Source organism: Borostomias antarcticus (genome assembly GCF_949987555.1).
Source record: "Borostomias antarcticus genome assembly, chromosome: 9".
Lineage (NCBI taxonomy): Eukaryota > Metazoa > Chordata > Actinopteri > Stomiiformes > Stomiidae > Borostomias > Borostomias antarcticus.
The window spans coordinates 18,585,779-18,657,867 of NC_140242.1; the positions used below are offsets into that span (position 1 = coordinate 18,585,779).

Here is a 72,089-nt window from a genome sequence, read left to right on the forward strand (position 1 = left end):
ACATCTATGTGTCAGTATTGCGTCATACTTATAGCGCCACCTATTGGTGAAACAGGAAGTCCTCATAACTCCTCCATACATTATCCGATTTGTCCGATATATCTCACGCTTCATGACGGTTCTGTCCTGAACACATCTATGTGTCAGTATTGCGTCATACTTATAGCGCCACCTATTGGTGAAACAGGAAGTCCCCATAACTCCTCCATACATTATCCGATTTGTCCGATATATCTCACGCTTCATGACGGTTCTGTCCTGAACACATCTATGTGTCAGTATTGCGTCATACTTATAGCGCCACCTATTGGTGAAACAGGAAGTCCCCATAACTCCTCCATACATTATCCGATTTGTCCGATATATCTCACGCTTCATGACGGTTCTGTCCTGAACACATCTATGTGTCAGTATTGCGTCATACTTATAGCGCCACCTATTGGTGAAACAGGAAGTCCTCATAACTCCTCCATACATTATCCAATTTGTCCGATATATCTCACGCTTCATGACGGTTCTGTCCTGAACACATCTATGTGTCAGTATTGCGTCATACTTATAGCGCCACCTATTGGTGAAACAGGAAGTCCCCATAACTCCTCCATACATTATCCGATTTGTCCGATATATCTCACGCTTCATGACGGTTCTGTCCTGAACACATCTATGTGTCAGTATTGCGTCATACTTATAGCGCCACCTATTGGTGAAACAGGAAGTCCTCATAACTCCTCCATACATTATCCGATTTGTCCGATTTATCTCACGCTTCATGACGGTTCTGTCCTGAACACATCTATATGTCAGTATTGCATCATACTTATAGCGCCACCTATTGGTGAAACAGGAAGTCCTCATAACTCCTGCATACATCATCCGATTTGCACCAAATTACTGACGCTTCATGAAGGTCACCTTCTGAACACATCTATGCGTCGGTATTGAGTTACACTTACAGTGCCACCTACTGGTGAAACAGGAAGTACTCATAACTCCTACATACATTATCCGATTTACTCCAAATTGCTCATGCTTGATGAAGGTCGCATCTTGAACACATCTGTAGGTCAGTATTGCGTCATACCTACAGCGCCACCTACTGCTTACAGGAAGTCCTCATAACTCCTACACACTTTGTCCGATTTACACAACATTTCTCACGCTTCATCAAGGTACTGTCCTGAACACATCTATGCGTCGGTATTGAGTCACGCTTAGAGCGCCACCTACTGGTGACAGGAAGTTTCTGTCAGTACTGGACACCGAAATAGCACACCCTTTAACGGCGCCACACCCCGACCCGCATGGGGTGCGAGGGCCCGCTCACTGCTGCTCGCAGCACTAGTTAGGGCCCGAGCACTGGCGGTGCGAGGCCCTATTGAAACTCGAAGGATTATTATTCTCCTTCTCCTTTACTCCAAACAAATGCCTTTTAGGCGGCCTGAACATCGATGAAAACGGATGAAACTTTGCAGATACGTCAGTCACGGTGAAAAATTTGATAATTCATGGGTGACGGAAATGGGCGTGGCAAAACGGCTCAAGAGCGCCCCCTGGAAAGTTTAAAATGGCGAGCCCCACCTTTCAGTTTGATGTAGGCTAACGAAATTCGGTGGGCATATGTATTTCATCGAGCCACACTTAAATGTCTCTTGGAACTATACCCAACATGCAACAGGAAGTCCGCCATTTTGCTCTTAATGTGCCATTTTGTCCTTGTTTTGACCATTTCCATGCCTCGTACTTCGACGAACTCCTCCTACAGATTTCATCCGATCAACTTCATATCGGGTCAGCTTCATCTTAAGACCTTTGTGATCAAAAGTTATCAAAAAAATTGAGTTTTCACCAAACACCCTTGCCGTGGCGCCCCGCCAAAGTTTGACATTTCGCCATAAAACACGAAGTCCTCATAACTCCTCCATACATTATCCAATTTGTCCGATATATCTCACGCTTCATGACGGTTCTGTCCTGAACACATCTATGTGTCAGTATTGCGTCATACTTATAGCGCCACCTATTGGTGAAACAGGAAGTCCTCATAACTCCTCCATACATTATCCGATTTGTCCGATATGTCTCACGCTTCATGACAGTTCTGTCATGAACACATCTATGTGTCAGTATTGCGTCATACTTATAGCGCCACCTATTGGTGAAAAAGGAAGTCCTCATAACTCCTCCATACATTATCCAATTTGTCCGATATAGCTCACGCTTCATGACGGTTCTGTCCTGAACACATCTATGTGTCAGTATTGCGTCATACGTATAGCGCCACCTATTGGTGAAACAGGAAGTCCTCATAACTCCTCCATACATTATCCAATTTGTCCGATATATCTCACGCTTCATGACGATTCTGTCCTGAACACATCTATGTGTCAGTATTGCGTCATACTTATAGCGCCACCTATTGGTGAAACAGTACGTCCTCATAACTCCTCCAAACATTATCCGATTTGTCCGATATGTCTCACGCTTCATGTCAGTTCTGTCCTGAACACATCTATATGTCAGCATATGTCATACCTATAGCGCCACCTATTGGTGAAACAGTACGTCCTCATAACTCCTCCATACATTATCCGATTTGTCCGATATGTCTCACGCTTCATGACAGTTCTGTCCTGAACACATCTATGTGTCAGTATTGCGTCATACTTATAGCGCCACCTATTGGTGAAACAGGAAGTCCTCATAACTCCTCCATACATTATCCGATTTGTCCGATATATCTCACGCTTCATGACGGTTCTGTCCTGAACACATCTATGTGTCAGTATTGCGTCATACTTATAGCGCCACCTATTGGTAAAACAGGAAGTCCTCATAACTCCTCCATACATTATCCGATTTGTCCGATTTATCTCACGCTTCATGACGGTTCTGTCCTGAACACATCTATGTGTCAGTATTGCGTCATACTTATAGCGCCACCTATTGGTGAAACAGGAAGAACTCATAACTCCTCCATACATTATCCAATTTGTCCGATATATCTCACGCTTGATGACGGTTCTGTCCTGAACACATCTATGTGTCAGTATTGCGTCATACTTATAGCGCCACCTATTGGTGAAACAGGAAGTCCTCATAACTCCTCCATACATTATCCAATTTGTCTGATATATCTCACGCTTCATGACGGTTCTGTCCTGAACACATCTATGTGTCAGTATTGCGTCATACTTATAGCGCCACCTATTGGTGAAACAGGAAGTCCTCATAACTCCTCCATACATTATCCAATTCGTCCGATATATCTCACGCTTCATGAAGGTTCTGTCCTGAACACATCTATGTGTCAGTATTGCGTCATACTTATAGCGCCACCTATTGGTGAAACAGGAAGTCCTCATAACTCCTCCATACATTATCCAATTTGTCCGATATATCTCACGCTTCATGACGGTTCTGTCCTGAACACATCTATGTGTCAGTATTGCGTCATACTTATAGCGCCACCTATTGGTGAAACAGTACATCCTCATAACTCCTCCAAACATTATCTGATTTGTCCGATATGTCTCACGCTTCATGTCAGTTCTGTCCTGAACACATCTATATGTCAGCATATGTCATACTTATAGCGCCACCTATTGGTGAAACGGTACGTCCTCATAACTCCTCCATACATTATCCGATTTGTCCGATATGTCTCACGCTTCATGACAGTTCTGTCCTGAACACATCTATGTGTCAGTATTGCGTCATACTTATAGCGCCACCTATTGGTGAAACAGGAAGTCCTTATAACTCCTCCATACATTATCCAATTTGTCCGATATATCTCACGCTTCATGACGGTTCTGTCCTGAACACATCTATGTGTCAGTATTGCGTCATACTTATAGCGCCACCTATTGGTGAAACAGTACGTCCTCATAACTCCTCCAAACATTATCCGATTTGTCCGATATGTCTCACGCTTCATGTCAGTTCTGTCCTGAACACATCTATATGTCAGCATATGTCATACCTATAGCGCCACCTATTGGTGAAACAGTACGTCCTCATAACTCCTCCATACATTATCCGATTTGTCCGATATGTCTCACGCTTCATGACAGTTCTGTCCTGAACACATCTATGTGTCAGTATTGCGTCATACTTATAGCGCCACCTATTGGTGAAACAGGAAGTCCTCATAACTCCTCCATACATTATCCGATTTGTCCGATATATCTCACGCTTCATGACGGTTCTGTCCTGAACACAACTATGTGTCAGTATTGCGTCATACTTATAGCGCCACCTGTTGGTAAAACAGGAAGTCCTCATAACTCCTCCATACATTATCCGATTTGTCCGATATATCTCACGCTTCATGACGGTTCTGTCCTGAACACATCTATGTGTCAGTATTGCGTCATACTTATAGCGCCACCTATTGGTGAAACAGGAAGTCCTCATAACTCCTCCATACATTATCCGATTTGTCCGATTTATCTCACGCTTCATGACGGTTCTGTCCTGAACACATCTATGTGTCAGTATTGCGTCATACTTATAGCGCCACCTATTGGTGAAACAGGAAGTCCTCATAACTCCTCCATACATTATCCAATTTGTCCGATATATCTCACGCTTCATGACGGTTCTGTCCTGAACACATCTATGTGTCAGTATTGCGTCATACTTATAGCGCCACCTATTGGTGAAACAGGAAGTCCTCATAACTCCTCCATACATTATCCAATTTGTCCGATATATCTCACGCTTCATGACGGTTCTGTCCTGAACACATCTATGTGTCAGTATTGCGTCATACTTATAGCGCCACCTATTGGTGAAACAGGAAGTCCTCATAACTCCTCCATACATTATCCAATTCGTCCGATATATCTCACGCTTCATGAAGGTTCTGTCCTGAACACATCTATGTGTCAGTATTGCGTCATACTTATAGCGCCACCTATTGGTAAAACAGGAAGTCCTCATAACTCCTCCATAGATTATCCGATTTGTCCGATATATCTCACGCTTCATGAGGTTTCTGTCCTGAACACATCTATGTGTCAGTATTGCGTCATACTTATAGCGCCACCTATTGGTGAAACAGGAAGTCCTCATAACTCCTCCATACATTATCCGATTTGTCCGATATATCTCACGCTTCATGACGGTTCTGTCCTGAACACATCTATGTGTCAGTATTGCGTCATACGTAAAGCGCCACCTATTGGTGAAACAGGAAGTCCTCATAACTCCTGCATACATCATCCGATTTGCACCAAATTGCTGACGCTTCATGAAGGTGGCCTTCTGAACCCATCTATGTGTCGGTATTGAGTCACACTTACAGCGCCACCTACTGGTGAAACAGGAAGTCCTCATAACTCCTACATATGTTATCCGATTTACTCAACATTTCTCACGCTTCATCAAGGTACCGTCCTGAACACATCTATGCTTCGGTATTGAGTCACGCTTAGAGCGCCACCTACTGGTGACAGAAAGTTTCTCTCAGTACTGCACACCGAAATAGCACACCCTTTAACGGCGCCACACCCCGACACGCATGGGGTGCGAGGGCCCGCTCACTGCTGCTCGCAGCCCTAGTTAGGGCCCGAGCACTGGCGGTGCGAGGCCCTATTGAAACTCGAAGGATTATTATTATTCTCCTTATTCTCCTTCTTCTCCTTCTTCTTCCGAAACAAATGCCTTTTTGGCGGCCTAAACATCAATGAAAACGGATGAAACTTTGCAGATACATCAGTCCCGGTGAAAATCGGATATATCATTGGTGACGGAAATGGGCGTGGCAAAACGGCTCAAGAGCGCCCCCTGGAAAGTTTAAAATGGCGAGCCCCACCTTTCAGTTTGATGTAGGCGAACGAAATTCGGAGGGCATATGTATTTCATCGAGACACACTAAAATGTCTCTTGAAACTATACCCAACATGCAACAGGAAGTCCGCCATTTTGCTCTTAATGTGCCATTTTGTCCTTGTTTTGACCATTTCCATGCCTCGTACTTCGACGAACTCCTCCTACAGATTTCATCCGATCAACTTCATATCGGGTCAGCTTCATCTTAAGACCTTTGTGATCAAAAGTTATCAAAAAAATTGAGTTTTCACCAAACACCCTTGCCGTGGCGCCCCGCCAAAGTTTGACATTTCGCCATAAAACACGAAGTCCTCATAACTCCTCCATACATTATCCAATTTGTCCGATATATCTCACGCTTCATGACGGTTCTGTCCTGAACACATCTATGTGTCAGTATTGCATCATACTTATAGCGCCACCTATTGGTGAAACAGGAAGTCCTCATAACTCCTCCATACATTATCCGATTTGTCCGATATATCTCACGCTTCATGACGGTTCTGTCCTGAACACATCTATGTGTCAGTATTGCGTCATACTTATAGCGCCACCTATTGGTGAAACAGGAAGTCCTCATAACTCCTCCATACATTATCCGATTTGTCTGATATATCTCACGCTTCATGACGGTTCTGTCCTGAACACATCTATGTGTCAGTATTGCGTCATACTTATAGCGCCACCTATTGGTGAAACAGGAAGTCCTCATAACTCCTCCATACATTATCCGATTTGTCCGATTTATCTCACGCTTCATGACGGTTCTGTCCTGAACACATCTATGTGTCAGTATTGCGTCATACTTATAGCGCCACCTATTGGTGAAACAGGAAGTCCTCATAACTCCTGCATACATTATCCGATTTGCACCAAATTGCTGACGCTTCATGAAGGTCACCTTCTGAACACATCTATGCGTCGGTATTGAGTTACACTTACAGCGCCACCTACTGGTGAAACAGGAAGTACTCATAACTCCTACATACATTATCCGATTTACTCCAAATTGCTCACGCTTGATGAAGGTCGCATCTTGAACACATCTGTAGGTCAGTATTGCGTCATACCTACAGCGCCACCTACTGCTTACAGGAAGTCCTCATAACTCCTACATACTTTGTCCGATTTACACAACATTTCTCACGCTTCATCAAGGTACCGTCCTGAACACATCCATGCGTCGGTATTGAGTCACGCTTAGAGCGCCACCTACTGGTGACAGGAAGTTTCTGTCAGTACTGGACACCGAAATAGCACACCCTTTAACGGCGCCACACCCCGACACGCGTGGGGTGCGAGGGCCCGCTCACTGCTGCTCGCAGCCCTAGTTAGGGCCCGAGCACTGGCGGTGCGAGGCCCTATTGTATTTCGAAGGATTATTATTATTATTCTTGTTCTTCTCCCCAAACAAATGCCTTTTTGGCGGCCTAAACATCGATGAAAACGGATGAAACTTTGCAGATACGTCAGTCCCGGTGAAAAATTTGATAATTCATGGGTGCCGGAAATAGGCGTGGCAAAACGGCTCAAGAGCGCCCCCTGGAAAATTTAAAATGGCGAGCCCCACCTTTCAGTTTGATGTAGGCGAACGAAATTCGGAGGGCATATGTATTTCATCGAGCCACACTTAAATGTCTCTTGGAGCTATACCCAACATGCAACAGGAAGTCCGCCATTTTGCTCTTAATGTGCCATTTTGTCCTTGTTTTGACCATTTCCATGCCTCGTACTTCGACGAACTCCTCCTACAGATTTCATCCGATCAACTTCATATCGGGTCAGCTTCATCTTAAGACCTTTGTGATCAAAAGTTATCAAAAAAATTGAGTTTTCACCAAACACCCTTGCCGTGGCGCCCCGCCAAAGTTTGACATTTCGCCATAAAACACGATGTCCTCATAACTCCTCCATACATTATCGGATTTGTCCGATATATCTCACGCTTCATGACGGTTCTGTCCTGAACACATCTATGTGTCAGTATTGCGTCATACTTATAGCGCCACCTATTGGTGAAACAGTACGTCCTCATAACTCCTCCATACATTATCCGATTTGTCCGATATGTCTCACGCTTCATGACAGTTCTGTCCTGAACACATCTATATGTCAGTATTGCGTCATACTTATAGCGTCACCTATTGGTGAAACAGTACGTCCTCATAACTCCTCCATACATTATCCAATTTGTCCGATATATCTAACGCTTCATGACAGTTCTGTCCTGAACACATCTATGTGTCAGTATTGCGTCATACTTATAGCGCCACCTATTGGTGAAACAGTACGTCCTCATAACTCCTCCATACATTATCCGATTTGTCCGATATGTCTCACGCTTCATGACAGTTCTGTCCTGAACACATCTATGTGTCAGTATTGCGTCATACTTATAGCGCCACCTATTGGTGAAACAGGAAGTCCTCATAACTCCTGCATACATCATCCGATTTGCACCAAATTGCTGACGCTTCATGAAGGTCACCTTCTGAACACATCTATGCGTCGGTATTGAGTAACACTTACAGCGCCACCTACTGGTGAAACAGGAAGTACTCATAACTCCTACATACATTATCCGATTTACTCCAAATTGCTCATGCTTGATGAAGGTCGCATCTTGAACACATCTGTAGGTCAGTATTGCGTCATACTTACAGCGCCACCTACTGCTTACAGGAAGTCCTCATAACTCCTACATACTTTGTCCGATTTACACAACATTTCTCACACTTCATCAAGGTACTGTCCTGAACACATCTATGCGTCGGTATTGAGTCACGCTTAGAGCGCCACCTACTGGTGACAGGAAGTTTCTGTCAGTACTGGACACCGAAATAGCACACCCTTTAACGGCGCCACACCCCGACCCGCGTGGGGTGCGAGGGCCCGCTCACTGCTGCTCGCAGCACTAGTTAGGGCCCGAGCACTGGCGGTGCGAGGCCCTATTGAATTTCGAAGGATTATTAGGGCCCGAGCACTGGCGGTGCGAGGCCCTATTGAAACTCGAAGGATTATTATTATTATTCTTCTCCTTCTTCTCCTTCACTCCAAACAAATGCCTTTTAGGCGGCCTGAACATCGATGAAAACGGATGAAACTTTGCAGATACGTCAGTCCCGGTGAAAAATTTGATAATTCATGGGTGACGGAAATGGGCGTGGCAAAACGGCTCAAGAGCGCCCCCTGGAAAGTTTAAAATGGCGAGCCCCACCTTTCAGTTTGATGTAGGCTAACGAAATTCGGTGGGCATATGTATTTCATCGAGCCACACTTAAATGTCTCTTGGAGCTATACCCAACATGCAACAGGAAGTCCGCCATTTTGCTCTTAATGTGCCATTTTGTCCTTGTTTTGACCATTTCCATGCCTCGTACTTCGACGAACTCCTCCTACAGATTTCATCCGATCAACTTCATATCGGGTCAGCTTCATCTTAAGACCTTTGTGATCAAAAGTTATCAAAAAAATTGAGTTTTCACCAAACACCCTTGCCGTGGCGCCCTGCCAAAGTTTGACATTTCGCCATAAAACACGAAGTCCTCATAACTCCTCCATACATTATCCAATTTGTCCGATATATCTCACGCTTCATGACGGTTCTGTCCTGAACACATCTATGTGTCAGTATTGCGTCATACTTATAGCGCCACCTATTGGTGAAACAGGAAGTCCCCATAACTCCTCCATACATTATCGGATTTGTCCGATATATCTCACGCTTCATGACGGTTCTGTCCTGAACACATCTATGTGTCAGTATTGCGTCATACTTATAGCGCCACCTATTGGTGAAACAGGAAGTCCTCATAACTCCTGCATACATCATCCGATTTGCACCAAATTGCTGACGCTTCATGAAGGTCACCTTCTGAACACATCTATGCGTCGGTATTGAGTTACACTTACAGCGCCACCTACTGGTGAAACAGGAAGTACTCATAACTCCTACATACATTATCCGATTTACTCCAAATTGCTCATGCTTGATGAAGGTCGCATCTTGAACACATCTGTAGGTTTGTATTGCGTCATACCTACAGCACCACCTACTGCTTACAGGAAGTCCTCATAACTCCTACATACTTTGTCCGATTTACACAACATTTCTCACGCTTTATCAAGGTACTGTCCTGAACACATCTATGCGTCGGTATTGAGTCACGCTTAGAGCGCCACCTACTGGTGACAGGAAGTTTCTGTCAGTACTGGACACCGAAATAGCACACCCTTTAACGGCGCCACACCCCGACCCGCGTGGGGTGCGAGGGCCCGCTCACTGCTGCTCGCAGCCCTAGTTATTATTATTATTATTATTCTTCTCCTTCTTTACTCCAAACAAATGCCTTTTAGGGGGCCTGAACATCGATGAAAACGGATGAAACTTTGCAGATACGTCAGTCCCGGTGAAAAATTTGATAAATTATGGGTGACGGAAATGGGCGTGGCAAAACGGCTCAAGAGCGCCCCCTGGAAAGTTTCAAATGGCGAGCCCCACCTTTCAGTTTGATGTAGGCGAACGAAATTCGGAGGGCATATGTATTTCATCGAGCCACACTAAAATGTCTCTTAGAGCTGTACCCAACATGCAACAGGAAGGCCGCCATTTTGCTTTTAATGTGCCATTTTGTCCTTGTTTTGACCATTTCCATGCCTCGTATTTCAACGAACTCCTCCTACAGATTTCATCCGATCAACTTCATACTCGGTCAGCTTCATCTTAAGCCCTTTGTGATCAAAAGTTATCAAGAAAATTGAGTTTTCACCAAACACCCTTGCCGTGGCGCCCCGCCAAAGTTTGACATTTCGCCATAAAACACGATGTCCTCATAACTTCTCCATACATTATCCGATTTGTCCGATATATCTCACGCTTCATGACGGTTCTGTCCTGAACACATCTATGTGTCAGTATTGCGTCATACTTATAGCGCCACCTATTGGTGAAACAGGAAGTCCTCATAACTCCTCCATACATTATCCAATTTGTCCGATATAGCTCACGCTTCATGACGGTTCTGTCCTGAACACATCTATGTGTCAGTATTGCGTCATACGTATAGCGCCACCTATTGGTGAAACAGGAAGTCCCCATAACTCCTCCATACATTATCGGATTTGTCCGATATATCTCACGCTTCATGACGGTTCTGTCCTGAACACATCTATGTGTCAGTATTGCGTCATACTTATAGCGCCACCTATTGGTGAAACAGGAAGTCCTCATAACTCCTGCATACATCATCCGATTTGCACCAAATTGCTGACGCTTCATGAAGGTCACCTTCTGAACACATCTATGCGTCGGTATTGAGTTACACTTACAGCGCCACCTACTGGTGAAACAGGAAGTACTCATAACTCCTACATACATTATCCGATTTACTCCAAATTGCTCATGCTTGATGAAGGTCGCATCTTGAACACATCTGTAGGTCAGTATTGCGTCATACCTACAGCGCCACCTACTGCTTACAGGAAGTCCTCATAACTCCTACATACTTTGTCCGATTTACACAACATTTCTCACGCTTCATCAAGGTACTGTCCTGAACACATCTATGCGTCGGTATTGAGTCACGCTTAGAGTGCCACCTACTGGTGACAGGAAGTTTCTGTCAGTACTGGACACCGAAATAGCACACCCTTTAACGGCGCCACACCCCGACCCGCATGGGGTGCGAGGGCCCGCTCACTGCTGCTCGCAGCACTAGTTATTATTCTACCTTCTTCTTCTCCCCAAACAAATGCCTTTTTGGCGGCCTAAACATCGATGAAAACGGATGAAACTTTGCAGATACATCAGTCCTGGTGAAAATCGGATATTTCATTGGTGACGGAAATGGGCGTGGCAAAACGGCTCAAGAGCGCCCCCTGGAAAGTTTAAAATGGCGAGCCCCACCTTTCAGTTGGATGTAGGCGAACGAAATTTGGTGGGCATATGTATTTCATCGAGCCACACTTAAATGTCTCTTGGAGCTATACCCAACATGCAACAGGAAGTCCGCCATTTTGCTCTTTATGTGCCATTTTGTCCTTGTTTTTACCATTTCCATGCCTCGTACTTCGACGAACTCCTCCTACAGATTTCATCCGATCAACTTCATATCGGGTTAGCTTCATCTTAAGACCTTTGTGATCAAAAGTTATCAAAAAAATTGAGTTTTCACCAAACACCCTTGCCGTGGCGCCCCGCCAAAGTTTGACATTTCGCCATAAAACACGAAGTCCTCATAACTCCTCCATACATTATCCGATTTGTCCGATATATCTCACGCTTCATGACGGTTCTGTCCTGAACACATCTATGTGTCAGTATTGCGTCATACTTATAGCGCCACCTATTGGTGAAACAGGAAGTCCTCATAACTCCTCCATACATTATCCAATTTGTCCCATATATCTCACGCATCATGACGGTTCTGTCCTGAACACATCTATGTGTCAGTATTGCGTCATACTTATAGCGCCACCTATTGGTGAAACAGGAAGTCCTCATAACTCCTCCATACATTATCCGATTTGTCCGATATATCTCACGCTTCATGACGGTTCTGTCCTGAACACATCTATGTGTCAGTATTGCATCATACTTATAGCGCCACCTATTGGTGAAACAGGAAGTCCTCATAACTCCTCCATACATTATCCAATTCGTCCGATATATCTCACGCTTCATGACGGTTCTGTCCTGAACACATCTATGTGTCAGTATTGCGTCATACTTATAGCGCCACCTATTGGTGAAACAGGAAGTCCTCATAACTCCTCCATACATTATCCGATTTGTCCGATTTATCTCACGCTTCATGACGGTTCTGTCCTGAACACATCTATGTGTCAGTATTGCGTCATACTTATAGCGCCACCTATTGGTGAAACAGGAAGTCCTCATAACTCCTGCATACATCATCCGATTTGCACCAAATTGCTGACGCTTCATGAAGGTCACCTTCTGAACACATCTATGTGTCGGTATTGAGTTACACTTACAGCGCCACCTACTGGTGAAACAGGAAGTCCTCATAACTCCTACATACGTTATCCGATTTACTCAACATTTCTCACGCTTCATCAAGGTACCGTCCTGAACACAACTATGCTTCAGTATTGAGTCACACCTAGAGCGCCACCTACTGGTGACAGGAAGTTTCTCTCAATACTGCACACCGAAATAGCACAGCCTTTAACGGCGCAGCACCCCGACACGCGTGGGGTGCGAGGGCCCGCTCACTGCTGCTCGCAGCACTAGTTATTCTTGTTCTTCTTCTCCCCAAACAAATGCCTTTTTGGCGGCCTAAACATCGATGAAAACGGATGAAACTTTGCAGATACGTCAGTCCCGGTGAAAAATTTGATAATTCATGGGTGACGGAAATGGGCGTGGCAAAACGGCTCAAGAGCGCCCCCTGGAAAATTTAAAATGGCGAGCCCCACCTTTCAGTTTGATGTAGGGGAAAGAAATTCGGAGGGCACATGTATTTCATCGAGACACACTAAAATGTCTCTTGGAGCTATACCCAACATGCAACAGGAAGTCCGCCATTTTGCTCTTAATGTGCCATTTTGTCCTTGTTTTGACCATTTCCATGCCTCGTACTTCGACGAACTCCTCCTACAGATTTCATCCGATCAACTTCATATCGGGTCAGCTTCATCTTAAGACCTTTGTGATCAAAAGTTATCAAAAAAATTGAGTTTTCACCAAACACCCTTGCCGCGGCGCCCCGCCAAAGTTTGACATTTCGCCATAAAACACGATGTCCTCATAACTCCTCCATACATTATCCGATTTGTCCGATATATCTCACGCTTCATGACGGTTCTGTCCTGAACACATCTATGGGTCAGTATTGCATCATACTTATAGCGCCACCTATTGGTGAAACAGGAAGTCCTCATAACTCCTCCATACATTATCGGATTTGTCCGATATATCTCACGCTTCATGACGGTTGTGTCCTGAACACATCTATGGGTCAGTATTGCGTCATACTTATAGCGCCACCTATTGGTGAAACAGGAAGTCCTCATAACTCCTCCATACATTATCGGATTTGTCCGATATATCTCACGCTTCATGACGGTTCTGTCCTGAACACATCTATGTGTCAGTATTGCGTCATACTTATAGCGCCACCTATTGGTGAAACAGGAAGTCCTCATAACTCCTACATACATTATCCAATTCGTCCGATATATCTCACGCTTCATGACTGTTCTGTCCTGAACACATCTATGTGTCAGTATTGCATCATACTTATAGCGCCACCTATTGGTGAAACAGGAAGTCCTCATAACTCCTCCATACATTATCCGATTTGTCCCATTTATCTCACGCTTCATGACGGTTCTGTCCTGAACACATCTATGTGTCAGTATTGCGTCATACTTATAGCGCCACCTATTGGTGAAACAGGAAGTCCTCATAACTCCTGCATACATCATCCGATTTGCACCAAATTGCTGACGCTTCATGAAGGTGGCCTTCTGAACCCATCTATGTGTCGGTATTGAGTCACACTTACAGCGCCACCTACTGGTGAAACAGGAAGTCCTCATAACTCCTACATACGTTATCCGATTTACTCAACATTTCTCACGCTTCATCAAGGTACCGTCCTGAACACATCTATGCTTCGGTATTGAGTCACGCCTAGAGCGCCACCTACTGGTGACAGGAAGTTTCTCTCAGTACTGCACACCGATATAGCACAGCCTTTAACGGTGCAGCACCCCGACACGCATGGGGTGCGAGGGCCCGCTCACTGCTGCTCGCAGCCCTAGTTATTATTCTCCTTCTCCTTCTCCTTCTCCTTCTTCTCCCCAAACAAATGCCTTTTTGGCGGCCTAAACATCGATGAAAACGGATGAAACTTTGCAGATACATCAGTCCCGGTGTAAATCGGATATTTCATGGGTGACGTAAATGGGCGTGGCAAAACGGCTCAAGAGCGCCCCCTGGAAAGTTTAAAATGGCGAGCCCCACCTTTCAGTTTGATGTAGGCGATCGAAATTCGGTGGGCATATGTATTTCATCGAGCCACACTAAAATGTCTCTTGGAGCTATACCCAACATGCAACAGGAAGTCCGCCATTTTGCTTTTAAGGTGCCATTTTGTCCTTGTTTTGACCATTTCCATGCCTCGTACTTCGACGAACTCCTCCTACAGATTTCATTCGATCAACTTCATATCGGGTCAGCTTCATCTTAAGACCTTTGTGATCAAAAGTTATCAAAAAAATTTAGTTTTCACCAAACACCCTTGCCGTGGCGCCCCGCCAAAGTTTGTCATTTCGCCATAAAACACGAAGTCCTCATAACTCCCACATACATTATCCGATTTGTTCGATATTTCTCACGCTTCATGACGGTTCTGTCCTGAACACATCTATGTGTCAGTATTGCGTCATACTTATAGCGCCACCTATTGGTGAAACAGGAAGTCCTCATAACTCCTACATACATTATCCAATTTTTCCGATATATCTCACGCTTCATGACGGTTCTGTCCTGAACACATCTATGTGTCAGTATTGCATCATACTTATAGCGCCACCTATTGGTGAAACAGGAAGTCCTCATAACTCCTACATACATTATCCAATTTGTCCGATATATCTCACGCTTCATGACGGTTCTGTCCTCTACACATCTATGTGTCAGTATTGCGTCATACTTATAGCGCCACCTATTGGTGAAACAGGAAGTCCTCATAACTCCTACATACATTATCCAATTCGTCCGATATATCTCACGCTTCATGACGGTTCTGTCCTGAACACATCTATGTGTCAGTATTGCATCATACTTATAGCGCCACCTATTGGTGAAACAGGAAGTCCTCATAACTACTACATACATTATCCAATTTGTCTGATATATCTCACGCTTCATGACGGTTCTGTCCTGAACACATCTATGTGTCAGTATTGCGTCATACTTATAGCGCCACCTATTGGTGAAACAGGAAGTCCTCATAACTCCTACATACATTATCCAATTCGTCCGATATATCTCACGCTTCAAGACGGTTCTGTCCTGAACACATCTATGTGTCAGTATTGCATCATACTTATAGCGCCACCTATTGGTGAAACAGGAAGTCCTCATAACTACTACATACATTATCCAATTTGTCTGATATATCTCACGCTTCATGACGGTTCTGTCCTGAACACATCTATGTGTCAGTATTGCGTCATACTTATAGCGCCACCTATACGTGAAACAGGAAGTCCTCATAACTCCTCCATACATTATCCGATTTGTCCGATATATCTCACGCTTCATGAGGGTTCTGTCCTGAACACATCTATGTGTCAGTATTGCGTCATACTTATAGCGCCACCTATTGGTGAAACAGGAAGTCCCCATAACTCCTCCATACATTATCGGATTTGTCCGATATATCTCACGCTTCATGACGGTTCTGTCCTGAACACATCTAAGTGTCAGTATTGCGTCATACTTATAGCGCCACCTATTGGTGAAACAGGAAGTCCTCATAACTCCTACATACATTATCGGATTTGTCCGATATATCTCACGCTTCATGACGGTTCTGTCCTGAACACATCTAAGTGTCAGTATTGCGTCATACTTATAGCGCCACCTATTGGTGAAACAGGAAGTCCTCATAACTCCTCCATACATTATCCAATTTGTCCGATATATCTCACGCTTCATGACAGTTCTGTCCTGAACACATCTATGTTTCAGTATTGCGTCATACTTATAGCACCACCTATTGGTGAAACAGGAAGTCCTCATAACTCCTCCATTTATTATCCAATTTGTCCCATATAGCTCACGCTTCATGACGGTTCTGTCCTGAACACATCTATGTGTCAGTATTGCGTCATACGTATAGCGCCACCTATTGGTGAAACAGGAAGTCCTCATAACTCCTGCATACATCATCCCATTTGCACCAAATTGCTGACGCTTCATGAAGGTGGCCTTCTGAACACATCTATGCGTCGGTATTGAGTTACACTTACAGCGCCACCTACTGGTGAAACAGGAAGTACTCATAACTCCTACATACATTATCCTATTTACTCCAAATTGCTCATGCTTGATGAAGGTCGCATCTTGAACACATCTGTAGGTCAGTATTGCGTCATACCTACAGCGCCACCTACTGCTTACAGGAAGTCCTCATAACTCCTACATACGTTATCCAATTTACTCAACATTTCTCACGCTTCATCAAGGTACCGTCCTGAACACATCTATGCTTCGGTATTGAGTCACGCCTAGAGCGCCACCTACTGGTGACAGGAAGTTTCTCTCAGTACTGCACACCGAAATAGCACAGCCTTTAACGGCGCAGCACCCCGACACGCGTGGGGTGCGAGGGCCCGCTCACTGCTGCTTGTTGTAGCTGATCTTGGTGTGGGTTGGGACACATACGTTCTCACAGTGGCTGATGAATGACGTCACCGTGTCTGTGTACTCATCCTAGTTGTTATCAGCCTCTGTGCCTGCCCAGTCAATGAAGCCCCATCACAACCAGCCCAGGACTAAGGTGAGCTTACCTTTGACCAGGATGTCCACAATTTCTACAGTTGAGATGACAAAATCCAGAATTAAATCCACAGGGGTAGATTCCCTGATATTCACGAGCTCCTCTCTGGTGAGGGAACTCCAGGGCTGGTCGCAATACACTAAATTAAATGAAAAAACAACAGAACAGAGCACATAGACATGCCATTGCAGCCATACACAGCGTGTATTGTAATGGATTTTAAGTGATATAGTCAAAAAGGATTTACCAAGATTCGCTCAAAACAGGTTAAGTCTGGTTTATTGAGAAAACATACGAGCGCAAGGACTTCCGGACAACGCACGAGTGGTTCATCCAAAGAAGTGAAGCCTCCTGATCTTGCGCTGCCTTATATTCAAGCAAAACACAGGTACGGCGCTTCCAGGATGTGACTGGCTAACCCATTGTACATCATATGAAATGGCAGGCGTGGCCGAGAATACAGACATGTGACATGGGAAAAGGCGGCAATTTCTTGGAGACAAAGGGACAAAGGATGGTTATTCTGGTGTAGACAGATTTCTAGGTGTATGGCCTCCTGGAGGCCATCCTGTAGGTTAGCACAGCTATGTGAACGGTTGGACAAAGGTTTAAGGTGTTTGGAATAGAAAGGTCTTGAGGCCAGTTGTAAATTCTATGACAGTATACACAGCGCCATCTCCTATGATGTATTGCAGCCATACACAGCGCCATCTCATATGTTGTATTGTATGACACAAGATAGCCTGCACGGCATAGATAGGCACACACACTCAGACAGAATACACCACATTTTAAATTCACAATTCCTTTAATAATAACAATAACAACAACAATAATAATAATAATAATTACCCTTCATACACTTTAAGACATCAACTGGAAGAGCTTTTACAATCATATATATATATATGATGTATACATTTATAATTATAATATAATAATATATTATATATATATATATATATAATTATAATATAATACCTTTTTAAATACATATACATTTACACATTGAAATTGATAAAACATAATCCATTTAAACATTAAAATTGATAACAAAGATAAATTGATAAAGCGAATTAAACTGAAAACTGATAAACAACATGCACAAACCCCACCCTCAATATCATTTCATATATTTTTTCAAACTGCCTCAGGAGACTAAGGCATCCAATTTGATCATCTCTTGAAACACATTCCAAGCTCTTGGGGCACAGTAACAAAATCCTTGTTTGGTGACGACTAGAACGGCATGTGATGAGGGATGTCAAATAATCAGGATGCTTTTGAAAGATGTTCTCCTAGCGGCCAGCGATGGCAAACCCTCTACCTGTTAAAGATCACAATGGTGCGCTCTGAAATGATCACCAGTAATATAACAAAGTGCTGAATGATTATCAATGTTATGCTGTTTCAAGGTGGTAGCGGCATCCTGCATATAAATAATGTTGCCATAGTCAATTACTGACAAGAAAGTAGACTGAACTAAAAGCATCATGTCATCACGTGAGAAACATCATTCATTTCTATAAAATAGATTAAGAAAATAAAATAAATATTTCACCCTTTACCCTCAGCTCATTCACATGCATTTTGAAGGACAGCTTTTCATCACTAAAATCCCTAGGTTACTCTCTCAATTACAGAACCATCCAGAATAGTGACACCAGTTCGTGACACCTTCAGAGAGCTGGGTCTAGAGAATTGCATGTGCTTAGTTACCTCCGCCCCAGCGACAGCGCAGGACGAGGGGTAATGTTTTCGGAGGTGTGCGTTCATTTGTTGGTTCGTTTGTTAGCAGGATTATGCAAAAACTACCTGACCGATTTTCATGAAAGGCAGTGGAGGGGTAGACCGTTGGCTAATTTAGAACCCATTACATTTTGGAGCGGATCCGGATCATGGGGCGGATCCAGGAATGAAAACAAAACTTCGATGGGAGCCAGCTCCCTGTATGTTGGCGCTAGAGACACAGGGTTTTGACCGCCGAACCGCCCCCGCTAGTTGCGGGTGCCACAGAGCCGCCCAGACATGGCCGCCCATTCACCTCCATTCATTTTTTAGACTCTGGAGCAAAAAAATCCCCCCATTCATTGTCAATGGGGGGGATTGAATCAGCCATATCTCGACGTGGGGATGTCACAGAGACGCAGGGTTTGGAGTGGCATTAAGCTCTCAACCTAACAAATGCAGCAATGCCAAACATGTCCTGCTCGCAGGCACACATAGCCATGAAATACTTTCATAGGTGGAGGTCTGTGCTCTCTGAGCACCTTTTCAAAATTTTGTTGCATTTAAAGTGAGCAAGTCAAAGGCTGTCTGCAAAACTGAAAATGCAACACCCAATGTAGGAGCAGATGAATAAATGACTATCATCAGCATAAAATTGCACCTTACAGCCATTTGCAAAAGAGACAATGTTATTTATATACAAATTGAAAAGTAACCTAACATTGCTCCTTGCAGCACATCTTTAGTAATCTCCCAAAAAGTGGATCGAATAGAATTAGCAACAATACATTGGGTTCTATTCGTGAGATATGTAGATTGTAAACCACTGGCAGATCATACTACAAAAATACAGCCGAGGTTTTTCTAGCTTTTGCCATAGCTAAGTTCCTCTCCATATGAAACACAGGTCACGGCAGAGGGGAAACTGATTAAAGTTGAGTCCTGGAGTCTGCAGTTTCCTTCTCCCTCCCCCTCGGTCCCCTCACCTCTTCTCTCCTCACTCCCCCACCCCAGCCTTACCTCTTTTTCCCCCTCCTCTCATCTCCTCTCTTCCTCTCTCCCTTCCTTCCTTCCCTTCCCCTCTCCTCTCCTCCTCTCTTCCTCTCTCCTTTCCTCTCCTCTACTCTCTCCTCTCCTCCTCTCTCCTCTCCTCTCCCCTCCCCTCCTCTCTCCTATCTTCTCTTCCGCTCTCACTTCCTCTCTCCTTTTCCTCTCTCCCCTCCTCTCACTCTTCTCTTTTCCTCTCCTCTCTTCTCGCCTCCCTTCCTCTCCTCTCCCTTCCCCTCTCCTCCTCTCTCCTCCTCTCCTCCTCTCTCCTCTCCTCCTCTCTTTTGCTCATGCTCAGTCTTCTGGGCGGGATTTGAGCGCGGTTGCCTCCGCCCACAGGGAGCCTTTTTGCTTCTTGTTTCTGGCCTGGCTCCGCCCCTTCTTCAGCAGCCACGCCATCGCTATGACAACAGCCAGCAGAATCGAGAGGAGGGGTGTGAATATGACCAGCAGGGTTCCTGAAGAGCACGTCGGTTTACCATCTTAGAGAGAGAGAGAGAGAGAGAGAGAGGAAATTATGGTAAATGGACTGCACTTATATAGCGCTTTTAGCCAAAGCGCTTTACAATGGCCTCTCATTCACCCATTCACACACACATTCACGCACCAATGGCGGCCTACTCACCAATGGCGGAGCAATTTAGTGTTCAGTGTCCTGCCCAAGGACACTTCGACATGTGGACAGGAGGAGCCGGGATTTGAACCGCCAACCCTAGGATCATTGGATGACCCGTTCTACCTCCTGAGCCACAGCTGCCCACAATTAGACGTGTGTGTGTGTGTGTCTGTGGGTGTGTGTATAAGTGTCTGTGTGTGTGTGTGTGAGAGAGAGATAGTGAGCGATCGAGTGCACATACCCTCTGCGCAGACGCTGACAGTCAGATGTCCAGACCGGTCCCGCGCCACCCTCCTCCAGATGAGCGAGGTCGGAGACTGCAGCCACTCCTCCACCTCGCAGTAGTACACGCCACTGTCCGACGCCTTCGCCGCCGTCAACGCCAGGGTGTAGAGCGAGGGCCGGGGCCTGCCGAACCTCAGCTGGTGGCCGCGCCCGCTCAGGTCCTGCAGGGTGAAATTTCGGTACGCCACAAAGAGGGGTCGACCGCCGCCGCCATCTCCCTCAGCTTCCTCGCCACGCCAAAACCATGTGACCTGGAGCTCGGACTGCTGGCTGGTGCGCGAGGTGATGTCACAGCTCATGTTGAAGGTTGCCTGGGTAACGGTCAGGTTGAGTTTCAGCACTTGCAGGTTACTCTCTGTATGGAACCCATATGGACACACACACACACATACACACACACACACACACACACACACACACACACACACACACATCACAGTTTGTATTGAGATGCTCTTTGAACTCTTAACACTGTAGTTTGTGACCAGACAGTGCCTTCTTTTTTTCATATTGTCATTGAGATGTACAGTAATGAATGGTAACATCTTACCTATAGGTTTCACAGTGAGGTTGGTGGTGCCAGACATGTCGGAGGCCCTGAGCTCCCAGACCCCCTGAGGGTTGAGCTGGTACTGCTCCACCTGGCAGCGGTAGGTTCCGGTGGCCCCCAGGCCGGCCCTGCCGAGCCCCAGGAGGAAGCTGCTCTCGCTGGGCCTGGAGAAGCGCAGCCTCCTCCCCCCCTGGAGGTCCTCCTGGTTCTCCAGGTACCTCAGCACCCCGCTGCGCTCCAGCTGGACCAGCGGAACCCAGGGGGAGGAGGGGGAGGGGCCTGCGCGGTACCAGGTGAGGGCGTAGAGGTGGGCGGGGTCGGACGCGCCTGAGGTCAGGTGACACTTTAGCCCCGCCTCCTGCCCCTCCCTCACCTGCAGCTGCACGTCGATTTTGTCCACTCTGAAGTCACTCACTGGTGGAAAGACAATCAACTCTCAATGTAACTGAATAAAGTCACACATTCAGTTACAGACGATTTGCAAACATCAGTTATTGTATCAAATTCAAATGCTTGCTTTTTAGGAGGAGAAAGCACACTTTAAAAGTGTAATTCCAAGGTGTCTCACCTGTCTGTTGTACCTGCAGCTCGATGACAGCAGATTCCTTTGAGAGCGCGTACCATTGGTCGTTAGCGTCCTGAAGCCACTCCTCCACCACACAGTAGTACCGCCCACTGTCCCCGAAACGAATCTGCCGATTGGTCAGATCAAAGCTCCTCCCCTCGCCCTGTCTCATGCTGATTCGCTGTCTGGTGCCTAGCCCCGCCCATGTCCCCGGTGTCACCACCCCGTACCGGTCGGAGACGAAGACAGATTGGTTCCCGGCCCGTCCTGTGTCGACCAGCCAGGTGACAGCCAGGAGGGAGGAGCTGGAGGTAACCGTGACGGCGGAGCATTTCATCGTGATGTCACTGTTGATATTTGGTTCCATGTGGGAGGGGCTTACAGCCAGTGAGAGTCTGCTCTCTGAGAGAGAGGGAGGGAGGGAGGGAGGGAGGGAGGGAGAGAGAGCATGAGACATTACAGTGTACTGTATGTAGCCTCTCGTAAACAGACGTAATATAATGTTACTCTCTAAAGGGACCCATATAGACACACACACACACGTTTGTATTAAAATGCTCATTTGAGCTCTTAACACTGTAGTTTGTGACCAGACAGTGTCTTCCTTTCTAACATATATTTTTTCACATTATCATTAAGATGTAATTAATGTTAAAGGACTAGTTTGGTATTTAGCATTATCACCCCTGTTATTAGGTTATTTACAATCATATACAATGGTCCATATACAGTACATGCCCATAGAGATCCATTATATGGTTAGCTGATGGTTCTCTGTGAGGATTATGTACTGCTTAGCTGTGAGCTGTCCTCAAGAGTGCAAAGTCTGTCAAAAATGTTATATGGGCCGTTATATTTGATGGTATATAACCTTATAACAGGGCTTACGCTGCTAAATACCAAACTAGTCCTTGAACATCTTACCTATAGGTTTCACAGTGAGGTTGGTGGTGCCAGACATGTCGGAGGCCCTGAGCTCCCAGACCCCCTGAGGGTTGAGCTGGTACTGCTCCACCTGGCAGCGGTAGGTTCCGGTGGCCCCCAGGCCGGCCCTGCCGAGCCCCAGGAGGAAGCTGCTCTCGCTGGGCCTGGAGAAGCGCAGCCTCCTCCCCCCCTGGAGGTCCTCCTGGTTCTCCGGGTACCTCAGCACCCCGCTGCGCTCCAGCTTGACCAGCGGAACCCAGGGGGAGGAGGGGGAGGGGCCTGCGCGGTACCAGGTGAGGGCGTAGAGGTGGGCGGGGTCAGACGCACCTAAGGTCACGAGGCATTTTAGCTCCACCTCCTGCCCCTCCCTCACCTGCAGCTGCACGTCGATTTTGTCCACTCTGAAGTCACTCACTGGTGGAAAGATACACAACTCTCAATGTAACTGAATAAAGTCACATCACACACATTCACTTCCAGACAACAAACAGTCTTTGCATCGAAGTAACATGCTCGCATTTTAGGAGGAGAAAACAGGGTTCGGTGTAATTCCAAGGTGTCTCACCTGTCTGTTGTACCTGTAGCTCGATGACAGCAGAATCATTTGAGAGCGCGTACCATTGGCCGTGAGCGTCCTGAAGCCACTCCTCCACCACACAGTAGTACCGCCCACTGTCCCCTATCCTAGCCTGCCGATAGGTCAGCTCAAAGGTCCTCCCCTCGCCCCGCCTCATGCTGATTTGCTGTCCGGTGCCTAGCCCCGCCCATGTCCCCGGTGTCACCACCCCATTCTTGTCGGAGACGAGGACGGATTGGTTCCCGGCCGCTCCTGTATCGACCAGCCAGGTGACAGCCAGGAGGGAGGAGCTGGAGGTAAGCGTGACAGCGGAGCATTTCATCGTGATGTCACTGTTGACACTCGGTTCCATGTGGGAGGGGCTTACAGCCAGTGAGAGTCTGCTCACTGAGAGAGAGGGAGGGAGGGAGAGAGAAGGAGAAAGGGAAAGAGAGAGGAGAGAGAGGGGGAGGGAGAGAGAGTATGTTGTTAATTTCCCTTAAAGGGTGTTCTGTTGTCATACATTAATGGAAGGGTTTCTGAGTGACTACCTCTGTAAAAAATATTACCAGCTCCGAATGTTGTTATTGAATTGTTGTTAGATGGTTTTGATTGTATTATTGATATTTGTATACTATTGTATGTCCATTTCTTATTATTTGTCAATGTTAATCATTTTCTGTACTGCTTTGGCAACATAGGTCTTTCATCTGTCATGCCAATAAGGCTTATATGAATTAGTCTATGAGACATCACATTGTACAGTATGACTCTCGTAAACAGCCGTAGAATCATAACGTGTGCGTGTTACTGTATGTCTGTCCCCCTAGCCTTCCTCAGTCCTACCTGGCCTCCGCACCGACACCCCCAGGACGTTGGAGGGCTGCTGCTTCCTGTGGATCTTCTGCAGGAAGGGCGAGACCACGCACTGGTATTGGCCCTCCTCCAGGGGGCTCGCTCTGATGATGCGTAGGATGTGGCGCACGTCCCGCTCGCTCGCCGTCGTCGTCTTCAGCTGGTAGTTGCTCTGCTCTCCCAGCCAAGTGATGTCATGATCATGCGCCACAGTCAGGATGGTGTCGGGGGACGACGCGCCGCGCCGCTGCAGGATCCAGCTGACCGTGACGGGCAGACGGGGTCCTTGGACCCGACACACCAGGTTGGCGCTGCCCCCCTCGGTCACGGGAGTGTCACGGTTGGTCAGCGACACCGACAGGAGGGACTCTGAGAGGAGGAGGAGGAGAAGGAGGAGGACATGGTTATCGGTGACGTGAGAGACACAGTTTTGACTTTGGACTGTTGAAACTGAATCTGTTTCATGACATGGTCAACCTACTGTTATGATCTCTGTCTCTATCAGTCGAAACAATTCTCTTACCAACAGACGCGACGGCCACATCGCACTCCTGTGATTGGCTGTGGGATTTGCCGGCGTCGCCGTTGGTCGCCGAGTTCCACTCGGACACGGTGCACCGGTAGGTCCCGGCGTCGTCGGGTGTGACATCACTCAGCTCCAGAGTGAAAGCGCCGGCCCCCGGGCGGAGCGCTCGGACGCCGCGCTGCCCGAACTCCACCCCCACCTCTGTCACCCCTTCCTGGCTCAGGGTGACGACGTCGCCGAACGGGCCGCCGGCCACAGAAGCCTTCCTGCGTTGCCAAGCGATGGAAAGACGACCCTTGACCCCGGCCACTCTGCAGGTCAGCTGCAGCCTGTCGCCCTCGTTGACGCTCCTCATGTCCTTGGTCTCCATGGCAACTGACAATCCGCTCTCTGCCAGCGCAGGATTAAAGTGGTGAGTGTGTGTGTGTGTGTGTGTGTGTGTGTGTGTGTTTTTATCCTGGCATGGATGCTCAGAGTATGATGACTCACCTGTGGCTGAGATGCTGACAGCCTGAGTGACGGAGTTCTGACTGGGCCCTTTCTCCCAGGCTCCTCCCCCATCTCTCTCCTCCGACCACGCCCTGCACCCATACACGCCCTGGTCCTGCGCCCGGACCGGCCGCAAGGTGAGCAGCTGCTCCCGTTCGCCCGTCCGCTTGGCCTTCAGCTCGCCGCCGCTCTCGCGGTCGCCGTACGCCGGGTCTACGGTCAGGACGCCGGCGGGGCCGATGCGCGCCATCTCCTGGCCGTCACGGACCCAGGCCAGGGAAAAGAACCGACCGGCCTGGCCCTGGACCTCCACACTGCAGCGCACCTTCAGCTCCTCCCCCTCCCTCAGCTCCGCCTTCTGGACCTGGACGCGCACCGCCATGGAACCCTGCTCCGGCGCCACCTCTGGGGAACAGGGAACAGATCGCCACCGTCTCCGTCACACAGGAAGCATATCGTAACATACTGTATATCTGTTATCTACAGGAAACGCATCATAAATCATCTCCACTGGATGGAAACTCATCATCATGTTCAACGCCATCTGTAGGAGCGGTCGGAAATTCAACGCGCACTCGTTCTCAATGTCATCATTTGGCCTTTTATTAAAGGACCAACAGCAAACAAATAATTAACGCAAATACTTCAAAACACACAAAACAATTCATGTCATGCGGTATCATGTGGTTGAAAATTGTTTGCCCTTCTGCCCCTCTAGAACACCTGTCCATTGATCCTAAATCAGGGGACACACCACACCCACAGTTAACGTCATCCAATCCCCTCACCCTACCCCGGGTCCGTATCCTCTTCCTACCCCAACCCTACCCCTGACCCCTGCCTCTACCTGGACCCAGGCACACTCACACACACACTGACATACACCAGTCCTGGGCTCAGATCCCCTTCCCCTCACCCTAACCCGGGTCCGTATCCTTTTCCTACCCCCCACCCTACCCAAACCCCTGCCTCTATCGGGGCCCAGGCACATTTATGCACACACAGACATACACCAATGTTTGCCATGTCTCTCCTATGATGTTATTAGCCTCTCTTACTCTGAAAATGTAATTTAATGTTATTTATTGCCCTATAAATGTTCTTAGCCGGTAGACAAACATACTCCAGGAGCTTGCTCGATCGCCTCGTTGAGAGGGGTCAGGGAAGAATTTTTACAGCTCACTTATCTGGCCCTCGGGTGATTACTGTTTTTTGCTTCCCTCTGGAATATGTAGGGGTGGGATGTCTGCCCACCTCCCTTGTTCTCTGTAAAGCGCATTGTGTTGCCTCTGGGTATGAAATGCGCTATATAAATAAAGCTTTGATTGATTGATTGATTGAATTGGAGCAATTGAGCAATTCAGCTCAATCATGAAGACAAACAACAAAACCTCAACACAAGGACATACCAACACATGATCAGTATAATTCACAACGGAAAAACCACGATGTCTCAACATATTCATAATCAGTAATCAAATAAGGACATCATAGTTCAATAATGAAATCATATCAGTAAAGAAAGTCTGTAAATGGCTTCAACACCATCTCCTTCAGACAGGAAGTGCATCTCAACAGTCAGCCCCGACAGACAGGAAACCACACAGCTCATTAAGCTGGCAATTCTTTAAAGCATGGGTTCCCAAACTCCATCAATGTGGGCCTCCCCTCTGAAAACAGTGACACACCCGCGCCCCCCCAACCCCCCAAATTTGTCCATTTTGCAAGGCAGCGTCAGCTAGCCCTTAACGTTACACAGCTAAAGTAGCACCTGTTACTAGTTAACGTTATGACGTTTTCGCACAATACATTCATGCCTGCGGGGGGAGGCTCTCTCTGCACTATCCACAAATTTGGTATACATCTCTCCCATTATTTATTTCGTTTTTCTGACCTTTAAAATCACGTTTCATCCATAAAAAACATAAAAAATCAATTTTTTGTCTAACCATCCCTCCGCGCCTCCCCTGAATTTCTTCAGGCCCCCCCAGGGGAGGCCCACCTCACAGTTTGGGAATGCCTGATTTAAAGCAAAGAGATTTTTTTTTTTTTTTACATTACATGTTATTTTTTATTTTAACATGTACTTTACTGTATTGTACTGTGGTGCTGGGACATCTCTCTGCATATTCAAGTCTCTGATGTTAATGGCTTCAGAGACTGAGACAACTCGAGAGAGAGAGAGAGAGAGAGAGAGAGAGAGAGAGAGAGAGAGAGAGAGAGAGAGAGAGAGAGAGAGAGAGTACCGCAGGCCTTGCATGTGGCTAATCAACTTAACCGGGTTAACACGCACATGCAAAAACACATGACGCATGCACAAGCAGATACTCATACACACCAGTTCTTAGATCTGTAGGGCAGGAAGCCCAAACCATGAGAACGTTTGAGCAGGCTGTGACCACCGTAGGAGACTCATTGTTGCACGAATATCGTAATAGACATGATATTTCAGGTTCCCTTGCATCCTTCCTTCCTGCATCTCTTTCCTATAGTTGTTGCTGAAAAAGAGATTATTCTCTCAACTTCAACAAGGCTTTTGTCCCCCTCTGAGCCCCCCCCCCCCCACACACACACACACTCTGTATCGACACTGTCGATAGACACTTGCACATGACCTGAATGTATGTGTAGGACCCACCACACTCACATATCACGCATTGCTGAAGGCCCAAGGCTCAATCTCAGATATCATTTTACTAAAAACAACTCCATTGTATACGAATAGTTATAAAAGTAGTAAAAAAAACAACCTTGTTGAATATTTCTCACCTTTGGCCTTGACCTCCACGGTGGTCTTCTCTGCGTCCCTCTGTGTGATGGCGAACCAGCTGCGGTCCGGATCCTGGATCCACTCCGTGGCCTGGCAGTAGATCCTCCCCGCGTCCGATACCTCCAGCTGGGCCATCTTCAGCCTGTAGGAGGTCTCCCCCACCTTCTCCAGACCAATCAGACCGGACTGGTACCGCCCCTCGAACCCCGCCCCTGGACTCAGAGTCAAATCACGGTCGAGGGAGATGATGGGGCGGGGCAAGACCTCCCCGTCTCCGTGGAGATACCAGGTGACGGACAGGTGGGTGTGTTGGAAGGTGCTGGAGGAGGCGTGGCATTGCAGGGAGAAGGCGTCGCCCTCCGAGAAGGTCAGGGAGGCGGGGCCAGAGGAGGAGGGGCCAGAGGAGGAGGCAGTCAGGGTGTCCTCAATCACTATGGAAACGAGAGCTCGATGTCAACATCACTTCAACCCTGTGTGAATATGATTACTGCAGCGTTGATGTGATCTGTAGCCTACTGATGATCTCCCCATCAACACAGTAAGGATGTGATCTACAGCCTACTGGTGGTCTCTCTATGCACCCTAAGGATATAATCTGTATCCTATAGATGATCCTTCAATTAACTATAGGCTGTGAACTATAACCTGCTCTCCCCCAATAGCTATATCAATAATTAGAATTTGTGGTGGTTAAAGTCTGGTGACGGGTTGTGATACCGGCAGAGTAGATACAGGCTGGGATAGAAAATAGGATCACATTAAAACTCGGAGAAACTGCGTCTTTCGTTACCCTTCAGGGTGGTCTTGGCGTTGTACGTGCCCCAGTAGACGGCCTCGGAGTTGGGGGTGTGGCACTCGTACACGCCTTCGTCGGTGTCCAGGAGCCGCTTCATGTGGAAAAGCACCGAGGTGGCGGATAGGCGCTCGATAGTGATGTCGTTACTCCGCACCCGCTTGCTGTACACGGCGAAGGCGAAGTTGGGGTCCTCGGTGCTGGCGATGTTGATCTCCATGTCGGGCCTCTGGGGCTTGTAGATGAAGAACCGGAACTCTTGCTTCGCCAACTTGTTAGAGAAGCCGGTCACGTTGCAGGAGATGGAGATGGGGTAACCGATCGCCCGATAGAGTGGACCGGGCTGCACCTCGACGAGAACCTCTGTTTGGCCTTGATGAAGAGATGAGGAGAAAGAGTGAGAGGAGGGAGGCGAGGAGGAGGAGGAGACAAGGGGGTGAGAGGAGGAATAGGAGAAAGGAAGGAGGAAGAGAGGAGGAGAGATCTACAGTATGGAGCAGGGAAACATCCTGTTGGGTGGGGGTTTTCAGTCACAATAACTCCTACCCTAAATGTTACCCCACTTTTACACACTGTCCGTCATCCTTCTGCTACAACATGTGAATGCAGCTCTTTCACCAACCCCTGGATAAACTGAAGGTCACCTTGTCTACAGAGTTGGATTGGGTTGAGTTTTTTTGCAGTTTTATTTATTTATTTATTTATTTAGTTAGTTAGTTAGTTAGTTTTTTCCGTCCATATTACAAAAGTTGAAGTTGTGAAGAACCCACTTAATATAACAAACAACAGTTTTTGGATCACTACATATTTTGTCCAGGTCCTGTGAGAAGTGTGAACCGCTCAGAGTCTCTGAAGCCCTTTTTCTCTGCTTTCAGGTGTACCAACATTCACAGAAGCCTATCTTATTCAAATAGTTACAGATTTCAATGTATATCATTTGAAAGTTTATAATCTGCACTTTCATAATCTGTAAAAAAAACAAAACAAAAAAAACTGTTCAATCTGAAAAAAGACCTTGCCCTGCTTGGGGACTGTGTAATCACCACCATGTTGGCAAAACCAATTATTTACCAAAGTCATTTTTATGCATGATGAGAGATTTTCTGAGTGCATTCACGAAAGGACATGTGACTCCTCCAGATAAGATATTTTGAGACATTTCATCACCACATCCTTTAGAGACGGCTTTGCGTAAACCATGATGCAGAAATGCTGCACTTCTCAGCACAGCTGTTCAGGTTAATTCTGTCCCTTCCCATACAGGCTTAAAATAACACGCATGCAATGTGCAGCGTCTGGCGTCGTGTAGCGAGGAGGATCAGAGGAAATCAAAATCAAAAACAATGAATGAAAATCAAAGAAAAATAATAAGGATTCAAACATAAAGTGCCTTTTCTCTCTTTCCCGATGCTTTTGTAATAAATTTAGAAATATTACATGATTCCAGTTATCACATAACAAGATAATTCTGCAGAAAGGAAAGTGTCCGTTACCTTTGCTTTCAGCAAGTTTCCCACCCCTGGATACGGCCTGCTCTTCCATAGAGGCAATAGCAACAACTAAGACCTGTCTCATGGTTAGGCCTTTTGGATGGCTTGATTACAGTTAACATCACTACTGTACTGTCTCAGAGCACACAGTCTGTCTCCCTGCATCCTCACACAGAGACATCACTGGACAGTCTGTCTCTGTCTCCTCAAACACTGAGACATCATTGGACAGTCTGTCTCCCTGCCCCCTCACACACAGAGACATCATTGGACAGTCTGTCTCCCTGCCCCCTCACACACAGAGACATCACTGGACAGTCTGTCTCCCTTTCTCCTCACACACAGAAACATCACTGGACAGTCTCAGTCTGTCTCCCTGTCTTTTCAATCACAGACACATCACTGGACAGTCTCAGTCTGTCTCCCTGCCTTCTCAACCACAGAGACATCATGGGACGGCAGTCAAGGTAGAAATGGGAACAATGGAAACATTAAAATAATACACATGGATCCATTTATGTTCTTGGCCTTGCTGTCTTCTGTTTCACCATGCAAATACAGTACTGATATTTGACACCAATGAGAACTCATACACTCACACACAACAGCCGGGACAGTTAGCAGTTCTAGAACACAATGTTTCTATTGAAACTGCTTCCTCTGCTTTAAACCAATCTGCAGAATGGATCTTCAAGAGACTCCAGTTTTAGAACAGATAGACATTCTAGACTTACAAACATTCCAAAACTGCTTTAAACTGTCTTGTCCGTTGCATGTGAACCTTAAATGTTAGGAGGCAGGTGTGTAAGGTGTCATGCTGACGGTCTTACCCCACTGGACGTGCTGACTCAGCAAGAGCAGGAGCCACAGCTGCTGCTGGACACTCACACAGCTCATCTTGACCCTCCTAGAGTAGAGTCCTTATCCTCCCCAGGTGGCAAGTTGGTTTACTTTACTTGCTGCCAGTCACTATATATGAGAAAGGTTTCTGACAACAGGAACATCCCCCTGATCTCTAACTGCTATCTGTCTGTCTGGGTGTCTGAGTGTCTGTCTGTCTGTCTGCTTTCTGTCTGTAAATAACAGGAAGTTAGATATGCGGTTTCCTCATAATTAATGCACAGTCAGCTGTGATAGCTGACAGCAACACTGCATGCATTTCCACCTCAAGGAAACGTAGGCTTATTTTGTGTACTGTACATGTCTTCGCTTGCATGAGTGTGTGATCCAACATATCGGTCTCAAACTTATGATGTTGGTAGAAGAACTCTACCGCAGAGGGCATTGAACACTTTTCTAAACCAACTGGTTTCAGCAAGTGAGCTAGATCCCCCTTGAGAGCCAAAGAGTTGCAGTAACACTAATGTTATGGCGCCATATAGAGGACCATAGCGGAACAGGACTGCGGTCCCATTCAAATCTGATGGCGCATCTACATCGCTACAACATTACAACATTTGATTCCATTGAATTATGTAGGCTTACCTTTACATTTTAATAAAGTGCTCAAATCAAATTGTTTTCAGCAAACTCCAACTGATTCTTGTTCAATGCATCCTCCTGTACATCTGAGACGAGTTTCATGTATTTTCACTGCAGCATAGTTTAATAATCTGATATTACAGTGATAATAATGTCCCATTGAGTTCTATAGCCTATAGGCTGACCTTTACATGCATTAGCATAGAAAAGTCAAATCAAATTGTTTTCAGAAACCAACACCAGATCCTTATTCAACACAGAGCCAAAGAGTTGCAGTAACACTAATGTTATGGCGCCATATAGAGGACCATAGCGGAACAGGACTGCGGTCCCATTCAAATCTGATGGCGCATCTACATCGCTACAACATTACAACATTTGATTCCATTGAATTATGTAGGCTTACCTTTACATTTTAATAAAGTGCTCAAATCAAATTGTTTTCAGCAAACTCCAACTGATTCTTGTTCAATGCATCCTCCTGTACATCTGAGACGAGTTTTATGTATTTTCACTGCAGCATAGTTTAATAATCTGATATTACAGTGATAATAATGTCCCATTGAGTTCTATAGCCTATAGGCTGACCTTTACATGCATTAGCATAGAAAAGTCAAATCAAATTGTTTTCAGAAACCAACACCAGATCCTTATTCAACACACCCCCATATACCTCTGAGATGAGTTTAATGTATTTTTGTAACTATTTGTATACTCTACTGATAGTTATTTCTCTTCTATGAAGTATTTAGCCCATGTTAATTGCTCTCCAAATGTTCTTAGCCAAAAGACAAACATTTTCCAGGAGCTTGCTCGATCGTCTCGTTGAGAGAGGTCAGGGAAGATTTTTTTTTTTTACAGCTCAGCTTTCTGGCCCCCAGGTGAAACTATTTTTTTCTCTGGAATATGTAGGAGTTGCCCACCCCCCTGCTCTCTGTTAAGTGCAGGACAGGACATTGCAAAGACAGGAAAGTGCAAATACAAAATACAATATATCAAAAAAGCTAATGCTAAATATAAAATACATAATTTTTTTACAGATCACCTCTCTGGCCCCAGGGTGAAACTGTTTCTGGAATATGTAGGGGTGGGACCTATGTCGACCCCCCCATTGCTCTCTGTAAAGCGCATTGTGCTGCCTCTGTGTATGAAATGCGCTATACAAATGAAGTTTGATTTTGTTCTATAAGGAGGGACAGACTCAATCATGGGAACCCCCTCATTCTGCAGTAAATGGCGACACCTTGTGGTCATTAGATGTTACAGCAGCAGGTGAGTTCCAGTTTGCCGTGTATGCAGTGGCACAGCCTGGGCCCTGGCAGCAGCTCCTGGCACAGAGAGGAAGAAATCAGCCACAGCTGATAGACATGAATTTAGAATTCACACAGCCAACGGTTGGCGTAAGTTGGACACAATTGTCTGACAATGCTATGTGATATGGGAAGGGATCTGTGCTGATAACCGACTGCTCAGTTCTGATCCTCACAAACAAGCCTGTCATTGGAAACCACACCCATCACACCTGATTGCTGTGGCCAGAAAAGCAGGTGAAAACAATCAAACTGGTTATTAGTGTTTAAAGGTGAGCCGGATTGTGGCATGTGCTTCACGGATTGATTAAGCTGTTTGAGGCCAACGGTTAAATCTTTTTACAGTCTGTGGCTACTGTGAGTTTGTGAGGGTAACATTTCTGTAGAAAAATGGTGGTAAGTTCATTATTATACTTGTGGAATGTGAGCTTTTTGTGTTTCACTGATTTATCAGGAGTACTGCGTTCTTTAAATAATTAAATGGGGTTTTAATTAATGTGTAATGCTGCAAGTCTTGTATTAGTTACACACAACCACTTGTAGGTGTTTCTCCGATAGGAGTATCTCTATCCTTGTCAAACTAAAACGACCATGTCTTCCTTGGTAGAGGGAATGCATCTCAGTACACATCGGTCAAGCAGGTGTCCAGATGGGCAACTCATGCTGGGAGCTCTACTGTCTGGAGCATGGCATCCTGCCTGATGGGACAGTCTCTGCATCCAGTGGCATTTCTCCCAATGACTCAAGCTTTGGTACTTTCTTCAATGAGACTGGTACTGGGAAGTATGTTCCCAGGGCCATCTTCATTGATCTGGAGCCTTCGGTTGTGGGTAAGAAAAGCGATTTGTCTGCAGGTTCCCTCTGGACTGTTACAGTAATGTTCTCATTTCCTCATCATACAATACTCAATTCTGCAAACATGTCCTTGGGTTAACTTGTATTTGTAATTTTTAGATGAGGTAAGAAATGGGTCCTACCGTCAGCTGTACCACCCTGAGCCGCTCATCAGTGGCAAGGAGGACGCTGCCAACAACTACGCTTGTGGGCACTACACCATCGGCAAGGAGATCGTGGACTCTGTGTTGGAAAGGCTGCGTAAAATGGTGCGTTTAAGATCATGCCCAACTGCTGTCAGGCCCCATTTGAATTTACTACTACTGTAAAATGCTACCTCCCCCCCCCCGAGAACCAAACAACCAAACATGTTTTGATGGGTGATGTCTTTTTGATTTGTTCTTTTTTTTGGGGGGGGTGCTATATTTGTGTTACAACCACAGAGTTTTTAGAAAAGGTGAATTATTGATTAGTCTACATTGAAATCTTGACTTGCACCTTTGTTCATTAAATAGACTAAATCATTGTCTTGTTCCCCAGTCGGACCAATGCACTGGACTGCAGGGCTTCCTCATCTTCCACAGCTTTGGAGGAGGGACCGGCTCCGGCTTTACTTCCCTGCTGATGGAGCGTCTGTCTGTTGACTACGGAAAGAAGTCCAAGCTGGAGTTCTCCATCTACCCGGCTCCACAGATGTCCACAGCCGTGGTGGAGCCCTACAACTCCATCCTGACCACCCACACCACCCTGGAGCACTCGGACTGCTCCTTCATGGTGGACAATGAGGCCATCTTCGACATCTCCCAGCGTAACCTGGAAGTGGAACATCCGTCCTACACCAACCTTAACCGCCTCATCGCCCAGATCGTCTCCTCCATCACTGCGTCCCTGCGCTTCGACGGAGCCCTCAACGTGGACCTGACTGAGTTCCAGACCAACTTGGTGCCCTACCCCCGTATCCACTTCCCCTTGGTCACCTACGCGCCCATCATCTCTGCAGAGAAGGCCTACCACGAGCAGCTCTCTGTCCCGGAGATCACCAACGCCTGCTTCGAGCCAGCCAACCAGATGGTGAAGTGCGACCCCAGGTGCGGCAAGTACATGGCCTGCTGCCTGCTCTACCGCGGTGATGTGGTGCCCAAAGACGTCAACGCCGCCATCGCCACCATCAAGACCCGCCGCTCCATCCAGTTTGTGGACTGGTGTCCCACTGGCTTCAAGGTGGGCATCAACTACCAGCCCCCCACAGTGGTCCCTGGAGGAGACCTGGCCAAGGTCCAGAGGGCTGTGTGCATGCTGAGCAACACCACCGCCATTGCTGAGTCCTGGGCCAGGCTGGACCACAAGTTTGACCTGATGTAGGCCAAGAGGGCCTTCGTGCACTGGTACGTGGGAGAGGGCATGGAGGAGGGAGAGTTCTCTGAGGCCAGAGAAGAGAAGACATGGCCGCCCTGGAGAAGGATTACGAAGAGGTGGGCACAGACAGCGTGGGAGAGGAAGAGGAGGAAGAGGAGTACTGAAGGGTCAATGCCATCTAACATTCCAGATTACAGGAAGACAGACACATTCCCTGCTTCCACATTGACCACTGTTACCTGTTCTGTGGTGTAGTGAAAATAAAATGTATAAACCTTCATTGTGTGTGAATCATGTGTAATTGGTAATTACTGAGACACCTATACTGTAGGTATAATTTCAGAAGTTATTTTTAAAAGAGTATTTCAAATGTTCAATTACTGCACATAAATTCAATAACTGACATGGCACCACCAGGTAACCACATTTTTACATAGCTTCTATAAGATTCGGTGACAAAAATCTGGGCTTGAATCCCTGACATTTGGCATGGGAGTTAGGCGTTTTATCCATAGATATGAACACGAGATGACTATATAAACAAAACAGTCAAATAACATAAATAATGAATTAAAAAAAAGTCAAAAATAACAAAGTTCAAAACGGCAGCATCCAACAGTTTTAGTTGTATCTATCAGCTAACAACTATGTATTTATCATCGTTCACTTAAAAGAGCTGGCACATAGAGCCGTATCGTTCGCGACCGACCCATCACTAGTTTACTCGTGGAATAGGAGGAATAGGAGAAAGGAAGGAGGAAGAGATCTACAGTATGGATCGGGAAAACATCCTGTTGGGTGGGGCTTTTCAGTCACAATAACTCCTACCCTAAATGTTACCCCACTTTTACACACTGTCCGTCATCCTTCTGCTACAACATATAAGCTGAAGGTCACCTTGTCTACAGAGTTGGGCCCCAGCATGATGCTCTCAGACCTGTGCTCCCCACCAGCATAGTGAGTTCAGTGTGGCAGCCGCTGGTATTTTGGTCCCATATTGGCAGACCTCCAATCACGTTACGAGCATTTTTTAAATATTTATTTATTTATTTATTTACTTATTTAGTTTTTTCCCTCCATATTACAAAAGTCGAAGTTGTGAAGAACCCACTTAATATAACAAACAACAGTTTTTGGATCACTACATATTTTGTCCAGGTCCTGTGATGCAGAAATGCTGCACTTCTCAGCAAGGCTGTTCAGGTTAATTCTGTCCCTTCCCATACAGGCTTAAAAGAACATGCATGCAATGTGCAGCGTCTGAACATGCATGCAATGTGCAGAAATGGAGGAAATCAAAATAATAATAATAAATAAATAATAAACTCCAACTGATTCTTGTTCAATGCATCCTCCTGTACATCTGAGATGAGTTTCATGTATTTTCACTGCAGCATAGTTTAATAATCTAATATTACAGAGATAATAATGTCCCATTGAGTTCTATAGCCTATAGGCTGACCTTTACATGCATTAGCATAGAAAAGTCAAATCAAATTGTTTTCAGAAACCAACACCAGATCCTTATTCAACACACCCCCATATACCTCTGAGATGAGTTTAATGTATTTTTGTAACTATTTGTATACTCTACTGATAGTTATTTCTCTTCTATGAAGTATTTAGCCCATGTTAATTGCTCTCCAAATGTTCTTAGCCAAAAGACAAACATTTTCCAGGAGCTTGCTCGATCGTCTCGTTGAGAGAGGTCAGGGAAGAATTTTTTTTTTACAGCTCAGCTTTCTGGCCCCCAGGTGAAACTATTTTTTTCTCTGGAATATGTAGGAGTTGCCCACCCCCCTGCTCTCTGTTAAGTGCAGGACAGGACATTGCAAAGACAGGAAAGTGCAAATACAAAATACAATATATCAAAAAAGCTAATGCTAAATATAAAATACATAATTTTTTTACAGATCACCTCTCTGGCCCCAGGGTGAAACTGTTTCTGGAATATGTAGGGGTGGGACCTATGTCGACCTCCCCATTGCTCTCTGTAAAGCGCATTGTGCTGCCTCTGTGTATGAAATGCGCTATACAAATAAAGTTTGATTTGATTTGTTCTATAAGGAGGGACCATGGATGTATTAATATAACTGGATACAGCCACTCCATTCACTGGCCGCTATCAACAATGAAGCCCTATTGAACCGCGCCATCTTGGCAAATTTGTAGTCATTTGACTATTTCCGGTGACTTTTGACTTGCGCAGTTGTGCTTTTCTGGCCTTCCGGTGACTTTTGACTTGCGCAGTTGAGCTCCTCTGGCCGACGCGCGTCCACGAAAAAGTTCACATTTATCTGAAATGTAGACGCACGTTCCCGGCTCTCTCGGCTCTCCCCGCTTTGATTTAGCAATGAAAACCGGCTTGCATATTAACCTGTTTTTGTCAAATATATCAATTGGAGAAATTATTTTTTCATCCAGGCATCTTAGTTTTAACAGGTTAAATATAACTGAACATGTTTCGTTTGCTAGTAGATGGTATTCATTCCGTTCGCGATAACGTTATTGCAGCCAGGCTAAATTCCTCCAGGGAGCGAGTGACAGGCGAGTTGAAGAGCTTCACTCCCCGCCAGCAGGAGCATTGGCCGCGGCTACCGCATCTCGGATAACCCGCTGAGTTCCTGGCTGCTATTTCACACTCGCCCTTGATCAATCCCAATACCGATCCATGGTAATAATGAATCAATCGTTCAGATCAGATCGGCAGTGCTGCATGCATGTTACAACATCATTGTTACCTTTATTAACATAACCATAGCCTACATGTATCTCTCCAACGTTAGGCTATCCATCTTACACCAGTCGGCCATTCGATAGCTGGAAGCGGTGAACGCCAACGTTGACTGAAAACACCCAAACTCAGTGTATCGTTTCATCTTCATGCTACACATCAACTCCTTTACATTGTATGTGAATAAATTCCTGTTATTCTATTCCTGGAAAAGGCTAATAATTGCTGTCAAATGATCACTCCAGTTTATCAACGTATCCCACTACCATTTCAACTATGCACAGGAGATTGTCTTATATATATATGTGTGTGTATGGAGCAATTGTTTTTAATGTCCGACTTTTGTCTGTGCTGTTCAGTAAATGTGCATCTGTCCTAATTTATTGTAGCCTATCTACTACACAACCTAGTTCAAATTTATGAATCTTCCGCGGCGTGATCATTTCCAAACCAAATTGCGGGGGGGGGAGGGGGGGGGGGGCATTAAAAGCATTACAAATTAGACATTAAAAGCATTAAAACGAAATGTGAAACAGCATGACAACATACATATTCCTTGATTATTTGTATGCTGTGTTGTCCCGTCTGAGTTTGTCCTGTTCGTGATTGGTCTCGTGTTCCCACTCGATAGGCTTGCACCTTGACGTTGGTGAGTGGGCTTTAAACCAAGACGGGCTGTATGTGTATGTGTGTATGTATGTGGTTTGTGTGTCATATTCTATTATTGAAATGTAATAACAGAAACAGTGTGCCTCCTCTTATCCTCACAGCTCAAGCCATTTTTAGGAGACCAGTTCACACCTCAACCAGACCTGCTGCTGTTTAGGACCTGCTTTAAGCCCTTTTTTGTGGTGTCCGTTTTCTGTGTTCTGTGTCAAGTAAGCCAACCCACCTTCAATGCAGTGTAGCCTCCACATTTGAATGGTTACAGCAGTCTTGTCGTCTACAAGCAACAGTCTCTGGCTTTGCATGGCAATTTATGTAGTATCATCCGAGTTCTACAAATGCTGTACTTTTTTGTACTGTAAGTAACCCCTCAATTATTCAATTTTACTGGGGAGCAGTGACCATAGCCTACTTGCCAACCCTCCTGACTTCCGCGGGAGATTCATAAATTTGAACTAGGTTGTGTAGTAGATAGATAGGCTACAATAAATTAGGACAGATGCACATTTACTGAACAGCACAGACAAAAGTCGGACATTAAAAACAATTGCTCCATACACACATATATATATATATATAATGTTTCACATTTCGTTTTAATGCTTTTAATGTCTAATTTGTAATGCTTTTAATGCCCCCCCCCCCCCCCCCCCCCCCCCCCCGCAATTTGGTTTGAAAATGCTCCCTATTTCTGAGGTCCCAAGGTTGGTGAGTATGGCAAGCTATAAGCTATTAATACAAGCATACCGCTCAAAAAGGGCTTAATACATACAACAAACTGATCAGGCTAATCATTTTTTAATGAAAATGACCACAAGACAACCTCCTGTGCATAGTTGAAATGGTAGTGGGATACGGTGATAAACTGGAGTGATCATTTGACAGCAATTATTAGCCTTTTCCAGGAATGGACAGAAATGGGATATTTTTAGAATAACAGGAATTTATTCACATACAATGTAAAGGAGTTGATGTGTAGCATGAAGATGAAACGATACACTGAGTTTGGGTGTTTTCAGTCAACGTTGGCGTTGACCGCTTCCAGCTATCGAATGGCCGACTGGTGTAAGATGGATAGCCTAACGTTAGAGAGATAAATGTAGGCTATGGTTATGTTAATAAAGGTAACAATGATGTTGTAACATGCATGCAGCACTGCCGATCTGATCTGAACGATTGATTCATTGTTACCATGGATCGGTATTGGGATTGATCAAGGGCGAGTGTGAAATAGCAGCCAGGAACTCAGCGGGTTATCCGAGATGCGGTAGCCGCGGCCAATGCTCCTGCTGGCGGGGAGTGAAGCTCTTCAACTCGCCGGTCACTGGCTCCCTGGAGGAATTTAGCCTGGCTGCAATAACGTTATCGCGAACGGAATGAATACCATCTACTAGCAAACAAAACATGTTCAATTATATTTAACCTGTTAAAACTAAGATGCCAGGATCAAAAAATAATTTCTCCAATTGATATATTTGACAAAAACAGGTTAATATGCAAGCCGGTTTTCATTGCTAAATCAAAGCGGGGAGAGCCGAGAGAGCCGGGAACGCGCGTCTACATTTCAGATAAATGTGAACTTTTTCGTGGACGCGCGTCGGCCAGAGAAACTCAACTGCGCAAGTCAAAAGTCACCGGAAATAGCCAAGTGACTACAAATCTAGCCAAGATGGCGCGGTTCAATAGGCCTTCACTTTAAATTTCTAATCCTGGGGGCTTGGGAGGGACAGACTCAATCATGGGAACCCCCTCATTCTGTAGTAAATGGCGACACCTTGTGGTCATTAGATGTTACAGCAGCAGGTGAGTTCCAGTTTGCCGTGTATGCAGTGGCACAGCCTGGGCCCTGGCAGTATATTTAATTTTATTAGGTAAATTTCATGTTACATTCAGGTTATTCACAACTTGGCAATGCCGACACAATATACACATTTACACATATTACAGCATAGCCTATAGCAGATAGACAAATAAAGGTTATTTACAAGAAAGTGAATAGGCCTACTAGAAAATCAAGGCTGCTAGAAATAGACTAGGGCTGCGTTCCGAATCGCCTACTACCCTACTATATAGTATGCCAAAACAGAATGTAGTATGTCCCAATACATAGGCCGTGTCCGAATTGCATACTACTTGCTATATAGTAGGCGAGATGCAGCATGCTGCATCAAAACTGTGCATACTGTATTTCGCCTACTATATAGTAGGTACTATATAGTAGGCGAAATCGGCGAAAAAATGGGCGTAAATGTAGCATAGTCCAGAGCATACTGTTCCGGAAGTCGAGAGGTGATACGTCACTGGGCTGTGAGAAAAATAAAAAAAGATGGCGAACGAAGAGGTCTCCGGGACCGCAGCGGGAGTTTTCAAAATAAGTATTGACTTAATTTGTCGATGGAAAAATTATTTTTCCGGACAGATATCTTAGTTATAACGACACAGAGCTACAAATGCAGTTTTGTGTATATAGGTGGGGTAGAAATGACATTTCGAAAAAGAACGTCATGATAGCTAGCTGCTTGCATTGATCTCTGTGGTGGACGTTACGTTAGCTAGCTAGCCCAGCTAACGTTAATAGGCTACTAACGTTACAGGTGTTCAGACGGCTCTTGCTCAAAACGTATTAATGTCATAGCTTAAATGTTATTATAGCTAGAATCAAGACAAACAGAGTAACATTTCCATGTAATATGACCATGATTGCTTAAGAAATGTATAAGAAATGTCGTTGTTGTTTCATGATTTAAACGAGTTCAACTGTTCATATATCATATATTAATATATTAGTATTCATTGTCCCATAATACTTCTGGATGTATTTCAGGGACCAACGACCACACCAGGGACGATGATCCTCTGGAGGACGGCTGCATGGGTGGCCCCCATCGCCTCTTCCAAGACCCCGTACCACTTCCACGAAGCGGCTGTGGCCTCCCCTCCCTCTGTGCTGACCCCAGTTCTGGGGCTCTTTAGGTCCTATGAGGTTAGATAACAGTTTTCTAGTGTCATACAAACTGTGAGTCCCTATCAATATCTTTGCTATCATGTAGCCTGTAGATCAAAATCACCTTGTACATGGCTACAAGGTTCTGTGTGCTTTATCCAGGCTGTCTCCGTCGTCCCCTGCAGCCCAGCTTCTAAGATGTAGGTCCTACATAAATCAATATCCAAAGTAAACAGACCGCTGGATTGCTTCTAAACAACAATGCATACATTAGTTAACTTACTCCAAGCCTTTCAGCGTGGTGTTTCTCTTCCCCCTAAACAGGGAAGAGTTGGCCGTCTGACCGGCTGATGTTGAATGGGGGAGAGAGAAGGCAGAGATGAAGGCTGAGTGGAGGGAGGAAAGGGGGTTGTTTAAGGAGAGGGAGGACCGGCTGATGTTGCTTCTAGAAGCCTCAGTCAAAAAAAACGTATCTTGTTCCATTATTGTTTTCGTTATTTTTTATTAAATGTATTTTCTTGAATTAAATTGGTGTTTGTGTGTCATTCCTTGTAATGTATTCCCAGTCAAAGAACAAATGTCACTATACCTAAAACCAGTCATTAGAGTAAAAGAACATTCCTAATGGACATTGTAGTTTGCAATTAGGCATGAAAGACGGAACACACATGTTGGTTCATAATGCTTCATTGGAATTATTCAGAGACGGTTATGAAAGCATCACTGTTTAATGTGTCTGACTAACGACTACTTGATAAGGGAGTTACATGTCCAAAGCGCTCTGCGTGTTGTGTTAAGACCTTCCAAGTTACTGTACATGACCTGTAGACATATCAAGACAATGTGTCTGATGTGTAGATATTACACTTTGTTGAAATGTTAATACATCAAGAAGTAACCTTTACATGTATAATGGAAGAAACACAACCATAAACATTTCTTGGATATTTTTATTACACAATGGTCTTCAAATATACTTTTGACTTGTTTATATTTGGTCAGATCATTAGCTTTCCTTGCAAAAGGTACTGACAGGAGAACGCTGATCTGTTGTCTCCCCCCAAAATACTTAAACTGATTACTATGTACAGTGTTACACATACATTTAAATACAAATACATTTAAACAAATGCCTCAAGGCTGCCTATAACCAACTGATCGGTGTTTAAAGCCTCAAGGCTGTCTATAAGGAACAAGGCAAACACACTCATGAACTGATAGACTGACTACTTATGGCAGGATGGGGGTAGTCGTGCTCACCAAGAGCTGCGATCCAGGCAGCTTGTGCTGGTGCTGATGCTGCCGCTGCGAGACACTTTCTGAGGCCATCTCCAGGGTTGGGATGATCTGCAGCTGCAGGACCATGGCCACCATCAAGGTCTTCAACCTTTAAATGGTTAAATGCAATTAGGCCTACTGTAAGTCGCTTAGCAGACACACAAAAGTGTCTGCTAAATAAATGACTAAGGTAATGCTGGACAAAAGTGTCTGCTAAATTACTGATGTAATGTTACCTCCAAAGACTAGCACCTGTCTGTGAATGACAAGACCATTGTAAAGGGTGAGTACTGAGAAAAGCTCTAAATGCAATGAATTATTATTATTGTTATTGCTATTATTAGCACCTCCATGGTCTTGCCCCATCCTCCCTGACCATCACCAAGGTTCCTCTGTGTCGATTTTGACAATCTGAAGTCCCTCCTTGTGTCTGCGCCGTCAAAATAGGTCCTCAGCAGGGACGTGGAGGTTGACTTGGTGAGGACCTCTGTCTTCCATGTGAGCCTATAGGGGGAATATTATTAGGGCAAACTTTAACTCATTTGTGCGTATGGCATATACTTGTCTTTACAATATGATAATAGATAGATGTCATTATCTGTAGAGCTAAAATGTAACATTACAAAGCAGGCTTGTAGTGATGAGTAAACCCAGGTAAACTCAGTTTACCCACCTCTTTAAAATGAGTTGAGTTTTATTGTTTTGCTTACCTGCCTCTCAGAATCTATTTAATATAACATCCCTGGTACAAATGTAACAGTATAGCCCCAAGCCAGCACATGCGGGGCTATCAACTAACCTAGCTAACTAGCGTAGCTAGCAAGCTAACGTTCAATATTTACCTCAACTACAAGCATGTCGAGAAGATCTCATGACGGCTCTTCTCCTTGCAGCGTGAACACGACTTCTCCTGGCGGCAGCAGAAGCATCCCATGCCAGGAAAAGGCTACATTTTTGTGGATAATACACAAAATGATCACAGAAAACACGGATAATTGTACCACAGCTTCGCGGGAGTAAACAGTATCGTATCCCGTCACTTCCGCTGGATGACTCGAGTAGCATGCTGTATTTTCTCGCATACTACACGCGTTTTGTGGAACAGTAGGTACTATATAGTATGCAGTATGCATACTATATAGTGCCTACTATATAGCATGTAGCAGGTAGTATGCAATTCGGACACGGCCATAGTATGCCACATGCAGTATGGCAAAAGTACCAGGATGACCTACTACATCCGGTCGTATTTTGCAGTATGCACGCCAGCAGGCTTTTCTGGCTATTCTGACCCACAATCCTGTGCGCAGCGGTAATGTGCGTCACATGCGCGAGTTGACAGCTGTAGACGAATGTCGCGTTATGGACAGCGACGGATGTGGGCTAATTTCAAGGCGCAATGTTATGACAAGGTAGTATGTCCCAATTGGATGCCTACTGCTTGCAAAGTACGTACTTTCTAAGGGCAGCTGTAGTAGGTACTGGTAGTAAGAAGTAGAAGTATGCGATTCGGAACGCAGCCTAGGTCTTCTCAGGCTTCAGTTGGCCTGTCAGCATTTAAGCTCATCACAGTTTTAGGAGTGACCAGTTCAGTTCTGGAGATGCTTTCCTTAGATCCATGGTTCTCCTTCTTCTTAGTTCAGTCCGTATACTCCTGAAGACCTCATCAGCATCAATAAAAATATTGTCCGTTGTCATTTTACAACGTGTTTTCCATATTTTAAAAACAGTTATACAAATACATATCCAAAATAATAAATGGGTTTCTTCAGTGCTGTCGAAGTTGTTGTATAAGGTGCTTCTATGGCATGGTAGCCTACCTTTAATCCTATGTCGCTCATTTTTTGCCATATTGTTTTGGATCTATCACAATCTATAAGAAGATGCCCAATGGTTTCTTTTTCTATGTTGCAGGTTGGCATCGGACATCTTGTGGTCTTAACATTACAGCTCCATTTGACCACGTTTCTCGCAGGCAGTCTGCCGTTAACAGTGAGCCACATAACGTCCCTCACTGCTCCGGAGATGTGTTCAGAGTTCAGGATCTCCGCCAGATCTTCACTTTGCTCCTGTGAGCAGTCTTTAAAAATATTAGGTCCACCATAGAGGTATTCGGTAATACTGTTATAAATCACCTTATTTGACTGAGTGATCCAGTTAATATTCAGGTCTTTATATTTGTGAATAAAATCACCATAAGCCAGTACATGATAAGGCTGGGACTCCCTGCGTTTACCCCTTAACTTTTGCCACTTATTCACCTCACCCACCCAGGTGGCCTTTTGGGATATGCCCTTTGAGATGTTTCTACCGAAGGCTACATTTAACTTCGCACCAACATCGACAGCACCGAGTCCTCCATTTTTCACACTTTTGTACATTAAAAGCCTTTTTGTTACTTCTCTGTTGTTTCCCCAGATAAATTTCACACACATTTTGCTTATCCTTACCACGCTTGCATTGGGTGGTGGAAGGATTGTTGCAACAAAAAGCAGTTTGGATAAAACAAAAGTCTTTATTACACCTATCCGTGCACTATAACTAATTTCCCTGACCCCCCATTTATCTGTTACATCCAATATCTCTTTTTCCTTTCTGTCCCAATTTCGTTGGGCGCAGTCCTTATTACTGAAATATGCCTAAGATTTTAACCTCCTCCTTCACCTCTAGGTCTATGTGCGGCCTCGCACTATCCTCTCCTATCCAGGTACACTCAGTTTTTGTGTGGTTTAATTGTGCGCCAGCAGCTTTTTCATAGAGGTAGAAGTGCTCTCTTATTATGTCCAACTCTCTCAGATTTTTTACAAAAACGGTCACATCATCTGCGTAGGCAGTTACTTTGACCTTTGTGCCATTAATGTTTACTCCTTCAATTCTATTATCATTTCTTATTCGCTGTATAAGAGGACTGATTGCAATGACATAAAGAGCTGCGCTTAGCGGACAACCTTGCTTCACTCCCTTCTGGATGTTGATGTACTCGGTCACACTTCCATTCACTTTAACAGCCACCTGAGACCTGGCATATAACATCTTAACCATGTTTATAAAATCATGGGGAAAGCCATATTTTAATAAAACCTTCCACATGTAGTCTCTGTTTATAAAATCAAATGCCTTCTTCTGGTCGAAGCCTACTATGAAAAAGCCAGGTTCGTCAGGCTTCGATACCATTTCCCTGATCATGTTTAAGTTATCCCACATAACTCGGCCTTTAATAGCACATGTTTGTTCTTTTTCAATTATGTGGTCTAGTATTTTACTTAATCTTGTCATTATAATTTTTGCCAAGATCTTATAATCGATGTTAGTAAGTGTGATCTGTCTCCAGTTACTGATATCCTTTTCATCTCCTTTTTTTGTAGATCATGGATACTATACCCTGATAAAAGCTGTCATGCATTCCTGTCGGACTATTCAAACCCTCATTAAAGGCGGAGGACAACAGATCAGCAATATCCTTGCTAAAAAATTGATAGAACTCAGTGGGGAGTCCTTCTGGGCCGGGAGACTTCCCTCGATTTAATAGGGAGATGGCCAGTTTGACTTCCTCTGGTGTGATGACCCTTATTAGTGAGGCACCATCGACAACATGCGTCAGCTGTAATTCCGAGAGGAAAACCTCCGTACCTTCCACCCCACTAGACTTATCAGCTCCATACATTTTGCTAAAACTATCTACTATAACTTTCTTTATATCATGATCAGTATCAACAATTTTACCTTCACTATTTCTTAACGAATCTATGCATTTGTAGTCGCTCCTTTCCTTGTACATCTTGATTACTTTGTGTATATTTGCGGGTTCATCAAAAGCTATACCTGCATGCATTTTAATAGTATTTGAATATTCATTATTAAAATTCATTAACTTTTCCTTAATCTCCTCAAAATCTTTTTCTTCTTGCTCTGTCAATGGAACGCTCTTAGGTCTACATTTAATGTCAACAAAGAGTTTCATTAATTCCTTATATTCTTCATTTCGTTGTTTATTTAAGAATTTACATTTATAAATTAGGTGTCTCTTTAGACTGTTCTTCAACTCCTCCCATAACTCAACGCTTGTTTTTGTAAATATTCGTAAGTCTTTGACTCTTTCGATTTCCCTTCTGACACTCTTTAATATAACAGAGTCTTGGAGACAATTCACATTCAGCTTCCAGCTATTTTGTCTTGGACTGGGGACACTATCAAAGCTAACTGATGCTCTTACAGCTAAGTGGTCCGAGTTTACCCACACCTCTGTTCTATATGACTGAACCTTTATCGGAGACATAGATCCTATCTATGCGTGTCTTGATTCTTTGATCAAAACGTGAGAAGCCCGCCTCATCTGGATAAATCTCCCTGAAAGCATCTTTCATTCTGAACATCTCGCATGTCTCTTTCAGTATCTTGCTTGTACGTGGTAGATTAAAAGGGGTTGTTGGTATGCGATCTTTAATGTCTGTAACTGTATTAAAATCCCCCGCTAATACTATATTGTATCCACCACATAAGACCTCTTTTAGTTTGTGAAAAAGTCTGATCTTATCACTGCGGCTCTGGGATGTGTACACATTAATTAGGCGCAGTTTCTGCTTTCGTACAACACAATCCAATATTAACAGACGACCTGGTATTAATTCACGTTTTCGTAGTATTGCTATATTCTTAGTATTGAAAAATATACCGACTCTATCAGCTTTGTCACTCCCAATAGACATTTCTACACAGCCATGAGTCCATAAGTCTTTGACTTTTTGAATATCTTCCACAGAATTCGAATGTAGTTCTTGAGTGAAAATAATTTCAGCACTACTGTTCTTTAAAACATTCAGCTTTTCCTCTCTATTCTTAACGGAGTTTATTCCTCTTACATTTAATGTTGCTATATTAATAGCCATCATTAAGAAGAGAGGCCCTGTGACTTGCCACGAGTTCATGATAAATGAAATGGCTTCTTCCTGGGATCTCTATTCTTTCTGGGCTTTTTACCCTTCGTTTTGGTCCCTGGAGACGTTCTCTCCCTCTTACCCAATACTGGGAAATTATCTGACATAACATTCAGGAAAGGTGTGGACTCACCCCCCTCTCTTTCACTGCTGCTGTTCACTCCACAGGAATCATCGAGGCTGTTGTCATCGGGGTTCACTTGATAGCTAGGAAGGCTGCCTTGTGTAGCTCCTTCCTTACTACATAGCCCACCGGCTTCCTCTGCTGGGCCGCACAGTCGAGCCACGGCGTCATCCAACTCGGCGCGTAGGCTGGCTGTGTCAGACACCATGCATGGCACCGGGTGGCTGGGAAAGCTGTCCTGGATGGTTCCCTGTACTGGTTGGCTGGTTTCCTGTGATAGCCACATCACGTCATCGCTGTTGACCACTATGAAATCGGGGTCAGACTCTGCTGCTGATGAGGATGGTGTCATTGCGTCTGCTCCTTCTGCCGCCGCTGTCTCCGCCGCCGCCTCTGCTGGATCTGCCGTCGCCGCTGTCGTCGCCACTGCCGCACCTGGATCAGATGCCGCCGTGGTCTCCGCCGCCTCTGGAGCCGCTGCCATCTCCGCCGCCTTCTCCACCACCTCTGGAACCGCTATCGTCGCCGCTGATGTTCCTGGATCCGTCGCCTCTGGAACCGCTGTCGCCGCCGCCACTGATGTTCCTGGATCCGTCGCCTCTGGAACCGCTGTCGCCGCCGCCACTGATGTTCCTGGATCCGTCGCCTCCGCTGGTGCTGCTGCTGTCTCCGCTGGGGGCTGGTGGTTCTTCTGCGGTGCTGTGGCTGGGCCCTTCTCCGCTGCCGCCCTCGCCGCACGCTGATGGCTCGGTATGCGCTTGTGGGCTCCTGGTTCTGCCGTCGTGCTCTCTGTGCGTTGTCTGCCCTCAGGTGTTGGTGAAAACGCCGGGGCCGAGTGTCGCCCTCTCTCTACTGCTGCTGGTCGCTGCTGGTTCTCTGCTGCTGCTGCGGCGCCTCCTGCTGCTCTCGCCCGATTACTATATGAAGACGGGCAGGTGAAGTAGCTATGGCCTTCGCCTTGACACAGGGTGCAGGTCTCGGTGTTGGTGCACTGCTTCCCCTTGTGGCCGACTATTCCACAGCGCCAACACTTGACTAAAACGCAGTCCTTTACTTGGTGTGAATTTGATTGGCAAATGTAACACCGCTGAATCTGTCCCGGGTAAGTAATCTTGCCGTTATATGGGCCGAGGGAGATGGAATTTGGCAGAGATGTGAGCCGCCCCTCGCCGTCACGGTTAAGTTTGACTTGGTAGCGCCGCACACCAAACCACAGCCCAAGGTTGTCCAAAAGTTTCTCCACCGGCCGCAGGATGGTACAGTACCGGCGGAGGTAGTGCTCCACGTCATGGTCAGCGACCCTCGCAGTCCAGAACTTGACAATAATGGATAATATGTCAGCTGGGACGGAGGAGTGCGACTCAAAATCCTTCCATTCCCCGTCTGCTCTATCTGCGAACAGGCCGAGGAATTTCCGCAAAGAGCGGTCAGTGTGGAAACTGAGCTCAAAGTCTCTCCTGGAGGGTAGCTCTATGAAGGAATAAACTTCGCTCACCTCGATCCAGGTCGTACTAAATAGACGTTGGCCAACAGTGTCTCGGGTGGGAGGCTCTCCCTTCCCGGTATAGCGTAACCTGACCCAGTGCCGTCCGGCCTGGTCGGGCAACATTTTCTTTATTTTTTACAAAACACCGTCTTTTGTTTGGCGTTTCTCCAAATGTGAGAAATGGGGGGGGGGGACCGCAGACACCGCAAGGTGCTGCGGTCAATCTTATTTTTCGTTCCTGAAGCTCAAATAAATAAAGTTATTATGACTTGGCAGCCGGTTCGGGCATTTTTCTAGGTCTCGTTGCTTCTCAGGAACGAAAGCAGCTCCTGGCACAGAGAGGAAGAAATCAGCCACAGCTGATAGACATGAATTTAGAATTCACACAGCCAACGGTTGGCGTAAGTTGGACACAATTGTCTGACAATGCTATGGGATATGGGAAGGGATCTGTGCTGATAACCGACTGCTCAGTTCTGATCCTCACAAACAAGCCTGTCATTGGAAACCACACCCATCACACCTGATTGCTGTGGCCAGAAAAGCAGGTGAAAACAATCAAACTGGTTATTAGTGTTTAAAGGTGAGCCGGATTGTGGCATGTGCTTCACGGATTGATTAAGCTGTTTGAGGCCAACGGTTAAATCTTTTTACAGTCTGTGGCTACTGAGAGTAAGTTTGTGAGGGTAACATTTCAGTAGAAAAATGGTGGTAAGTTCATTATTATACTTGTGGAATGTGAGCTTTTTGTGTTTCACTGATTTATCAGGAGTACTGCGTTCTTTAAATAATTAAATGGGGTTTTAATTAATTTGTAATGCTGCAAGTCTTGTATTAGTTACACACAACCACTTGTAGGTGTTTCTCTGATAGGAGTATCTCTATCCTTGTCAAACTAAAACGACCATGTCTTCCTTGGTAGAGGGAATGCATCTCAGTACACATCGGTCAAGCAGGTGTCCAGATGGGCAACTCATGCTGGGAGCTCTACTGTCTGGAGCATGGCATCCTGCCTGATGGGACAGTCTCTGCATCCAGTGGCATTTCTCCCAATGACTCAAGCTTTGGTACTTTCTTCAATGAGACTGGTACTGGGAAGTATGTTCCCAGGGCCATCTTCATTGATCTGGAGCCTTCGGTTGTGGGTAAGGAAAGCGATTTGTCTGCAGGTTCCCTCTGGACTGTTACAGTAATGTTCTCATTTCCTCATCATACAATACTCAATTCTGCAAACATGTCCTTGGGTTAACTTGTATTTGTAATTTTTAGATGAGGTAAGAAATGGGTCCTACCGTCAGCTGTACCACCCTGAGCAGCTCATCAGTGGCAAGGAGGACGCTGCCAACAACTACGCTTGTGGGCACTACACCATCGGCAAGGAGATCGTGGACTCTGTGTTGGAAAGGCTGCGTAAAATGGTGCGTTTAAGATCATGCCCAACTGCTGTCAGGCCCCATTTGAATTCACTACTACTGTAAAATGCTACCTCCCCCCCCCCGAGAACCAAACAACCAAACATGTTTTGATGGGTGATGTCTTTTTGATTTGTTCTTTTTTTTTGGGGGGGTGCTATATTTGTGTTTCACCTTTTCTAAAAACTCTGTGGTTGTATTATTGATTAGTCTACATTGAAATCTTGACTTGCACCTTTGTTCATTAAATAGACTAAATCATTGTCTTGTTCCCCAGTCGGACCAATGCACTGGACTGCAGGGCTTCCTCATCTTCCACAGCTTTGGAGGAGGGACCGGCTCCGGCTTTACTTCCCTGCTGATGGAGCGTCTGTCTGTTGACTACGGAAAGAAGTCCAAGCTGGAGTTCTCCATCTACCCGGCTCCACAGATGTCCACAGCCGTGGTGGAGCCCTACAACTCCATCCTGACCACCCACACCACCCTGGAGCACTCGGACTGCTCCTTCATGGTGGACAATGAGGCCATCTTCGACATCTCCCAGCGTAACCTGGAAGTGGAACATCTGTCCTACACCAACCTTAACCGCCTCATCGCCCAGATCGTCTCCTCCATCACTGCGTCCCTGCGCTTCGACGGAGCCCTCAACGTGGACCTGACTGAGTTCCAGACCAACTTGGTGCCCTACCCCCGTATCCACTTCCCCTTGGTCACCTACGCGCCCATCATCTCTGCAGAGAAGGCCTACCACGAGCAGCTCTCTGTCCCGGAGATCACCAACGCCTGCTTCGAGCCAGCCAACCAGATGGTGAAGAGCGACCCCAGGCGTGGCAAGTACATGGCCTGCTCTACCGCGGTGATGTGGTGCCCAAAGACGTCAACGCCGCCATCGCCACCATCAAGACCCGCCGCTCCATCCAGTTTGTGGACTGGTGTCCCACTGGCTTCAAGGTGGGCATCAACTACCAGCCCCCCACAGTGGTCCCTGGAGGAGACCTGGCCAAGGTCCAGAGGGCTGTGTGCATGCTGAGCAACACCACCGCCATCGCTGAGGCCTGGGCCAGGCTGGACCACAAGTTTGACCTGATGTACGCCAAGAGGGCCTTCGTGCACTGGTACGTGGGAGAGGGCATGGAGAAGGGAGAGTTCTCTGAGGCCAGAGAAGACATGGCCGCCCTGGAGAAGGATTACGAAGAGGTGGGCACAGACAGCGTGGGAGAGGAAGAGGAGTACTGAAGGGTCAATGCCATCTAACATTCCAGATGATTACAGGAAGACAGACACATTCCCTGCTTCCACATTGACCACGGTTACCTGTTCTGTGGTGTAGTGAAAATAAAATGCATAAACCTTCATTGTGTGTGAATCATTAATTTTAGACCATCGTTGAATTTATCTGATTACCTGGTAGTTTTTACACACTGTACAGTACTAGGAAGTAGGAATTTGTTCTGGTACACATTAGACCGAGTGCAAGGACAAGATGGGACAGTGCAAAGAAAAGGACGGTGCAAATGAACAATGAAACCACCCCCATTAAATCATTGACGTGTACCTCATCAGTGGTCTAGTGGAGGGTATACGGGGGTATAAGGAGTACACCTACTTATTCATCCATGGACCCAAAGTATGCCCACTTCTTTAAACAACACTTATGTAAATACTAACATTTCTGCTACAGTATATCCACTTCTGTAGTCCGAGTATACATACTACCAGGGTTGGGAAGGTTACTTTTAAAAAGTAATCCCTTAGTTACTTGTGAAAAATCAGTAATGTAATCCGATTACCACAATTTAAAAGTAAAGTAAGGGATTACTTTCAGTTACTTTTGGATTACATCATCTTCATCTTCATCCGCTTATCCAGGGTCGGGTCGCGGAGGCAGCAGCTCCAGCAGGGGGCCCCAGACATCCCATTCCCTAGCAGCATCAACCAGCTCTGCCTGGGGAATCTTTAGCCGCTCACAGGCCAGTGCGGAGATGTAGTCCCGCCACCTATTCCTGGGTCTACCCCGCGGCCTCCTCCCAGCCGGACACGCCTGGAACACCTCCCCAGGGAGGCGCCCAGGAGGCATCCTCACTAGATGCCCGAACCACCTCAACTGGCTCCTTTCGACGCAAAGGAGCAGCGGCTCTACTCCGAGTCTCTCCCGGATGACTGAACTTCTCACCCGATCTCTCAGGGAGACCCCAGCCACCCTCCGGAGAAAACTCATTTCGGCCGCTTGTATCCGTGATCTCGTTCTTTCGGTCATGACCCATACTTCATGACCATAGGTGAGGGTGGGGACGAAGATAGACCGGTAGATCGAGAGCTTTGCCTTTTGGCTCAGCTCTCTTTTCGTCACAACAGTGCGGTAAAGCGACTGCAGAACCGCACCAGCTGCTCCGATTCTCCGGCCAAACTCTCTCTCCATGGTTCCCTCAGTCGTGAACAAGACCCCCAGATACTTGAACTCCTTCACTTGGGGTAAGGACTCATTTCCTACTCGGAGCGGACAGGCCACCGGTTTCCTGCTGAGAACCATGGCCTCAGATTTAGAAGTGCTTATTCTCATCCCAGCCGCTTCACACTCAGTTGCGAACCTATCCAGAGAGTGCTGGAGGTCGCAGGCAGCTGATGCCATCAGGACCACATCATCTGCAAAAAGCAGTGACGTGATCCCCAGCTCACCGAACTGCAAACCCACCTCCCCCCGGCTACGCCTCGATATCCTGTCCATGAAAATCACAAACAGGATTGGTGACAAAGCGCAGCCCTGGCGGAGGCCAACACCCACCGGAAAGGAAGATGACTTACTGCCGAGGACCCGGACACAGCTCTCGCTCTGGGTGTACAGGGATTGGATGGCCCTAAGTAGGGACCCCCTCACCCCATACTCCCGCATAACCCTCCACAAGACCTCTCGAGGGACCCGGTCGTAAGCCTTCTCCAAGTCCACAAAACACATGTAGACAGGTTGGGCAAACTCCCAAGCCCCCTCCAAGATCCTTGCGAGAGTGAAGAGCTGGTCGGTAGTTCCACGACCAGGACGAAATCCGCATTGTTCCTCTTCGATCTGAGGTTCGACTATCGGCCGGACCCTCCTTTCCAGCACCTTGGAGTAAACTTTCCCTGGGAGGCTGAGTAATGTGATGCCTCTATAATTCGCACACACCCTCTGATCCCCTTTTTTGAATATTGGGACCACCACCCCAGTCTGCCACTCCTTCGGCACTGACCCAGACTTCCACGCAATGTTACAGAGGCGTGTCAACCAAGACAGCCCCTCTACACCCAGCGCCTTCAGCATTTCTGGACGGATCTCATCAGTCCCTGGGGCTCTGCCACTGTGGAGTTGTTTGACTACCTCAGTGACCTCCTCCAAGGACATTGACGACCCCCCATCATCTTCCGGCTCTGCCTCGATCGTAGAGGGTGGATTAGTCGGGTTCAGGAGTTCCTCAAAGTGCTCCTTCCAACGCTCAACAACCTCCTCAGTTGAGGTCAGCAGTGTCCCCTCCTTGCTGTATACAGCTTGGATGGTCCCCCGCTTTCCCTTCCTGAGGTGTCTGATGGTTTTCCAGAAACACTTTGGTGCCGACCGAAAGTCCTTCTCCATGGTTTCTCCGAACTCCTCCCACACCCGCTGCTTTGCCTTGGTCACGGCCGAAGCCGCAGCCCTCCGGGCCAGTCGATACCCTGCAACTGTTTCTGGGGTCTCCCGGGCTAACATAACCCGGAAGGCCTCCTTCTTCAGTCGGACGGCTTCCCTCACCACCGCTGTCCACCACGATGTCCGAGGGTTACCGCCCCTTGAGGTACCTATGGCCCTCAGGCCACAGCTCCCAGCCGCAGCTTCAGCAATGGAGGCTTTGAACACCGACCACTCATGCTCGGTGTCCCCAACCTCCACAGGGATGCCTGAGAAGCTCCGCCGGAGGTGGCAATTGAAATCTCTCCGGACAGGCTCTTCCTCCAGACGTTCCCAGTTCACCCTCACTACACGCTTGGGTTTTCCAGGTCTGTCCAGAAGTTTCCCCCGCCATCGAAACCAGCTCACCACCAGATGGTGATCAGTGGACAGCTCTGCCCCTCTCTTTACCCGAGTGTCCAAAACGCATGGCCTCAGATCAGATGATACGATAACGAAATCGATCATCGACCTTCGGCCTAAGGTGTTCTGATGCCAGGTGTACTTGTGGGCATCCTTGTGTTCGAACATGGTGTTTGTTATGGACAAACCGTGACTAGCACAGAAGTCCAACAACAAAACACCACTCGGGTTCAGATCGTGGTGGCCATGCCTCCCAATCACGCCCCTCCAAGTTTCTCCATCATTGCCTACGTGTGCATTGAAGTCCCCCAGTAGGACACGAGTCCCCTGCAGGAGCCCCCAAAAGGACTCCACTCAGGGTCTGCAGGAAGGTTGAGTACTCTGAACTGCTGTTCAGTGCATAAGCACAAACCACAGTCAGAGTCCCCCCCCCCACAGTCCTAAGGCGCAGGGAGGCGACCCTCTCGTCCACTGGGGTGAATTCCAGCACAGAGGTGCTCAGCTGGGGGCTAGCTAGTATAGCCACACCTGCCTTACGCCTCATACCGTGAGCAACTCCGGAGAAGAACAGGGTCCAACCCCTATCCAGGAGTTTGGTTCCGGCGCCGGTGCTGTGCGTGGAGGTTAGCCCCACCAGGTGTAATTGGTATCGCTCCACCTCCCTCACAAGCTCCGGCTCCTTCCCCCCCAGCGAGGTCACGTTCCATGTCCCCAGAGCCAGCCTTTGCCGCCCGGGTCCCGTCCGTCGGTGCCCCCCGCCTTCACCGCCACCTAGTTGGCAGCGCACCCGACCCCGACAATTCCTCCCGCGGGTGGTGGGTCCACGGGACGATGGAGGAGGAGATGGTGCTTCCACGTTGCTTATTCGGGCTGGGCCCGGCCGGGCTCCGTGGTAAGCCCGGCCACCAGGCGCTCGCATGCGGGCCCTCCGTCTGGGCCTGGCTCCAGACGAGGGCCCCGGGCTTCCTCCGGGCCGGGTCTCTCTTCCTTTTTGGTGTTCTGTCATCAGGGTTTTTTTCCTGTAACCCCAGGTAGGGGGGCTAGGGGGTACTACCACTTGCCCAAGGTGGACCCCCAGACTAGTGGAGGGAAGGAGGCGTCTTACTTCTCCATTCTAGTTTTGCAACTAGCCACTGCCAGTGTACTGTGTCTTTCACCAGAAATCCTACATCATTTATTCATTTTCTGTGTTCTAGAGCTGACAGAACAGCAGTTGCCCAGCGCCTGCCCAGTTAGAGCAAGTTTAATGCCAAGAGGTTAGGGTGCGTGTCATCTTGCCTTGGCTAGTTAATTGCAGTCTGCAAAACACGACACTCGTTGCTAATATAGCTAACGTTAGGTGTAAACGTCGGAGCCAGCTCTAAACTCCAGCTCTAATGCATTCTAAGCAGCTGTGATTGACGCTATTCAGCTATACAGCTTGCCAGTGGACACACAGCCTTATATATTATGGATAAAGCACCCACTGACCAGTTTTCCCAGGCAGTTAGTTAAAGCTCTTGAATAACACCGACAGGCACTATTGAGTGAAAATAATCTGAATGGGCGCTTAGGTCTGGTTTTCTGGTTGAACATGCTAGTGCTATACTCAGACCTGCAAACTCCCGAGAGTGAAAAAGGTGACAGGTCCGAAACCAAGCTATGGTAGGGAGGTCCGGGGGCATCCTCCTCTGTAAGAAATTTTTAGTGATTTTAATATGCAAATTATGCTTTTTGGAGTGTTTTGAAACTAGAATTTCTGTGTGCAAGTAGATACATGGCTCTTGCGAGGTGCATAGTATATCCATCCCAATTACAACCAATTACAATAATAATAATAATCAGAATTTCAATGTTTCTTTTTCCATAAAAAGAGAGAACAGATATCTCATAAAAAGTTAGTTATTTACTTAGGCAACCAAACAATTACTTTTTTACACATTATTCTCCCTGTTGCCTCTCAAAAAAAGGATGCTCCAATCTGATTTTTTTGGGCCGATACCCACCGATTATTTTCCTCAGTATCGGCCAATACCGATACCGATTTATAAAATAACACACACAAAAAACGACTTCTCCTCTTAGAATGGTCTTACCCATATTATTGTATCGATATGATGACACTGTCTTTGCTTGCATATTTTTAGATTAAGGTTGCCCTTATTAACTGAATAGGCCCTCCAAATATTATTCTGTATATATCAGATTCAGTAGACTTCATACTTCAGTATACAGTATACCATTCGGACCAATGCCAAGTGAGTAAAAAAAAAAAAAGTTGTGTTTTTTGTTGTGTTATTGTTTTCCGTGACTTTTATTTTAGAATTCCTTGAAAGAAAGCTACCGGACATAAGTTTCGTTATGCGAAAGCCTACCACGCGAAGTTTCGCTGCGCGCAATTGGTATTACTAGCCTACTTCTTTTTTTTTTAAAGCTATTTTGTAAAACTGATGAGGAGGCGAGGGTGATTGTAATCACGCCTGTAATCCCCGTTACTATGCAAATATAACTAATCTAGATTACATCTTTTAAATTGTACTGTAACGGATTACAGTTACTGTTTTTTTGTAATCCTTAACTCCCCAACCCTACATACTACTTTAATCACCTGCCTATCAGAATGCTTGAATACGTCCAATAGATCTTAATCTTAGCCAGGCAAGGTCCAGCCTGGTTTATGTGCGTGGCTGGCTTCTTTCTGTTCAGGACTGGTAGAACGGAAGCTAGTCATGCTACTGAAATAGCTGTGAATTGAAATGTCTGATAAATTGAGATGGGTCTTGTCGCCTGGACACATCAGTTCCAATGCTTCCAATGCTAATCCAGCACAATGAGAGTGGGATAGCCAGTTAGCTCATGGGCTCACAACAACTATCAGCAGCTTCCATAACATTAATGATAGCGGTCAGTAGCTAAAGCAGTTACACTGATGATTACTGTAACGTTAGCTTTTTTGCTGCAATTGGTTCAACTTCTGTTTCTGGACAAAGGTAAGGGATAAACCCAGATAACACAAGGCTAGCGGACCTACAGCGGGTACCCAATGGACGAGCTGGCGGACCTCCGGCCGAATCCGCTTACAGGTTCCTGGCCATTTGCACTTCGAATGGCAAGTGGACCTCTGGTGGATTATTAGCATCAGGGACAACGGTCCGCTAGTAATCCGAAATGCTTTCACTATTGCTCCACCACCATTCCACCGGTAGTTTATTGTCTATAGGCCTATCCTAGGCCCATTGGCCATAGGCTTATGGATTTCTATTGTTAAATGAAATTACTCTGAACATTTACACGCACAAATGTTTTTGGGTAACCCTACCTTTCATAGTCCCCCATTTACTAAACATTCACCTGGTAAATACATGCAAAGTATAGCCTAATATGTAATGGGTAATTACTGAGACACCTATACTGTAGGTATAATTTCAGAACAGTTATTTTTAAAAGAGTATTTCAAATGTTCAATTACTGCACATACATTCAATAACTAACATAGCACCACCAGGTAACCACATTTTTACATAGCTTCTATAAGATCCAGTGACAAAAATCTCCCACACCGGGGCTTGAATCCCTGACCCATGGGAGTCAGGCGTTTTATCCACTACACCACCAAGGAGCTGGAAAGTGTGCGATGTCATAGTGGTTTTATTTTGGTGTTCTGGGACCACTGCCTCTTGTGGTTGCAACATAGAAGTGCAGGTCAACAATGGGACGGAGGGATTGACAACCCTACATTTGCTATCTTTGGTGCGTGTCGTTTTTAGATTGGTCTGATGTTGACTGATAACCAGAAAAATGTAGTGTACCTCTCCTAGCCCTATCTATTATAATCTATTTCTACTAGAAATAAGCCTTTTGGGCCGCATGCCGTCATGTGACTTGCAATACCGAGCTTTGGCAACTTCGTCAAATGGCTTCATGCGCCAGTGAGCAACTTTCATTGAAATGAAGCCATTTCCAATGCCTTCTCCAGTTATATTATACCTCCATGGGTCCAGACCACGGCCGGAACCCACGCAGCACAGCTGTCTGACCTGGCTGTTTATCATTTAGCATCGCATTATTACCTTGTTTTTGTCCTAATAAATGCGCCATTGCGCATTAAGTGCTACCAGCCTCAACCTCACTGGCTGTACTCCACTCCCACATCCCAGTACACTGAGCGCTCGTAGGCCCTCCTTTTTCTATAACATGTGAATGCAGCTCTTACACCAACCGGTGGATAAGCTGAAGGTCACCTTGTCTACAGAGTTGGTCCCCAGATGTAGATTTAATAATTGTGTGCTCTTCACTTTCACCACTCACAGGCAAAGTCAAAATAACGTATTAAAAAAAGGAAATGTATAGTTTCAAATCTCTTTGACCAAATTTACGTCAACGTGGGTCAAAGTCATAAGCACCATCCGCTGTCTGGTGGAGCAGTGTGTAGACGGGGCCGAGCTGAGGCCTTGAGTGGTGCTGCGACTGCACCTCTGTCCTCCAGGCCTCCCAGTCACAGCGAGGGAAGGAAGCTTCTCTAGAATGCAAACGCTGCTCCACCTGCCCCAGCGGCTAGAGAACGACCAATCGCAAACCGCGAAGAACAGGAACAGGAAGTGTGCACACAGGCCTGACAGGAAAGACAGAGAAACACAGGCAAACACGCACACACGGATACAGAACAGCAAGCGTTGAGGTTCTGTATTCCAGCTAGGTGCATACAAAGGGTTTGACATAAGTTGCGCCCTTTCTGTGGCTGGTGTGCTGTTCCAGTAGTTGGCTATTCACGTACAGGTCGTCTCGCGTGCGTCTCTCTCCCGGCGCGGTAGTCGTGTGGCGTTATCGATGGCGCGTTCAGCGTGAGGAGGAGGATGATGAGTGACTCGTTGGAGAGGGCCACCGACGCCCCCCTGCCTCTGCCCTCGGAGGCCCCCGGAGAGGGCCCGGATCCTGGGGAGGAGGAGGCAGGGAAGACCTGGGAGGACGGGGGTCTGCCCGGGGAGTTGCAGAGGGGGCTGGAGATGTTGCGTCTCCACGGGGACCTGACCGACGTCACGCTGGTCGTGGAAGGACAAGACTTTCCCTGCCACAGAGCCCTGCTAGCAGCGGCTAGCCACTACTACAGGTGCTGTACACACACGCACACACATACACACACACACACACACACACACACACACACACACACACACACACACACACACAAACACAAATATGTGCACACACATGCACACACACATAAACACGTACACACACACACACACACAAACATAAACACACACACACAACAAAAATATGTCAATGTCTGTCCACTTAATATAAAAAATGTCCCAAGCAATCAAGTGTTCCCGACTTACGGGGGGGGGTGTATGTGTGTGTGTGTTTGTGTGTCTGTGTGCATGCATGTGCATATGTGTGTGTGTATGTATGAATGTATGTGTGTGTGCGTGTGTGTATGTTTGTCTGCTTGTGTGTGTGTTTGTTTCTGTGTGTGTGTGTGTGTGTGTGTGTGTGTGCGTGCGAGTGTGTGTGTGTGCGTGCGTGTGTGTGTGTGTGTGTGTGCAGGGCCATGTTTTGCAGTGATCTGCGGGAGAGTCGTCAGGACCGCGTGGAGATGCAGGGTCTGGACAGCGAGACCATGCGGACCCTGCTGGACTACACCTACACCAGCAGAGCGCTCATCACCTCCAGCAACGTCCAGAGAACCCTGGAGGCCGCCAGTCTGTTCCAGGTCAGTCTCGCGTAGCCAGACCTAGCGCCACACTCCGCGGACGCCATACCGCCGCTAGTTCCACGGAAAAACAAACGCACCACACAGGACAGAAACCCTGAGAAACAGTCACCTGGCTGCTAGTCCGAAGAGGAATTCCCCGACATTCGAGGGCAAAGTTTGTGCTTTTCAGTTAAAGGCGGGCCTCTCTGCTACCAATAGTTGCCAAACGCTTCAGTGACAGAGTCTAAATGCACAAGCGTGTTTTTCTGAGTGCTTCCTGTGCAAGGCTCAGATGCTTCTGTAGAGTGGTGGGGCTCGGTGCGTTTCAGATGCTGCGTGTTGCTGGAGAGCTCAGTTAAAGGTCTGCCGTGTGTGTGTGTGTGTGTGTGTGTGTGTGTGTGTGTGTGTCTGCGTGCGTGGCAAACAGACAGGGAAGTGAAAGTGACCGTTGTGAAGTGTTTTTCTCGAGGTAAACCTCCCAGCTGGGCTGGACGAGGGTGCAGTTGTGTGTGTGTGTGTGTGTGTGTGTGTGTGAGTGTGTAAAAGCAAATAAATAAATGGACTGATAATAGTAATTAATAGTAAATGGACTGTTCTTATATAGCGCTTTACAATGGCCTCTCTCATTCAACCATACGTTCACACACCAATGCAAGGTACCAGCCTGCTCACTGGGAGTAATTTGGGGCTCAGTGTCCTGCCCAACTTGCCTTGCACGTGTCGACACGTGGGACAGGAGGAGCCGGGATTCGAACCGCCAACCATGCGGCCATTAGACGACCCGCTCTACCCGCTGAACCACAGCCGCCCCCAGAAGAGTGTAAAAATGTCTGGTCGTTTTTCACTCCCTTCTCTCTCACCCCCTCGCCCCCGTTAACCACCAGCCCGCCCCTCCCCTCGTTAACCCCCCACCTATTCTTGACCGCCAACCCCTCCTCCTCTGTCTCTCTAGTTCCCCCGTGTGGTGGAAGCCTGCACTGCGTACCTGTCGGCGTCCCTCCAGCCAGAGAGCTGCGTCGGGGTGCTGCGCCTGGCCGACAGTCACGGCCTGTCCGCCCTGGGCCGCCAGGTCCTGAACTACATCGTGGCCGAGTTCTCGGCCGTGGCCCAGCAGGAGGAGTTCCTGGAGCTGCCGGCGGCGGCACTGGAGAGCGCCCTGCGGAGGGACGACCTCGCCGTGACCAGCGAGGAGTGCGCGTTCGAGGCCCTGATGCGCTGGGTGTACGAGCGGAGAGAGGAGCGCCGCCCCCTGCTGGCCAGGATGCTGGCGCACGTGCGGCTGCCGCTGCTGGACCCCGCCTTCTTCCTGAGGAAGGTGGAGTCGGACGAGCTCATCCGCCAGTGCGGAGAGGCCTTCCCCCTGATGCAGGAGACTCGCACCTATCACCTCTCCGGAAGCGAGGTGAGTTGCAGAAAGTGTGTGTTTGTGTGTGTGTAATTCTGAAAGTGCTGAATGCTTTTTTTTTATGCTTTTGTTTTCTGAAAATATGACTGATGCTGATGCTGTGAATTTGAGCGTGTGTGTGTGTGTTTGTGTGTAAATGCGTGTGTTCGTGCATGTGTAACCGAGTGAATCACGTAAACCCCTGTGGAGTGAGTGTAGTCAGGGTGCGAATTACGGGGGAGCTAGGGGAGCTGTTGCTCCCCTAGAGGAGACATGAGCTCCCCCTCATTTCTACACTGAGTGTAGTCCTCCAAGGTACTGGTAGTGAGTAGCTGATGAAACTTGCTCCCCTAGTTTAAAGGATGTGTTAACGGCCCTGCCGAGAGGTAAATTTATCTTGACATAGTGGTTAGCACATCCGACTTGCAAACGGCAGGTTGCAGGTTCACATCCCGCCCTGGACAATCCCTTAACGTGGGTCAGACGAGCGAGAAACAACGCAGAACGAGAAAAAACGCAGACGAGAGTACTACCGTTATGTGTGTGTGTGTGTGTGTGTGTGTGTGTGTGTGTGTAGATGGTGTGTGTGTGTGTAGATGGTGTTGGAGAGTACTACCGTTATGTGTGTGTGTGTGTGTGTAGATGGTGTTGGAGAGTACTACCGTTACGTGTGTGTGTGTGTGTGTGTGTAGATGGTGTTGGAGAGTACTACCGTTACGTGTGTGTGTGTGTGTGTGTGTAGATGGTGTTGGAGAGTACTACCGTTACGTGTGTGTGTGTGTGTGTGTGTGTGTGTGTGTAGATGTTGTTGGAGAGTACTACCGTTACGTGTGTGTGTGTGTGTGTGTGTGTGTGTGTGTAGATGGTGTTTGAGAGTACTACCGTTACGTGTGTGTGTGTGTGTGTGTGTGTAGATGGTGTTGGAGAGTACTACCGTTACATGTGTGTGTGTGTGTGTGTGTGTGTGTGTGTAGATGTTGTCGGAGAGTACTACCGTTACGTGTGTGTGTGTGTAGATGGTGTCGGAGAGTACTACAGTACCGTGACGTTTGTGTGTGTGTGTCTGTGTGTGTAGGTGGTGTCGGAGAGAACCAAGCCTCGCCTGCAGCACTTCCTGTCCGAGGTCTTCATGATCATCGGCGGCTGCACCAAGGACGAGCAATTCGTCTCCACGGTAACCTGCCTGGACCCTCTGCGTCGCAGCCGGCTGGAGGTCGCCAAGCTGCCAATCACGGAGATGGAGGAGGAGTCTAACAACAGGAAATGGGTGGAGTTTGCCTGCATCACCTTCCGGAACGAAGTGTACATCACTGGTCAGTCCGATTGCCAGTTGCTGCCAGTACATAACATATTACTATACACACGAACAGAACATTACCAGAATGGGAGCGTGTCTTTCTGAGAATGTGTCAGTCTGTTCCTCCCTTCCTTTCCCATCCATATCTCCCACTCCATCTCTCTCTCTCTCTCTCTCCCTCTCACATGATGTCTTTTTTCTCTTTTTTGTGTTTTTAGGAAATATCTTCTAATTACAACATGTTGTTATTGTGTTATTATTGTAGAGGACCCCCTTGAAAATGAGATGGGTTCATCTCAAGGGATTATTCCCAATAAAGAATTTCTATTATATCTCTCGCTCTCTGATTCTCTCTCTCTCCCTCTCACATTCCCTCTCTCTCCCTCTCTCTCTCTCTCTCTCTCTCTCTTTCTACAGGAGGGAAAGAGACACAGCAGGAGGCGTGGAGGTATAACGGCGCCCTGGACCGGTGGATCCAGATTGAGCCGCTGTCGACCGGCCGCTGGAGACACAAGATGGCGGTCCACGGGGGGAAGGTATACGCCCTGGGGGGCTTCAACGGGACAGAGAGGCTCACCAGCGTAGAGGCCTACGATGCCTTCCACAACCGCTGGATACAGGTGCGCCTCTGTCTGTCTGTCGGTCTGTCTGTCTGTATATCTATGTATGTGGAATCGGTCTGTCTATATATCTATGTATCTTGAATCTATCTATCTATCTATCTATCTATCTATCTATCTATCTATCTATCTATCTATCTATCTATCTATCTATCTATCTATCTATCTATCTATCTATCTATCTATCTATCTATCACAGGTGTCGCCCCTCCTGTTGGGTGTCAGCTCGTTCGCTGCGGCAAGCTGCGATAGGTGGATCTTCGTCATCGGAGGCGGACCCAATGGAAAGCTTGCCTGCGATAGGCTGCAGTGCTGGGAGCCAGGGACAGACAGCTGGAGTCTGAGGGCCCCCATGCCCATTGAGGCCAAATGCACCAACGCCGTTACCTTCAAGGAACGCATCTACGTGGTTGGTGAGTGATCTGAAGCTCTGACCTGATCACTGTGTGTGTGTGTGTGTGGGGGGGGGGGGGCTGACTTGGCAGTGCCATGAATTCCTTGTGCTGCTACTCCCAACAGTAAGGCTGTGTGTCCACCAACGAGCTGTATGTAGCTGAACAGCGCCAAGCTTACAGCTGTGTAGAGCTGAGTTTAGAGCTGGCTAGGCTTGTTTTACAGCTACGTTAGCAACGAGTGTCGTGTTTTTGCAGACTGCAGATTAACTAGCCAAGTTAAGATGCTAACGTTCGCTGTCTCTGCGGTTTTGCCAAAAAACGACCGCTGTCGTCATCAGAACAGCCTTTTACAGTCGGCGCTCTAGCTCAAAAAGTTAAAATTTTTTCAACTGCCAAAATATAGCGCTAAAAAGCGCTTGGAACACAGCTCTCGTCCCTATAGCGCCCTAGAGCTCATTAACCATTGTAAACAATGAGAAAACAGCGCCAGCTCTAAAATACAGCTTGCCGGTGGACACGCACCCTAAGACTGTGTTGTGTGTGTGTGTGCGTGTGTACTAAAGCCTTCTCTGTGTGCGTGTGTGTGTGTGTGTGTGCGGGCGTGCGTGTGCGCGTCCGTGTGTGTGCGTGTACTAAAGCCTTCTCTGTGTGCGTGCGTGTGAGTGTGTGTGGGCGTGCGTGTGCGCGTCCGTGTGTGTGTATTAAAGCCTTCTCTGTGTGCGTGCGTGTGAGTGTGTGTGGGCGTGCGCGTCCGTGTGTGTGTATTAAAGCCTTCTCTGTGTGCGTGCGTGTGAGTGTGTGTGGGCGTGCGCGTCCGTGTGTGTGAATTAAAGCCTTCTCTGTGTTCTTGCGTGTGAGTGTGTGTGGGCGTGCGTGTGCGCGTCCGTGTGTGTGTATTAAAGCCTTCTCTGTGTGCGTGCGTGTGAGTGTGTGTGGGCGTGCGTGTGCGCGTCCGTGTGTGTATTAAAGCCTTCTCTGTGTGCGTGCGTGTGAGTGTGTGTGGGCGTGCGTGTGTGCGTCCGTGTGTGTGTATTAAAGCCTTCTCTGTGTGCGTGTGTGAGTGTGTGTGGCCGTGCGTGTGCGCGTCTGTGTGTGTGTATTAAAGCCTTCTCTGTGTGCGTGCGTGTGAGTGTGTGTGGGCGTGCGTGTGTGCGTCCGTGTGTGTGTATTAAAGCCTTCTCTGTGTGCGTGTGTGAGTGTGTGTGGCCGTGCGTGTGCGCGTCCGTGTGTGTGTATTAAAGCCTTCTCTGTGTGCGTGCGTGTGAGTGTGTGTGGGCGTGCGTGTGCGCGTCCGTGTGTGTGTATTAAAGTATGGGGTGTGATTCGTGCCAGCGTAACAAACACTCAGTGCTTTCGTCGCCTGCATTGCGTGTATAAAGGTACTTTGGCGAGCTGATTAATAGGCGTGCATATACGCACGCGTTACGAGTCGCTCGCATTCTCAGAGGGTGACGTGTAAAAAGTGCCGTGTCACTTTTGCGCACATGCATGTAACGTTTGCACGCTCGTGTTAAGTCAGCGGGCACTAGAAGCTGCGAGCGGGGCTCATTTGTCCATATTGAATAAAAATTAAGAATATTTATTTGCACTCAATCAAATTCCAGGACCCTCCTTGCATAACTTTTCCTAGATATGTGTCGTTTTATCTCCACTATCGCTACATTTTCAAATAGGTTGTGGCTGTTCGAACTGGTGCTGACGGTGCTGCAGCGCCCTCTATTGACAAGAAACACGTGTATCTGAACATTTGTTTTAAATTGCGAAGAAAGAGTCATTCAGATATTAGGCTTTATTAAAAACAAGTTGCTTAACATGTGCGAATTCCATTTATTGAGAATGCATTACCAATGGGCAAGGACGAGATTAGAACCAGCTATGATTTAAAGGCAACTGACCTTACACGTGCGGCCGCTAACACGTCTGCTGCGCTAGCAAGGCACTGGCACGTTTGACACGTCGCTATGCAATTTCTGCACACATTACAAGATGTACGTACGTACGTACATCTATGATTTTACCAAACTGTCATGTGTAGTGTTGGTGTCGCATATGTGAGGCGCATCTAACCTGTAGTGTTGCCGTCACGCACACGATGCGCAATACGCGTAAACAACATGTGCACAGCGTCTGCGTTACAGGTACGTTACAGCTATGAGACGTCTGTCTCTCCATTGTTTGTCAATGGAAATTATACACGTGCGTTTAGACGTTTGATGTCATCGCGTCTTCTTAAGTAGGCGCAAGTCAAGCGTTTCAGTATGGTGTGCTGGCACTAATCACACCCCATAATTAAAGCCTTCTCTGTGTGCGTGCGTGTGAGTGTGTGTGGGCGTGCGTGTGCGCGTCCGTGTGTGTGTATTAAAGCCTTCTCTGTGTGCGTGCGTGTGAGTGTGTGTGGGCGTGCATGTGTGCGTCCGTGTGTGTGTATTAAAGCCTTCTCTGTGTGCGTGTGTGAGTGTGTGTGGCCGTGCGTGTGCGCGTCCGTGTGTGTGTATTAAAGCCTTCTCTGTGTGCGTGCGTGCGTGTGCGTGTGTCTAGGTGGAGACAGAGAGAATGTCCGCACACTGTACAGTATGTAAAGGGAAGTGTGTGTGTCCATTAGGGCTGTCCAAAAAAAATTTAATCTTTTTAAAAAATAAGTTCGAACCTAAATTTGAGAGTTTGAATATTGTAATATTAATAATATATTATTCATCAAAAATTATGTAGCGAATCGTGTTTCATGCACGAAACGTTCATTTCCCGCGCTGTCAAAAACACCTCAGCGAGGGGTAACAGTGTTCACAGTACAATATTACAGTCAAGGGTTATTTTATTAAGCTATTATATTCATGAAAAATCTTTTTTAAACGTATAAATTCGAATATTGTTCGAATTCTACTTAATTAATTTGAATATATTCGAACTCAATTTCATGGCACTTTTGACAGCCCTAGTGTCCATAGTGGGGTGAACTAAACTAAAGCTAAACTTTGACCCCACTATGGACACACCCACTTCCTTTTACCCTTGTATATACACCCTGCCCCCTCACATGTTCACCTGAAGAAGGACATTTTTGCCGAAACGTGCCCAATTTATTAAAACTCACCGTGGGAGCTACATACAGTGTGCGGACATTCTCTCTGTCTTAAGTTAATTCATTTTTGTTGAGCACCTGTTGCACTTTGTTTGATGTGCGTGCATTGGTCACACTTTACAATAAGGGTCACAAAAAACTTTTGTTAACTGTTAACTAATGCTTATTGAGGGTTAGGTTAGGTTACTATGTTAATTAATACCTTAGTTAAGGTTAGGGTTAGGTGAGTTAACGTTAGTTAACATACATAACATTAGTAAATGGTTAATAGAGACATTAGTTAACTGTTACTTAATGCTTAATAATGCATTAACTAATGCTTATTAAGGTACCCTTATTGTAAAGCGTTACCCGTGCATTCCTCTGCTGCTACTGTGTGTAGGTGGAGCCATGCAGGCGCTGTACTCCTACTCCCCACAGGCAGACAGCTGGTGCCTGGTGGCCCGGCTGGGGGAGAGGGCCAGCTGCGCCATCGCCGCCTGCAACAACAAACTCTTCATCACCGGCGGCCGGGACGACAAGAACCGCGTCATCCCCACGGTGAAGTGCTGGGACCCGGTCGCCGGGGCGCTGACGGAGGAGTGTGTGTTACCGCTCGGAGTCTCGCATCACGGCAGCGTCACGCTCATGAAGTCCTACACACACATACGCAGGATCACCCAGGCTGTGTCTGCCTGAAGGATTTAACTGGATGGATAAAACTGTATAAAATAAAGCCTGGTGGAGTTTATTCTGCAAAACATTTTCCCCTCAGGGACAATAAAGATATCTATATATTTAAACAAGAAAAGGCTGCGGTGTGTGTTTGATACAGGGAGCTGGAGCTAAGAGAGAGAGAGAGAGAGAGAGAGAGAGTGAGAGAGAGAGAGAGAGAGAGAGAGAGAGAGGGAGTGTGTGTGTGTGTGTCAAAGTCAAACTCAACTTTATTTATATAGCACTGTTCATACAAGCTAATGTCTCACACAGTGCTTTACAGAATTAATAAAACAGTTAAAATAGTTTAAAAAAAAAGAAGTGTGTGTGTGTGAGAGTTTGGGGTTTAGAAGAGTGATGAGCGAGGCAGTATGACTGTGTGTGTGTGTGTGTGTGTGTGTGTGTGTATGTATGTGTGTGTGTGTGAGAGTTTGGGGTTTAGAAGAGTGATGAGCGAGGCAGTGTGACAGTGTGTGTGTGTGTGTGTGTGTGTGTGTGTGTGTGTGTGTGTATGTGTGAGAGAGAGAGACGCTGCTCTGTGGTCAGAATGTGTCATGCCTTTGTATCTTCCTGGTTGATCGTACTCAGAATAAGAGCCTGCGATGTTATGTGCTAGTAGTGAGCAGTCAGTCTTCTTTCTTATTTAAGCATTAGTAAATACTTAATTCATAATTTATATGAATCATAAAGCATTGTTCATACATTAATACACATTAGTAAGCTATACATAAACACTGTTATACATGTTATATTTGTAATTAATAAGATAATCAATAATGTGTTTAATGATTTATTTTCATACTTCATAAACAATTAATACACCATTTCTACATTAGCATGCGGTTGTGTTTTTAATGGGGTTAATGAGAGTTTTTAATGAGGTAACGGATGTATTTTAATACCAGTATTTGTTCACTTTCATTCATTTACACCTTCTAGAGTCTGTTTGTCCCATGCCAACACACACAGACACACACACACACGCACACACACACACACACACACACAGAAACACCACTGAGGGGCAGAATGTGCTGTTTGCAGTAGCGAGGGAGTCTTTACCAGTGGGGGTTGACAGATGAGAAGCCTGAGAAAGCAGGATGTGGTCTGTGAGCCAAACAGACGAGGCCACAGACCCAGTTTAATGTGCTGTCAGTTAGAACAGGAAGTCACGTGGGACAACCCCATCACAACAACTATTCATTTGACATGTTGACTTACATTTTAATCATTTAACAGGCACTTTTATCCAAAGCGTTACAATTATGAGCTAATGCTTGGGTTAAGTGTCTAGCACAAGGGCACAACGGTAAGCAAAGATTGATGGGAAATCCCTTGTCGAGTGGCCTGGCCTGAATCAAACGCTCTGAACACGGGGCTACTTACAGCCACAACCTAACCCTAACTACAACACAGCACCAGACAGAACCCTCAGAAACACACATGGTAAATTGACTTATTGGAAGGATAGCCCAATATGGCTAAAAGAGATCCAAATAAACAAATTGCACGAATATATCACTTCTATCCAAAGCGCTTTACAATGGCCTCTCATTCACCCATTCACACACACATTCACACACCAGTGATGGCAGCTGCCATGCAAGGTGCCAGCCTGCTTATTGGTAGCAATTTGGGGTTCAGTGTCTAAGGACATTTCGACATGTGGACAGGAGGAGCTGGGATCTGAACCATCGACCCTACGGTCATGGGAAGACCCGTGGGAGTTTAGAAAGTCGGCATTTAAAGAAAATGCTTTATTCTTCTTCTTCTTCTTCTTCTTATTATTATTAATATGAGTAGGATTCTGATTTTATTATGATTATGATTATTATTGTTATTATGATTATGATGATGATGATGATGATTATTATTATTATGAACTTACAAATACCCAGGGTCCTATATTGTGATATACAGAAAGCATGTTCAGTACTTTTGTACAGAAAAACTACACAACACAGGTGAGCACAACACACACACACACACACACGCGCACACACACACACACACGCACACACGCACGCACGCACGCACGCACGCACGCACACACACAGACAATCACTTGTCTAACTCCTGTTGGTTCGAGGCGCTGTCCGTCTGGGCATTGGTTGTGGCTGTGCCACAGCTGGTGGTTGCATTGGAGGCCGGGTTTGAGCCTGGGGCCGGCAGTTCTGTGTGGCCTGGATTGGAGCTCTGTTCTGAGGCCGGGCTCTGCCCTGCTGGGACCGAGGCGGAGGGCGCTGGTGGTGGAGGGAAGCTTGGCGACTTGGTTTGGTCAGGGGGGCCAATCTCAGCTCCCTCTCTTCTACAATAGGATGGAGAGAGAGAAAGAGAGAGTGCTTTTATATTATACATTGAATTGGCGTTAAATGGTTTTGATTATATTGTTGATATTTGTATATTATTGTATGTTAATTTCAATTATAATAATTTTCTGTCCTGCTTTGGCAACATAGGTTTCTGTCATGCCAGTAAAGCTTATTTGAATTTGAGTGTTATAAAGCAGATCTTGGTGTGGAAATTGTTTGATGATAGTGATGGTGATGATGGCGGTGTGATGTGTGTGTGTGTGTGTGTGTGTGTGTGTGTGTGTGTGTGTGTGTGTGTGTGTGTGTGTGTGGTACCGTCAAGACGTTCCTTGTGCTGGCGGCAGCTCCTGCACAGACACACTGAAGTGATGATGAGGAGGATGAAGAACAGACCGCCCCCACCAGCCAGAATTCCCACCATGACCCAGAGATTCACACCAAACAACAGTCCGGCTGGAGAGGAGGAGGCATCTGCAGGGAGAGATCATCATCATCATCATCATCATCATCATCATCACCTCCATTATCATCATCATCATCACCTCCATCATCATCATCATCATCACCACAACCACCACCACCATCATCATCACCTTCATCATCATCATCATCATCACCACCACCACCACCATCATCATCACCATCATCACCACCTCCATCATCATCATCATCATCGCCATCATCATCTTCACTTCCATCATCATCACCCCCATCATCATCACCATCATCATCATCACCATCATCTCCATCATCATCATCACCATCACCTCCATCATCACTGTCACAATCATCATCATCAAGTCTGTACTTAAATTAAAGATTAAATGTTCAAGATTTTGTATGATTAAAGCTACATGAGATAACTTGGCACTTTGGCAGCCCCTTTGGTCGTGATAAAATCGGCACTGCGTTTTAAGAACCACACTTCCCACAATGCCCCACTCACTTGCTGTAATGATGGGAAAAAATGATAACAAATGCACGTGGCACAGACTGGACTGGAAGATTGTAGCTACTTTCTGGAAGCATGGCTTCAATGCATTTAAATACCGGTCTTCTTTCTTTTATGTGCATGTAGATTTCATTTCGCGGGGCGAAGTGTTTGTTGTTTTCCTGATATTGTGACACGCAAAACACGTCACTTCTGCTTCCACCACAAGTACAGTGGACAGTTCAGTACACCGAAATTCTAAAATAATAAATTCACAGGGTCTCATGCAGTCTCATGTCACGAAAATGATTTTTGGGGTCTTGCTAAAGCCAATTCATAAACTAATAGCAAGTAAAGGTCAATATTGAACTATAAAAAAGTTATCTCATTGAGCTTTAAATGTTCCAAAATGTTATCTCCATGCATGCACACACTAACACCCCCCCCCCCACACACACACACACACACACTCTGCAATGCAACAAGGAGGACGTCGCGTCGTGGTCGTCCTCATACCTGTGCATTCAGCGGGGTTG

The 72,089-nt window shown here is 46.5% G+C and overlaps 2 protein-coding genes and 2 pseudogenes across 4 annotated transcripts; 3 read left to right on the forward strand and 1 right to left on the reverse strand.

Annotated features, from left to right (window-relative positions):
* Positions 1-23,070: 23,070 nt before the first annotated feature.
* Positions 23,071-31,466, reverse strand: LOC311312862 (immunoglobulin superfamily member 3-like; the record flags this gene model as incomplete). Its single annotated transcript, XM_084442869.1, has 8 exons — positions 23,071-23,504; positions 23,656-24,054; positions 24,493-24,870; positions 25,025-25,402; positions 25,517-25,921; positions 28,286-28,717; positions 29,077-29,451; positions 31,400-31,466. 8 exons carry the CDS (start codon positions 31,464-31,466, stop codon positions 23,071-23,073), a joined length of 2,868 nt encoding a protein of 955 aa, XP_084298995.1.
* Positions 31,467-33,974: 2,508 nt separating this feature from the next.
* LOC311313168 (tubulin alpha chain-like) lies at positions 33,975-35,715 on the forward strand (annotated as a pseudogene). Its single transcript has 3 exons — positions 33,975-34,191; positions 34,316-34,464; positions 34,736-35,715. The product of its transcript is annotated as a tubulin alpha chain-like (transcript).
* Positions 35,716-50,645: 14,930 nt separating this feature from the next.
* LOC311313325 (tubulin alpha chain-like) lies at positions 50,646-52,365 on the forward strand (annotated as a pseudogene). Its single transcript has 3 exons — positions 50,646-50,862; positions 50,987-51,135; positions 51,407-52,365. The product of its transcript is annotated as a tubulin alpha chain-like (transcript).
* Positions 52,366-60,003: 7,638 nt separating this feature from the next.
* klhl6 (kelch-like family member 6) lies at positions 60,004-68,295 on the forward strand (the record flags this gene model as incomplete). The annotated part of the gene is made up of 7 exons (XM_084442870.1): positions 60,004-60,254; positions 60,695-60,860; positions 61,795-62,244; positions 63,302-63,539; positions 63,941-64,143; positions 64,343-64,556; positions 68,000-68,295. 7 exons carry the CDS (start codon positions 60,004-60,006, stop codon positions 68,293-68,295), a joined length of 1,818 nt encoding a protein of 605 aa, XP_084298996.1.
* Between the last annotated feature and the right edge of the window lie 3,794 nt (positions 68,296-72,089).